This window comes from Schistocerca cancellata, chromosome 8, assembly GCF_023864275.1.
Source record: "Schistocerca cancellata isolate TAMUIC-IGC-003103 chromosome 8, iqSchCanc2.1, whole genome shotgun sequence".
Classification (NCBI taxonomy): Eukaryota; Metazoa; Arthropoda; class Insecta; order Orthoptera; family Acrididae; genus Schistocerca; species Schistocerca cancellata.
Window position 1 is genome coordinate 87,842,696 of NC_064633.1, and position 72,089 is coordinate 87,914,784.

At 43.1% G+C, this 72,089-nt stretch overlaps 1 protein-coding gene across 1 annotated transcript; it reads left to right on the forward strand.

Moving 5' to 3' along the window:
• The first annotated feature begins 9,587 nt into the window (after nt 1-9,587).
• On the forward strand, nt 9,588-37,523 carry LOC126095041 (vasotab). The gene is made up of 3 exons (XM_049909712.1): nt 9,588-9,702; nt 19,168-19,320; nt 37,355-37,523. The coding sequence occupies exons 1-3, from the start codon at nt 9,636-9,638 to the stop codon at nt 37,366-37,368; spliced, it is 234 nt and encodes a 77-aa protein (XP_049765669.1). The 5' UTR covers nt 9,588-9,635; the 3' UTR covers nt 37,369-37,523.
• The last annotated feature ends 34,566 nt before the right edge of the window (nt 37,524-72,089 follow it).

The window sequence follows — 72,089 nt, forward strand, 5'->3', positions numbered from 1 at the left end:
AGGAGGGCCGGCCGTTGTGGCCGAGCGGTTCTAGGCGCTTCAACCCGGAACCGCGCTGCTGCTACGGTCGCAGGTTCGAATCCTGCCTCGGGCATGGATGTGTGTGCTATTCTTAGGTTAGTTAGGTTTAAGTAGTTCTAATTCTAGGGGGCTGATGACCTCAGATGTTAAGTCCCATAGTGCTTAGAGGCATTTGAACTATCGAGGTGGAGGGGCGGGGAAGAATGTCCACTGGGTGTGTACGATGTAGGAGACATGGTCGTAGTACATTCAGGTTCCAAGAAGAATGTAGTTATCCCAGTATTACAGACAGCAAGTGATGAGTATTGTCGGATTTTCCAGATGCTCTTAATAAATTAGACCACATTCGATGAAACTGAATACGTCGGGAAACCGCAACATTACGGCCATAAATTTTATGAGAGCTCATAACCTTTATGAGAGCTCATAACCTTTAACAGGAGAAGTGTACTACTTTGGCACTGTTCTTCCCTAGTTGTGGCGGCTCTCGTAGCCTGCTGCGGCGCCAGGGAGTGCGCCAGTTCCTGCCCAGCGGAGTACCAGCCCGTGACAGCCAGGTGTGGAGGCGAAGTCAGGCAGTTCGGCAACAGCTGCGAACTGGCCGTGTACAACTGCCTTCACAACGACGGTATTCTGTTGTCTCTGTATTGACCGTATGCAATCACGTAACTGCTTCCTGTCTTTCTTCTTACTTTGCAGTTCTCTGTTTCCTCAGTAGTTCTTCATATTCTCCGTATGTTGTCTTTTCCTGTCTGCTGACCATGCTGTTCCCAATTTTTTTCTTCTTTAACCTTGAAATAATTCTTAATTTAATATTTTGTTCTTAAAATAGTTTCTTTCCGTCAGTGGCTATTGTTCGATGTTGTTTCTTTCCTGGTGTGTTCTTATTTCTGTAATCCATACTATCATCGACTTTTCCCGCAAAAATACTCGTTTCGTTTGCCTGGCATCATTCGTCCAGTAGAGATGTCGAGAGAAGATTAACATTTTAGTTGTTACTTTTGATATTTTGTGCATAATTTTGTAGAGCTTGTCATTACTTATATACACTCCTGGAAATTGAAATAAGAACACCGTGAATTCATTGTCCCAGGAAGGGGAAACTTTATTGACACATTTCTGGGGTCAGATACATCATATGATCACACTGACAGAACCACAGGCACATAGACACAGGCAACAGAGCATGCACAATGTCGGCACTAGTACAGTGTATATCCACCTTTCGCAGCAATGCAGGCTGCTATTCTCCCATGGAGACGATCGTAGAGATGCTGGATGTAGTCCTGTGGAACGGCTTGCCATGCCATTTCCACCTGGCGCCTCAGTTGGACCAGCGTTCGTGCTGGACGTGCAGACCGCGTGAGACGACGCTTCATCCAGTCCCTAACATGCTCAATGGGGGACAGATCCGGAGATCTTGCTGGCCAGGGTAGTTGACTTACACCTTCTAGAGCACGTTGGGTGGCACGGGATACATGCGGACGTGCATTGTCCTGTTGGAACAGCAAGTTCCCTTGCCGGTCTAGGAATGGTAGAACGATGGGTTCGATGACGGTTTGGATGTACCGTGCACTATTCAGTGTCCCCTCGACGATCACCAGTGGTGTACGGCCAGTGTAGGAGATCGCTCCCCACACCATGATGCCGGGTGTTGGCCCTGTGTGCCTCGGTCGTATGCAGTCCTGATTGTGGCGCTCACCTGCACGGCGCCAAACACGCATACGACCATCATTGGCACCAAGGCAGAAGCGACTCTCATCGCTGAAGATGACACGTCTCCATTCGTCCCTCCATTCACGCCTGTCGCGACACCACTGGAGGCGGGCTGCACGATGTTGGGGCGTGAGCGGAAGACGGCCTAACGGTGTGCGGGACCGTAGCCCAGCTTCATGGAGACGGTTGCGAATGGTCCCCGCCGATACCCCAGGAGCAACAGTGTCCCTAATTTGCTGGGAAGTGGCGGTGCGGTCCCCTACGGCACTGCGTAGGATCCTACGGTCTTGGCGTGCATCCGTGCGTCGCTGCGGTCCGGTCCCAGGTCGACGGGCACGTGCACCTTCCGCCGACCACTGGCGACAACATCGATGTACTGTGGAGACCTCACGCCCCACGTGTTGAGCAATTCGGCGGTACGTCCACCCGGCCTCCCGCATGCCCACTATACGCCCTCGCTCAAAGTCCGTCAACTGCACATACGGTTCACGTCCACGCTGTCGCGGCATGCTACCAGTGTTAAAGACTGCGATGGAGCTCCGTATGCCACGGCAAACTGGCTGACACTGACGGCGGCGGTGCACAAATGCTGCGCAGCTAGCGCCATTCGACGGCCAACGCCGCGGTTCCTGGTGTGTCCGCTGTGCCGTGCGTGTGATCATTGCTTGTACAGCCCTCTCGCAGTGTCTGGAGCAAGTATGGTGGGTCTGACACACCGGTGTCAATGTGTTCTTTTTTCCATTTCCAGGAGTGTATTTACAAGCGTATGTTGTTTGTATTGCACTTAGTATTTTTTCTAAGTATCAGTATTTCATCAATAGCAGTGTTAGGTGGCAGAATAAATGGTCAGATTTGCACCTTACATGAGAGTGTTATACATCACAATAAGAAGGTGAATATGACACCTAACGAAATACGGCGGTTATGAGAACATTTGCCTACCAGTATGTAATGCAATAAGGGATGACAGCCAATTGACAGTAATTAACACTCCGTTGCTATACAATGCATTCTTTGAGCGGAATGTGGAACAGGCAATGCGAGCCTTTTTTAGTTTGAAAAGCCAGGCAGACAACAGTGTAGCGAAGGTCTGCTGCAGGGGTTACGACGGGAACCACTTAAAGGGGTGGCAGGAGGAAGATCAGCGACCCTGACCAGGTGATTCATGAGGGAGGACCGCGTGTAGCGACACATCTGCACAAGGGATAGACAAAAAGCTTTAGAAAGCTGCGTTTCGGAATTACAACGGGATACTAACAAAAACTAGTAATGCATTTCGATCTCGTGTCTAGTGGGTGCGACACACAGGAAGCTCAATGTACTTTAGACATCTAGAATGGGCAAAAAAAGTCCGATTGGTGGAAACGCACTAGGAAGGAGAAAATACTGAAGTTTCGACGCAGTTTGATAGATGGGACATTGCTTGGTTCCCCTTGTTTCTAACGAGTCCATTTTTTGACATACGTACAGTAATTCATATCATACGTGATATAACTGATAAGTGAGCCATATTTTATAAACAATTTTCTACAGGCATACATAAATGCATCATGTTTATTAGAGTAATATGGAGAAAGTATTTAATTTCTTTTTTGTATTCTGTTCCAGAGTGCAAAGGCTGACATTATTATCAGTGATGTGACGCCACCAGTACTTTAATGGCTGGAGCAGTCGAAGAAATGGTGTACAGACATTGTTAGAGGTTTTGCAATCACCTGCTAAAAACAAAATAATACTAAAAAGTTAAATAAAGAAGTATAGATGTATTCCTTTGTTTGTGTATGATTTTTACCCTCTTATGTTTTGTCTCGAATATCACATTCAATCCATGTCCATACCTTAATGCGAACAAATATTCACTTGTGGCAATGTATTTACACCATTCATGGTCACATGGTCATCTCACAGCTGACCTTTTCTCAGGTATTCTTTGTTTCATATTTTCCATTTTGAAATTTTCATTATGACTGCAACCTTTCTATCATTCGAAGTCTCCTGAGTACTTAGAATCTAAGTCGAATGGAACCATATTCATTTTTATATCAAAAGCACCACAGACATTGCATGAACTGTCATAAGTGTGAAAATGATTTCCTTAAAGACTGATTGCACATTTACATGATTAACTAACATACGTAAAGTTATATGTAATATGTACTTGTACAGCATTTGCTTAACATCACGTTTAATATTTCAGATTACTTACGCTCCTATTCAGAACTGTAGAAGAACTTTCTTTCTAGCCAAGACTGCAATACAGTTTTAAATTTGTCTGGTAGCTCATTTACATTTTAGAGAAATAATTCTAATCAAGTTACCACAATGTGCACAAACTGCTTCTGATTCTAGATGATCTTGTCCAGGATACACACACACTCGCAAACACACACACACACACACACACACACACACACACACTCACTCACACACTCGCACACACACACACACACACACACACATACATATATATATAAAATTTCTGTTTCTGGTGTCTTGTACATTGGTGTTGATCCAAGTTAAATATTTATGTGCATTCAATTTGACATAGTCTAGAACAAGGAGTATACACAAGTTAGCAACATTATGTACTCATATTTTGTATTCAGTAAAGTCTTTTGTGGAAGCAACAGAGCTCTGAAATTCAAAAGTACATCCCACGATACCGTTCTGATAGTAAAGTTTCCCAGGAGTGTTATGTTACTTCATAATTCAGATGAGTATTAAAAATGCCACAACAACACAATAAGCTGTAAAGAGGAGGTAATGAATGTCACTATTTCTAATATTCCGCCAGAAATACGCTACCACTAATAATTTATCACACATCTCTTCTGTTTGTTATTTTGTACAGCTTGCTATTGAGATGAGAGTCCAGAATTTTGCCAACTGTTCCATATGACCATGTACACCAGTATCAACATTGCTGGGGAGACCGGTGGGAGATACAAAAATGGTCACTTTTATCATTTAGCTTTAACTGATGAACCATGAACCAATCGATTAGCTCTTTCATTGTGACATAAATTATTTGAACCACAGATTCGCAACTGTGACAGATGTGATTAAAAATTATACATGCATCACCATTTTTAATAATAGACCAAAAATCCAAATCATTAATATATACAAATAATGATCAATGTCCCAAGTACTGTGTAATAAAGTGTCAGTGGACCTGTACTTTGTTACAGAATGTCTAAGGACTTACTAAGGTTCACTAGAGTCACAAGGTGTTTCATTATTTTGGATAAAATACGTGACAGATAGAAAGATGTCTTGAGTTGCCTTACCCACAGGTATATAGAATGTACATACACTTCTATATCCTTACAATTTTTTTTATAGAAGTCCTTACATTGGTTTATCATCACCATTTTTATTTAGTTATTTACTTATTTATTTTTCAAGTGAGATTCTTTCTTATGCATCAGCAGGACTGTGGTTGATCTGAAATTATCTTTACTTCCGACATCCAAATTGTGAGGGAAGTCAGAGGATATCTAATCATAACTAGTATTTTTAAGGATAAAATTAAAGAAAAGATATCCTCTGCTCTAAAGTTGAACCGTTTGGTGAGTGTATCCGCTATGATCTTTGGATAGCTAGTTTTCCAATGTAAAATACCTGTGTTTACCATCATTCTCGTGAACCGCTATAGACACTAGGCTGGATTTTATTTTCGATGGAAGCTTCTGAACAAAGTTATAAAGGAATCGGCGATGATACACACTAGGTAGACACACTTGATGAGAATGCCATTTTAGTTAAAAAGGGTGGGAAAGACCTCAGAACGTGAGATAAAATTACCAAATAAATTACTTTCCTTCTATTAAGATACTGCATCATGTTTGAATGCTGCAGTACAGTTTAAACACACACAAGGATATTCGATATATACATTGAAGATAAAACTACTTCTTTAATCTCTATAGAAGGAAAGTAAGAGTCTCTTTATAAACAAACTTTTAATTTTGTACCACAATACTTCTCTATCTTCTGTGTCAATAAGAGGCCCATGTTTGCATACAGTACAGCTCCTTGCAATATGTCGTTTTCTGTTTCACATTCAAACTATTACACGAGAAAAACATTTGGATACATATTTTGGGCTGAACAGTTCAGTGTTACGCAATGAACGCTGTACTCAAAATATGTTGGTACGCTACAGCAAAACTATTCGGATAGTGGGTTACTTTCTAGTATTTCTTTACAGGTGCTTGATAGTGTAGCATAATCACTGAAAAGAGACATTGGTTCCCAATTTTTATACATTGGAAAATGAAACTGCTTGTTGTACGTTTCCATGTGAATCACTAGTCAAGGATTTATACTTTTTATGATACTTTTTCAAACCTTCAAACCAAATTCTTTAAGCTACCTGGATGAGGAATTCTGGTAATCTTATATGGTCCTGCATACAATAAGTGTCATATGCTGTTAATTTTTTGTAGGACAGAAGATTTTGGGTGTGATTTAAGCAATATGGTTTCCCAAACTAAATATTCCTGCATGTGTTCTAACTTTTCGTCATAGTTATTCTCTTTAATGCTGTCATGTTTGGCGAGTGCAGTTACTGGATTCTGTACTTTTCTTCCTTCAGTGCACATTCTTTTTTATGTAGGCATGGCAGTGATTTCAGCCAATTGGTGACTTTCTTGCTGTTAGCTAATAGCTCTGAAGGTGTATAATGGGTTATGCAAATTGGCAAATTATTTACTACACGTTCAAAATGCTCAATAAATTCCACCCAATGCTTATGCTATGTACTTGCATATGTGCTCATAAACCGATTAAATTCTCTGAAAATATGTGCAATAGGATTACTTTGTGTATGAAATTTTGATATCAGAATGTGTTTGATATTACAGTCTTGTAGAATATCTTTCCATTTTCATCATGAGTTTAATACAACTGTTAGGAATCCAACAGTCTTGCAACTGTCAGTTGTCATGTCTAAGAATTCTTCTAATGAGGGCAGATATTGCTCTTAACTATGTGACATGTAGCTTGACATATTCTGAAAAAAAGATTATAAAGGGTATCAAGTACTTTATGCAGAGAGTACTGAACTGGCACCACTGATGGCTACCATTTGTAAATGTTGTGTTGACAGTATGTAATGCACCTCTGTGTAGCTGCACTTGTTTCTGGGTTTTGTTTTCTAACATATCAGAGAAGGTTTCGGCAACTGTTCTACATATTTGCTATCAAGTTCTGTGTTCTTGTGTGAAAGCCATTGCAAAAAGTAACTAACAAAGTGCTTCCACTGATCATCAAATTGTTTCTGAACTTTAGCTCAATACTCTTTGATGAAAGTATCGACTTTGTTTCCTAACTTTTCTACATTATCATTTAATTATTCTTGTTCCATAGGGAAAGAATGTACAGCTTCCAGACAACCACTGTAGGCCATCTTTAGTTGTGAAAATTCACCTGTTAAAGCATTAAACTGTGTTGATAAACTGTTAAAACTGTAGTCAGTTGTGTTAAATCATTGAATGATTTTCTTAGTTCATCCAACATTTTTTGTTGGCACATGTTTTGCTTACATAGCTGCCATAATATGTTGTTAAAGTTTGTTTGTTGTACAGTCTTAAGACTTTTTATACTTTCTTCCATTGCTTGAAAACTTCAAAACAGTAGTTGTTTGATTAGTTATTTGCATGCTTGATTAACATGAAGTATTGTCCACTGGAAAATTTACTTCACTTAAATAAATACATGACCTAATTGTGTAAGGGAACATCAACTTCACATAAATTATTATCAGTTATAGTTTTTATTGCCTTTAGAGTCAAATTCTAGATCATGTTCTGAAATGCATGAACTTTTAGTTTCTGTGTTAGTGAATTTGCTCTACTCTGTGTTACGCTCCATGTTACTATTTTCTTGCATAGACATTTTAGTAACCTTCCCTATTTTCACCATAACACTAATATAAGTGGAAAATGCTTAAAAATTTTGAATGAATTATGATCTGAAAGACCATCTACTCAGTAACAGTGTTTAACATTCATGCTTATCTGAATCAATATTTGACATGCATACAAATATGCAACATGACTTCACCATTACTTATTTTATATCACTAGAACAGCCATCTTGTGACTAAAGAATCATTGAATAGTAAAAATTCTATTATTTGAAGTTCTTAATATTAAACACTGCACACATGTGAAAGACAAGCAAAAGAAAACTGTCATATATATCCTACATAGTGATGTGTTGTAGATTCTGGAGAACAGTTCCCTTTACTTCTGTTTAAATTCGTCATAAATTATTTCCTTTCCTTTTATTTATTGTCTGCCCTATTCAGTTCTTTAGTATTTATTCTGCAATAAACTATCTCCATCAATGTATTGGGCATGAAACATAGAAACAGACAATGTAAGATATCCAAAATGAGTGACTGTTGGTTTGTTGCTAGTACTGATCATGAGGGTGAGAATAATGATCAGTAATTCAATGCTACGATTTGGTCTGCATTGCTGTACTTCTTTAAAAGGTACCAGACTTTGTAATTCTGATTTAGAGTACATGCAGGTTCTTTTAATGATCATGTGATGTGTATTCAAGTCTGGAGCAAATGTGGCTGATCAATAGCATCACCATTTTAGTTACATCCAGCTTAATTTGATGCTCACCGTTACAAGAGGAAGCAAAAACATTTAAAAATCAAATTTAGCAAATGGTATTATGAGAATACCAATTAGAATCTTTCAAATAAATATTATTAGTGAAATTAACACAAATAAAATTCGAGACAATCTTATAATAACAGTTCAGAGAAAGAAGGCCAACAAGAGAACGTAAAGAGGAATGTGGCCAAGATTTGCGAATTGTTTTTTAAATATGTCAAACGAAATTCCGATCAACTATTCTATATATTCTACAAAAATTTTTAATGCTGTCAGAGAACTTACTAATTTTACATATTTTTTGTATATATTGTTGTATTGTAACATGGAAGATAAGGTGGAGTGCATGATCTTCGAGCATTCAGAGGGAGTGGTACGTGTTTGGTGGACTCGGACTCTAAACTACATTGGTATGAGAAAAGGATTGGTAGTATAGAGACTTTCTAGGTGTGCAGTGTGGTGGAGGATGCAATCTTGATGTTGAGTTTTTGGTAGGTGAGGTTCCTATCTCAGTCTGATGTTAGGGATTAGTCGGAGGAATTTTGATGTGTTATTTAGTCGGATAAATGGGTCATAAATGTTGATGTAGAAATCATGAGGACGGAAGGTGTGGATATTTCGTCCTATAATTATCTTTGCATGCGTTTTGGAAGGCTGTGTTACAGGAACACTGTTTTGCACCAGCGAGTGAACTGGATGAAATGGAGTTGCAGGGATTGGTGGGGTTCGTAGTGGGCAGGGTTTAGGGCTATGAAGGCGGTGTCATTGCGGCACTGGAGGAGGTGGGCAGGAAGACTGGGGTTAGGTTTATTGGCAGTGTAGGGGCTACACAGGAGTGGAGAAAGGACTGAGCCTCGAGCTACATCTCTACTAAGTACAACTGAGCCTTTGTGTGTTTGTTCGAAAGTAAGGAAGGCCATTAAGTAGTAAACTTTTTCATGAGAAACACAGCAATTTGTTTCTTCTGTCAGTGTCTGTGTAAACGTATTAGTTATTATCCACGAAAAGGTTAAAGCGTAACAACGGAAAGCATTAAAAATAGTCAGTATTTGTACAGCCGCCATGTTCTGGCGCACAGTACACCTGTGTGTGGCGAATGCATAAACAGGAGCTGCGCAAATGCAAATGACAGTGTTCGCCGAAACTGGCTGCAGAGTCACCGAGAAGAGACCGCATGCGAGCAAAGAGGAAGCTCCAAATGACGTCATCAGCGTACGGAATTCCGCACGAGGAGACTGAGGCTTTTATAAGGAGCAGCTGATGCAACAGCTACTGCAAAGCGCAGTGGCCACCGCAGCTATGAAGTCGTACACACTGACTGTCCTCGGTAAGTGAACATATTCTCTCGTTAAAACATACGAGTACGTCTCTAGTGCTGCGTAAAGCGATAAACAGCACACGGCATGGAAGGTGCTTTTCTTTGCTGGTCGATTTCGATATTCTGCACCATGATTTCGAATGACCCTGGAGAATGATTCACAGTAAAACAGCCTTCAATCATACTTCAATTATTCTTTTCGAACACTCATTTCCTTATCTCCAGACGGCGGTAAATTCCCACAGATTCATCGATTAAAATTTCCTCCTGGAAATACGAAACTTAGCCGTTAATCTTCAACGTGAAAGTGACTAATGGCAATCTGATTGTGATATTACACGAGATTTGTTTCCCCCTTTTAGCTTCAGATGCCTCCTCTTTAGTCCAAATAATACATGAAATATCGACTCATACATACTTATGTATACAAGATAAATAAAACAACACGAATACTTAAGATCGTCTTTAAGGACGCCTTTTGAATTCTTCTTTTGAAAAGACGTCTATTCTTTAATTGTATTTTGTGTAGTGTTTCTGGATGTACTGACTGACTCCTCATATGCCGGTGATAGTAACATGTTAAATGATTGCAAGCCCCTGCGTGTGTAACTGTCTTGAGTTTTCGTAAGTGTGGCAGCTAGCGTAGCTTTGACGAGTATGATTTTGTGACCAGACTGTCGCAGTTCATGGTTCTGCTGATATCTCCTTGCGTGTAAAAGTAATTTAAATAAAAACGAGCGTAACTATTGACACTATTCCCTTCCCGTTAGTTCAAATACGATCTAGAAGACGCATCACCTTTGATGTAAGAAATGTGTCTCATTGCCCTCCTTGCCAATTAAGAAACATTTTCCGTAGGGATTGCTGCTTAACAGAATTCAATTTGTTAAGTGGTGGTGGAAAAAGGCATAGCATCTACCGAAGAACATCTCAATAAATTTTTGTTGTTGTAGCTGTCACTGGGGCCCGCATCGCGTGGTCGTGCGGTAGCGTTCTCGCTTCCCACGCCCGGGTTCCCGGGTTCGATTCCCGGCGGGGTCAGGGATTTTCTCTGCCTCGTGATGGCTGGATGTTGTGTGCTGTCCTTAGGTTAGTTAGGTTTAAGTAGTTCTAAGTTCTAGGGGACTTATGACCACAGCAGTTGAGTCCCATAGTGCTCAGAGCCATTTGAACCATTTAAGCTGTCACTGGGCCAGTAGACCCACTGATATGGTGTCCGTATCTTACTCCCATTAGATGTAGAAGTTGGTAGCTTTTGACGGCGTCATGTGCTTCTTTAGCATCTTCCCTTAGCAGCTCGGTGGCTGCTGGCGGTGACTTCAAAAGTTTTTATTTATCCTCCAGCCCCCATTTACCCACCCCCTCCCCCCGCCTTCGTCCAGTATGCACTACTGTAAACATATTGTTAAATCCACGGCTGGAAGCCACACTGCAGGCACTCTGGAACAAAGGTGACACAAATTAAATTCAGTTACACGAAATGATTGGACTGGCTGATGGATATCATACGATACGAGTAAAGTACGCTCATAAAACGCCGAACGTGATGGATACGTCATGACTATCAGTCTGACACAAATGTCCCATACTCACGACATATTCATTAAAACTGCCATGATGCATGGCTTTGTGAATTTGGATGAGACCACTCCCTAAGTTGAAATAAAAGACTGTTGTTCCGTCACCACTGAAGATGTTAGCAATTTATGAACATTCCTCTCGTATCGAACTAAAAGTGCATGTACACGTGTCATGCTTTGTGTTTTGTTCTTCACAGCCATGTTGCACGAAGTTTTCATTAAAAGTATGTGGTACAACGTTATTCGGGCGTCATTGGTGACTTCTGTTTTATAGGCTTTAGGTCGCGATTCAAGGTGTCTGCCAGTGCTAGACAAATCATCAGAGGCTATAAAGATTGAGAATGCAGGATCAGCAATGAAAAAATTCAACAAACTGAACTGTTTATACATATCCACGCAAAAGTCGGTTCGCGACGTCATCAATGGCTCTCAGAAATCACGAAGTTGTGCCGAGTGTTGCGAAGTTTGTAGAGGCGGAAAATCGGCACTGTTTGCTTTATTTAACGCTAAGAGCCACAATGCGTCTAATTTCATTTCATCTCCATTTCTATTAAAGTTTGTGCTTGTGAGTTCCTAAGGCCTCTCTGTATGTACTGGCATTATAATGATCGGATCTCGATAAAACCGTAATATAGGAGAAACGAATTTTTCCCTGGTGCCAGTGCATGATGTGATACTGCCAATCTGTCAGTATTTCCCGGAGAAACAGTCTTCGGAGTGCGACCTAAACCTATAAAAGAAGAATGACTAATGATGCAAATACCGACTGTGGAAGCCTGTATTGTTACTCAGCCATCTATGGAAGGTCGAGTGTAAGTTGAGGAATTGTGAAACCAGGATTATGTAGAAGCATTTTACTCCTACGACCAACTCGTAGATCTTTTCCTTGCAGGCTAGGTTCTTACATTCTCTCTTCGTACGTCTGCGGGCTTTCCCGGTTTTAATCGTTTGCTTTACGGTTCCTTCGCTCGTGACGTAACGGCATAGGTAAATCGAACACAGTTGCGTGCTGAATGCGAACTGGGATTTATTTCATCAACATCAGTCATACGAAACCCAATTTCCGTCTTCTCCCTGAAAGACGTGAATCAATGCAATCAGACGGATGCAGTTTTTACTGACTTTGAAAAAGCATTATCACGAACCCTAATTAAAGACAGTACGTTCATATGGCATATCAAACTAAATTCGTGACTGGACTAAGGATTGCTTGGCAGGGCGTTCACAGTACGTTATCTGGGGCACAGAGTAATCGACAGACGTAGAAGTAGCTTCAAGAGCGCCCCAGAGAAGTCTGTTGGGACATTTGCTTTTCGTGTTGTATGTTAATAATCGTACAGGCAATAACAATAGCAATCTCAGACTTTTTGCGGCTAATGCAGTTATCTGTAATGAAGTACTGTCGTTAGATGTTGACAAGATTTCAAAATGGTGGAAAGATTTTCAGTTTGCTTTAACTCTTAAGAAATGTAAAACTGTGCACTTCACAATCTTGTAATTCACTATCAGTAACTCAGTTTTGGTATCAGTCAAGTCATACAGATACATGGGTAACAATCTGTAGGGATAGGAAATGAAGTTATCGCATAGTTCGAATCATAGGTAAAGAAGATGACAGATTTCGGTTCATTGTTAAGATAATGAGAAAATGCATTCAGTGTACAAAGTGGACTTTTTACAGAAGACTGATGTGTCCATCCTCGAGCATGTGGCCCCATGTCAAACTGAAGAAACAGGACATATTGTACATGTGCAAACAAGAACAGCACGAGTGGCTACGGGTTTGCTTGAACAGCGATACAGAGATGTGAGAAAACTGCACTGGCAGCCTCTTTAAGACAGACGCTAACCAGGTTATCAGAATTACGTTAAGATTCTAGGAATGTACTATGGATCCCTATGTATCGCTCGTGTAGAGGCTGCGACGACAGATTTAGACTAATTACTGCAGGCACAGAGACATTTGAGTAGTCATTCTTCCTATAATCCCCAAGCGAATAGAATGGTGAGAACACCTACTACTTGGTAGAATTGTAGGTAATCTGCTACGCTCCGCACAGTAGTTTGCATAATGTTGACCGTACGAAAATACTCTCGTCGGCACAACGATGGGGTCTTCGGTTTGGTGCAGGAGAAGATTGAGCGGAACTTCAACGTATAAAATATTAATTCACTTTATTACAATATAGATATGAAGATTTACTTAACTTTGTACAATCCATTTCCGCAGGCATGTTCTAAGTATTTACAACTGTCTCTTAGTATTAAAGTATCATGTGATTATACAAATTTACAAGACTCACCACTTGGGAACAACTGACATACACGTTAATGTTCTGCCAAAGACATTTGACACACTGACGGCCTACCTAAGACGATGCTGTCGACTTGATCACTAACTGCCAACTGGGTCCAGCGTTCCTCTGATCAGTCTTAAGCAGACCGTCGATTGCGGCGACATAGTGAACCTATAGCACAGTGGTCTCCAACGTGGGTGTAATTACCCCCTGAGGGGTAAAATGAAATTTTCTGAGGGGTACAAACTAAACCATTCGATTCTGTTTCAGTCACGAAAATATATGATTTACGGAAGATCATTACTATTATCACAGTTTTGAAAGACTCTAATACTGATTGTATAAGTCATCAATAATTACTTTTTTCTATGAATAGCATTAATGCGGTGGAGGTTACAGGTTCCTCACATACTCCGCTCACTACACACATATGTTGTGTTTTGTCCTCTACATCGTTGATGATAAAAGTGAGTGGCCAAACAGGCAGAAATTTCTAAATTATATACCGAGAACATACCAGAAACAGTGACACAAACCCATCTACAGTATTTAACCATGTAAAAACTGATAATCACAACATAGACAAGAATGAAAATTCGATGCAAATTCTCCACATAACACAAAAGGCCCAATATTGAACTTTCTGGAAGAGACAGAAATATATATACACACAGCAAATATCCAGAAAATTTTTTAAAAGAACAAACGAATTTAAAACATATAAACATTTTTGATAATTTTGTTGAAATTATTGACCACGGATAATTTCATAAAACGAACACCAATATACAGCTGCAAAGATTTTACTATCACACAACTTCATAGATTTATAAAAACAAATCTGTAGCCATGTAACATCGCTGACATAACTCGAAGCTGTCAAACTTACAAAATGTTAACAAGATCTTGAAGATACAGGCCAACAAAGAAAAATTCCAGACATTACTTAGCGTGGAATTTATAATTTCGCCTGTGCTTTGCTTAAAAACGCACCAAGTAAGATATCTGACAGCAAGAGCGTCAACGACGTGATATGGAAGTAAGTCTTACGCCAAATATAAATAATAATTATTTATTACGTAAACTCACAGATATATGATCTAAGTACCGTACTAATGTTGCAGAGTGCTTGAATATGGCCTTTGAGCCGAAATAGGCCTATAGCCAATGAAAATAAAGTCACAATAATAACTGCTACACAAAGCAGAGTTTTGGCTTAATGTACGCGTAATGTCCTTACAAAACATATATAACGCTGCAAGCCCAGAAGAATTTAAAATTATTATTATTATTATTAGAGTGGTTTCACACAAAACATTAACAGCTTGAAGCCGAACAGTTTCTGCCAGTTCAGAAGTAAGGAGTGCAGCAATGAAGTGATTTACGAACAGTAGGTATAGTGCACGTAACTGAGCTTGCTTGATTTTAAACGTGCAGTGTGTAAGCCAAGCAAGTGCGCAATAGTGAGAAGTAATGCAGGGGAACTATATTTTGTAACAAGTGTGTAGCCTCACTGTGGGTAGTTACGAGGGTGCTTTGAAAAGTGCTCGGAACGGAATAGAAAAAAAAATTTCTTAAATCATTGAAACTTTTTTTATTTTTCAATGTTGTCTCCTTGTAGATTAATGAACTTGGTCCAACGATGTTCCATTGTCTTCATCCGATCTCGAAAATGAGTTTCCTCCAGGACTGCAAAATAGCTGTCAACTCCAGCTATCAGTTCTTCGTTTGAAGTGAATCTTCATCTACGAAGAAAAATTATCAGTTTTGGGAAGAGATGGAAGTCTGACGGAGCCATATCAGGTGAATAAGGCGGATGTGACAACAATTCATACCGTAGTTGGTGTAATTTTGCATTGGCGACGACACGTGTGCTGCCACGCATTGTCGTGATGGAAGATGACTTTCTTCCTAGCTAAACCTGGCCTTTTTTCGCGTATATTGTGTTGCAATTTGCCCAGGAGGTTAGCATAGTATTCTCCAGTAATTGTTTGCCCAGTGGGGAGATAATCTACAAACAGAATCCCCTTCGCATCCCAGAAACTGATGCCATGACCTTTCCTGCCGAAGCAATTGTCTTTGCTTTCTTTGGTGGCGGAGAATCATCATGTTTCCAATACTTTGCCTGTTGTTTTGTCTTGAGGTACAGTAGTGCACCCAAATTTCATTGGCGCAGAAAATCTTGTTTGTACTCCTAAAATGGACAAAACATTGTTCCGATATGTTCATTCTCATTCGTTTTTGGTCCTCGTCAAGAGTCGGGCGCCCATCTTGCATATAACTTTTTCATTTCTAATTCTTCAGTTAAAATGTGATATACCCTTTCAGGTGACATCTGGCAAACGTGAGCAATTTCACGCACTTCCTCCATGACCACTTTGTGCACTTTCGCAATGATTTCTGGTGTAGTGACATATCTTGGTCGACCACTGTGTGCATCATCATCAAAGCTCCCCCGACCAAATTTCATTTGTCCATTTGGCAACGGTTGAATATGAAGGAGCAGAGTCCCCTAGTGTATTCTGGAAATCGGCAACTTTGCTTTCATACCTTTCTTTATGAAGTACTTAATCATTGCTCGAATCTCGATTTTTTCCATCTTCGGAAATCACAACGCGGGAACAATAACAGAACCACGTCACCGCCACAGCTTTCTTCCAAGAGCACCGACGTGGCACGTGTTTGGTCAACAGTCCAACGAATATCACGTGAACAACTCGTTGCGCTAGCGCTGACCTCTAGTGGTGATTCCGAGAACTTTTCAAACCAGCCTCGTAGCTTTCTTTTCTGAGGAGTAGTTGTGGGTGGCAATTGTGATGCACGACGAATTCCTTTGGCATTTATTCTAACACACACACACACACACATACACACACACACACACACACACACACACACACACACTAAATAACATTCATCTTTCATCATTTTAAAAATAAAAGTGTTCCAAGAAAAGTCTTTCATTCCACAGTTTAGTTGGTGATAATGTGGGGGAGGAGGCAACAGATGGCAGGGGAGGAGGGGGGGGGGTGCAGCTACCTACTGATTGCACGCAGGGGCAATGGTCTAAGAAAGATCGGGAACCACTGCTCTAGGATGCCTGGCTATGTCGATGTTTTTGATTGGCCAGAGCGGGGTGCATCAACTCTACTCTTTTGTGGTTTCGATGCGAGGAGCCAACCTTGCTTTGGCACCCTATTCTACAGACGACACCACACATAGTATGGATATAGGCGGAGCTGTGGGTGTCTCACCGTGCATGGCACCTTTCAGTCGAAATACAAATTTTTCCACTGAGTAATTAAGTCCGTGACTGTGATTCACACACCAGAGAGTTCTTATTTTCGTAGCCCAGTTAACTCTAAATTATGCAAACAGAAAGCAGCGTAAATACGACTGTAGAGTGAAAAGTCGTCCTCGTGGCAGAGAGGCACAGGAGATGTTCAAAATGGTTCAAATGGCTCCGAGCACTATGGGACTTAACATCTGAGGGCATCAGTCCCCTGGACTTAGAACTACTTAAACGTAACTAACCTAAGGACATAACACACATCCCTGCCCGAGGCAGGATTCGAACCTGCGACCGCAGTGGTAGCGCAGTTCCAGACTGTAGCGCCTAGAACCGCTCGGCCACTCCGGCCGGCACAGATGTGTTTAGGATTCTGTTTTTATTTCGTTAGTGTATTTCGGAGACTAATGTAACACGTCGCGAAAGTCTTGGAGAGGATCGTAGAAAAACTGCTCAGAGACGAAATACCAGTAGGAGAGCAAGAGTTTAGATTTTCACCGGAAAATTGAACAACTGATGAGATTCTCGCATTCCCCTAACAGCTCCCCTAAAACTTCAAGAGCGGGACCAGGAATTAGATGTGGTCTTTATAGATCTAGAGAAAGCAAATGATTGAGTGACAGGAAGAAGCTAATATCTGAGAAGTATGTACGCTTCGTACAGGATATGTGCGAAAATGCAAGAACAAGGATAAGAAGCAGTATGGGCAGGACGGAATGGATACCTACTTTCGTCGGCTTGTTTGCAGATGATATTGCTTTGTGTAGGACCAGCAAAGATGATGATGAGTGCAGACTGGAAGACCGGAGGCGAGCACTGGAGGACAGAGAGCTTGAAGTAAAAAAATTGGAAATTTGTGGTAAGTTCCTATGGGACCAAACTGCTAAGGTCAGCGGTCCATAGACTTACACACTACTTAATCTAACTTAAACTAACTTACGCTAAGGACAACACACACACACATGCCCGAGGTAGAACTCGAATCCCCGACGGGGGGAGCTGCACGAACCGTGGCAAGGCGCCATAGACCGCTCGGCTATCCCGCGCAGCAGTTCTTGAAGTCAGTAGAACTAAAACGAAGTACTTACGTCTGGGCAACCAGGAAGGTGACAGAGTTATAAAGAAAGGGAAGAACCCAAGAAAGGCAGATATTGCCAAATATGTGGCAAGTAATGGAAACCTGGAACCTGGATGGAGGAATTTCAAAAGGACGTCTGGACTCATCTATTTCAAAAATGTAAATTTCAAAGTCAAGGGGAAGACATATAAGACAATTGAACGGCCAGAATTGTTGTGTTGGGGCAGAGGCAAGGGCAACTATCACGAACTGTTGCAACTGGCTTTGTGTAACAGAGATGGAGATATTGAGGTCGATATGTGGATTCACCAGGATGGACCGGATTCAAATGAGAAAATCCGAGGATCTGTAAAAGTTGTTGAAGTGCCCATGAAAGTGCAGGAGAGTAGAGTCCAGTGGTGTGGGAGTATTGTGAGAAGAGACCAAATTCATCTTGTAGGGAGAGTTATAGAAATAATGGAAGTTTCCAGGGATAGAGGAAGCACTAAAAAAAGAGGTGGATGGACTGCATTTGAGAGGACTGTAGAGACAAACAACTGACGGAGGACGATATGCGGAACCGGAAAAAGTGGAAGAAATTTGCCAAAAACGTACGCCCCGCTTAAGGCCGGGAAAGACGCTGTAAAAAAAGATGAGATGCGCGTTCGAGAATATCGTAATTCGAGGCTCAGGTAGACCTGCTCTGTGCTTCTGTTTATACGCATTTTTACAGTGGATGAGATGTTTATATGTGCATTTTAAATAGGTAAAGAGGAATTCTTTGTTTTCGACAGTAATAACACTTCTGTGTCCGGAATAGTATGTTATTCGGGGTCTTACAATGTGATTGTCACCGTATTGAATAATTTGCGGCATTGTGGGCAGGGCCTCCAACCATCTCGGGAGTTTGAAACTCTAATGCACCAGTTGGACACAATTTGGCATGATATCCCTCATGAGACCATCCGATCAATATCAGATCGAATAACTGCTCGCAGAAGAACCAGAGGCGGACCAACACATTACTGACTTGCACGATTTGTGAAGCTCTTGCTTTTGAATAAATCATCCAACTTTTCTGAAATTATAATCATTTGTTTGCCTGAACGTATATATCACATCTACCGATTTCCGTCCCCTTCGGATAATTCCTTCGTGGTGAATCTTTTTTTTCTGTCTTAGAGTGTATTTTCTTAGTGAGATCAGAATGTGGCAGAATATGTGTACCACTTTGGTGTTGTTCTTCCACAGTATTGGCGGCGCTCGTATGCTGTGCCTCATCAGAGGAATGCCCTACCTTCTGCCCACAAAACTACCAGCCAGTGGCCGCCCTGTGTGGCTCCGAAATCAGGGAGTTTGGAAATCGCTGTGAATTGGAAGCACACAACTGCCTGCACAATAACGGTATTTATGTATTATTAAGCCCTGCGTGGCTCCTGTTCCCGCCATCATGTATTTTACACCCTGTTTCTAACGTACTTCCATCTCACTACGTTAATTTAAATTACTACTATCACTGAGTTGCTGCTTTGCTTGACCGTGAGCGGCGTTAGCAGCGCGTATCGATATGTCCCCTCTCATAGTATCTTTGCTCGAGTGCTCTTACTTCCCGGTCGTTGTCTATCGTAAGCAGTTCGGATAGCGACTTCGGGTCTGTCAGTCAGTTGGAACGTGTCTGGAGTGCAGTTCGGACCTGCCAGTCGGGGAGTTGCAATGCGGCACTAGGGCAGTGGGGTTGGAGCAGCAGTGAGGTCTGCGTCGACGTGGCTCGCCCGACCATTGCCGCTGCACATCACTTGAGCCGGGCCACGGTCTTGGTGGATCGTCGGTCGGTCGTCCTAACGAACGACGCGGTTTGGCTCGCCGATCGTTCATATGTCGGCTGTGTGTGTGTGTGTGTGTGTGTGTGTGTGTGTGTGTGTGTGTGCCTGTGTGTGTGTGCGTGCATCGACTCTGATTTGTCTTCGTGCGTGCTTAGTTACTGCGGAGCGTCGTTCAAGTCTTCGTGTATGTGTTTGTCAAACTGTGTGTGTAGTTGCTGTAGTTTCAACTGACAACTTGTTTTAAGTGTTGTCGGCGTACTGGCAGTGAGTCGGAACGTCCGAGGAGGAGAGTTCACGGCGGCAGTTCGGGTCCTGAGTTGGGCCCTGGCAGTCAGTTGCAACGCGTCTGGAGCGCAGCCCGGGCCAGCCAGTCGCCGGCTTGCAGCGGCAGTGAGCCCTGCGTGGACATCGACCGCCCGACCGTTGCAGCCACGCATCACTTAAGCCGGGCCTGTGGCCCTATTCTGTATCGTTCATACCGATCGGTGTACTAGTTTTGTCTCGGTAGTGACGTCATTTTCGGTTCTTTATCGAAATATCCTATTCAGTAAGCTTCTGAGACCTGTTACCGAACGGTCCTCCCACCGATTTTACGGCACCGAGAGGTTTAGGATTTAGGTGTGGCTCTGTCGATCGGTGAGCTGTGGTGTATGTACACCTATAATTTGTTATTTTAAACATATTTAGCGGTTTTAGCTTTGGATTTAGTGATTGTGTTACTAAAGAATCACCAGAGGACACATCTGGTTGGAAAGTGAGTTCATAATAGACTATTTAGCTTCGTTAGAAATATGGTTAGATTAGGTTGTTACTGTGAATGATTACATAAAAAAATGTTTTCGGTCAATATGCTCTCAAAATACGTGTTATTTTTATGCAAATAAGAGTTTAAAGATCATTAAATATCAAGACATCGGCTCTGCTTATGTATATTACGTGAGTGCGAACTGACGTTACTAGTGACTTTGTGTACTTTTTGCCACAAATGGTGTAGTTAGTAATTATCTAAACGTGTTTACAATTTTCAAGTAACAATGGGAAGCAATTATGTGAAGCCTGATATTGGAAACCTTCCACACTATCACGCATTTATGACTTACACAGCTACGTTTGGCAGCGATGTCATCTACATCTACATCTACATCCATACTCCGCAAGCCACCTGACGGTGTGTGGCGGAGGGTACCATGAGTACCTCTATCGGTTCTCCCTTCTATTCCAGTCTCGTATTGTTCGTGGAAAGAAGGATTGTCGGTATGCCTCTGTGTGGGCTCTAATCTCTCTGATTTTATCCTCATGGTCTCTTCGCGAGATATACGTAGGAGGGAGCAATATACTGCTTGACTCTTCGGTGAAGGTATGTTCTCGAAACTTTGACAAAAGCCCGTACCGAGCTACTGAGCGTCTCTCCTGCAGAGTCTTCCACTGGAGTTTATCTATCATCTCCGTAACGCTTTCGCGATTACTAAATGATCCTGTAACGAAGCGCGCTGCTCTCCGTTGGATCTTCTCTATATCTTCTATCAACCCTATCTGGTACGGATCCCACACTGCTGAGCAGTATTCAAGCAGTGGGCGAACAAGCGTACTGTAACCTACTTCCTTTGTTTTCGGATTGCATTTCCTTAGGATTCTTCCAATGAATGTCAGTCTGGCATCTGCTTTACCGACGATCAACATTATATGATCATTCCATTTTAAATCACTCCTAATGCGTACTCCCAGATAATTTATGGTATTAAGTGTCAGCTTAGGTTCCTCAGCACAATAGTACGAAAATTGAGCACTAACTTCTGCTGTTTGGCGTGGCCAATTGCCACCAGTTGAAGGTGACAGTGAAGGTGCTAAATGTGTGCTACTCCTAAAGACTGAATATGATACCTCATTCTTTGAATGCTGTAATTTATGACTGCGATTATCTGTTGCCTTATTTATGTCATTTCATTGTAGCCATTTTTGTTATTTTTTTGTGGAATAAAGAAAAAGTAGTTAGCGCGCGGGAATGCCATGCCAAAGGACATGGTTTCGCGCACGGATGGGTGAAAAATTTTTTTCCCTCATCACGTTCTGAGACATTGTTATTCGTGTAAGTTAAGATTTTTCTGCAATATGCGTTATTACTTACATGTAAGAGCGCACTTCCTCAGTAATGATTTCGTGATTTCTGTGTGTTTAAAAAACGAAATATGAAATTGCTGCAGATGAAATTGCTGTGAGTGAAACAACCAACAGTGATCTTTATATTTTTTCTTGTTAGAAATAATTCACCACTTTTTCCGATTATGTGGCGATTTCCGAGTTGCGGTTAGTCAGAAATCTAAGAGCACAACTTAAATTACTGGGAATGTAACCAGCAGCGGACATCTTCGTGACCTTGCTTGTTACAACTGTTTATGTGCGATCGAATCCTCAACAACAGTAGACAGAGATGAAACATCGCCGCCGTAATATTTTTAGACTGTAGCACCATATCCGAAATATTTTCATTCACGAGATGCATGTTATAAGCTTCGACGAACTGCAGGAGCTCTCGAAAATGAGTTTTTTCAATTTTGTTTTTAAGACCCAAATCGTTGACGTATCATACAGGGAAGTGGGCTACTTAATCATTTGGATCTCTAGGAGCGACTTGTAACCACATTCTGTTTACCTTCTTATTCTTTGAAATTCTCAGAATCAATTTTTCGGGTGCTTTTATAGATTTATTAGTACAATGTGGTACTATTCCTAACTCATTTTCCGAAACGTAAAATCCAAAACACGATGTTAGTGTGAATAAGAATAAGTTGACATAATGCGGCATTTACGACAATCTGCAGAATACAGTCAATTACGCTATTGTTATTATGCATGCATGGAATCATGCAGTCAGGGAAACTGTAAAAATTTCTGTGAATTTCAGCTGGGACTCATGGGAATGGATATACTGCGCCTGATACTGTTAAGGAGGAGGCAAGAGCGATGAAGGCGGGCATGTCAGCTCGATGGAATGCGGTGTCATGCGTTATGGCAACGTAAACGCAATTTTCAGTACTAGGTAGAACAGCGCTCCTGCAGTGCGCATGCGTGGATCTGCGGCCGCTTGCTTTTCATTGGCTTGCGCGACACGAACCGACAACAGCGTTTCGGTTTTCTAGACCTGAACGGTATCGCTACCGAAATGCATACTGAATAATGCAGGGGCTCTAGTTCGAGTACTAGACCGTTCGGTGCTCTTGAGTACCGAAACGATCGGCACAATGGCGGAAAGATACAGAATGGGCACCCTGACCTTTGGTGGATTGTTGGTCGGTCGGTTGGTCCGAGGACATCCCCGTGCGGCGTAGTCGATTGGCCGCTGGCGGTCTCCGTGCAGTGTCGGAGTCTGTCTGGAGCTGTCCGATCGGTACGAGCATCATTGCTCGCCGACCAAGGACGTGAAGGTTGAGTGGTTTTGAACATTACGTTGTTGGTTCCGGCGTTGCTGTTGTGGAGGTTTTCCTGTGAGCAACACGAGTGAAGTGTTCGAGATAGCTGACGTCAGGTGGAATTGATCAAATTAATTTGTCCATAGTCAAGTGCCCAAGCGGAATTTTCTGCCTTGTGGCCGTTAGGATTCTGGTTACCTGCCCTGGCCGCTAACGTAGTTTTTAGGCAGTGTCTTTTCCTCACTTGTTGTTGCTGCCCAACATGGTGTTTAGATTTGGCAGCTCAGTTCACTTTCGCGTTTGTTTGGGGATAGTGATACTTGTAATTTTCTTTTGGCGCCTTGAATTCTCGTGTACTCGATCATGGCAAGCAAGCGGTTGGTCGGTCGGTCCGTGACCGTCCCTTGGTTGGGGTCACATGAATTAAGTGTAATTGCACTCACCACCTGTCTCCCCCTAGTGAACGAGGGCAGACCGATCCACTGGAGATTCCCGAGTGTCGTTTTCTTAATTATCCTTTTGGCAGTCTTAATATTGTTGAAATTTAACTAAATTTTATATTTTTAATTTGGCAAGGTTAGTTGTGGGCCTTCAGCCCTGAAAACATGTTCTCAGAGTTTCCTTTAAGTCCACACATTATCGCCTTCTGCTCTTGAAAGGTTATTGTAATTTCCTCTGAAAGATTTTACAAGTAATTGTGGGCCTTCCGCCGTTGGTGTTGCAAAAAGGAAATTTTTAAACTTAATGTGTTGTTTTACCGATTGTTGCAATAAATATTTCCTTAATTTCCAGAATTTAACTTTATGACCTTCAGCCATCTTATTGTTTTTGTTTGTCTCTTTCTGTGCACCTTGTGGATCATCAGCCCTGCTAGCATCTTAAAACATTGTGGCCTTCTTCCTTCAGTAATCGCCATGGTATATTTGGAATTTTGAAGATTTAATCCAGCGGCCTTCAGCCACTCCGCATGCTGATTTCATATATGTATACGATTTATCTTATTCGTAAATTTAACTGTGTGTCATGTCTTTTCAAAATTGAACTTATTCTAAAGCATCTGTTTGGCCGGCCGGTGTGGCCGTGAGGTTCTAGGCGTTTCAGTTTGGAACCGCGTGACCGCTACGGTCGCAGGTTCGAATCTTGCCTCAGGCATAGATGTGTGTGATGTCCTTAGGTTAGTTAGGTTTAAGTAGTTCTAAGTTCTAGGGGACTGATGACCACAGATGTTAAGTCCCATACCGCTCAGAGCCATTTTTGTACCATCTGTTTGGAGATCTTCAGCCGCGAAGCAATTTTCTTTCAAAGGTGTATTTGTGAACTAAATGGTAATAAATTACAATTGTGAAATGAATCCGACTGTAGCTCCCTTGGCCCTTTCCACAATCCTAATTACCTGTTAGCCCTACGTGAATTAGCGACGTTTCAATTACAGTATGTTTCCCTTTCGAAACCCATTCTTATATTCTTCCACTTTTTTGCGTACAGTTTCTTCAACCGTGTTCACGAGGAATTTTGAGTATGTTTTGTGTGCCATTGCAGAAGTGAGACACCTCTTGAATTGTTATCAACTTTGTTTGAGTCCCCATTTATGTAGTGGATGGATTAATGCTATTTTCCCTACTTCTGGAAAATATTCTGTTTTCCAAATGTTCTCAAAAATCAAAAGTAAAAGAATTTATGGTTTCTTATTATTATTACTATCATTTAAAATGTTAGTCACTTTTATTCACCTTGTAAGGTGTCAGGCAAATCCAACATCTTCCATGAAAACCCTGACATGATAAGCAAATCCAGTAGTATATCACATAGCTCCGAATAAATCGTGACATTAAATTAACCAAAGTAATACGAGTAACGAGTGAGCAAATGGAATACCACAGACTAACACAAGAATGCCTAAATGCATGTCATACCTTCCCACCGTGAGACAGACGCAGTTCCGAGGGGAGAAACGAGAACAGAAGCCGAGAGCAGAACCGTGTTAAGTTAGAAGGCCCTACGATAAGGGACGAACACCCACGTCGCCAGCTAACCGTTAGGACCACCCCCAGCCCATGTTAAAAGCTAGAGCCTTATTGTGAGACTTTCTCGCGTCTCTGTTACGTCAGGACCACCCCCCAGCCCATGTTAAAAGCTAGAGCCCTCCAGAAGAACAGTATAGATCTTGAGATAACACAAAAAGGGCTACCCCAGCTGCAAGTTTTAGCGTGAGACTTTTTCGCGTCTCTGTTACGTCAGGACCACCCCCCAGTCCATGTTAAAAGATAGAGCCCTCCAGAAGAACAGTATAGATCTTACGATAACGCTAAAAGGACCACACCAGTTGCAAGTTTTAGCGTGAGACTTTTTTGCGTCTCTGTTACGTTGCAAACTTTAAAAACATTGCCCCACCACGAAAAGTATAACGTTTCTCATTGGATAGACAGAATGTCTGTAGGCGGAGCTTAAGGTTAACATTGAGACCCTGATTGGTCAGATGAAAACACAGCCAGATAGTTTTTTTTTAAACCAACTTTGGTAAATTGTAGTAAGGAGAAGTTAGGAGAGAGTTGCTTCCGAGACGGCGAGGTGAGCGGAGCTGTGCTGCCCGCCGCCCCCTGACGAACACCGACAAGGTAATGAACGCACGCGATGTCGCATAACAGCGCATAAAGCTTCACTCAGAACTGCAGAAGTCTCATCTGTTACACCCCCTTTTTGCGTAATACTAGTGTCAATCGTCAATTAAAGCTCATGGTGTTCATATTTGCCACTTGAACTAAAAATCTGAAACGCGATGATTTTTCTGTTATGTAGTTATTGAGAAGCCACATCGGCCACTGTAATTTACGACAAGTTAGATAAGTAATTAAAGATAATTTAGGGTCACTGTAGACCATTTTGATAGTTTTCTCTTTTGTGAAACTTAATTTAAACCTAGATTATAGATGTGATATGGCATAGGCCATCCTTTGATCCATTGTAGAACTTGGAAACCCACTCAGGGAATATTCGTTCACATTTTTGATGAACGCAGTTGGTTTTTACCATCCTGTATTAAAACATTTCCTTTTATCAACAGTGTAATTTATAAACAAAGTTTTGTGAGTAGAATAAAATTTCTAATGGTAAACTTAACTGCTTTTTCGACATTATTTTACCAGTTAACTAAAAATAGGAAAGCCTTGAACCCCTTCCACTAAATTTAGTTAGTATTAAGATTATTTTACAGGGAGTGCAGTGGAACTGACGCTGAAATCATTAAGTATTTGGTTATATCATCGCTAGTCTCATTGAACTCTTCTGAACTCTACATGTCATGTATGGTCTGGCGTCTCCTTACCAGCAACAGGTCCCAAGTTCTAACTAGTCAATTCCCTAAATACACGCTCAGAGCGTCGTTGCGCGAAAGTGGTAGGGAGACACGGTATAGAACAAACAGACACCACACAGAATGTTAGAACGTACTTGTCCAGCATACTCTTCTGTTCTGGAGAACAGGGAAGTGAACCTCAGGTGGATCAGCTCAGGCTTGACGAATGTTGGCCTTGGCCATCAGTAAGTGCAAGTGTGGATTTTAGGCGGTTTGCCTTATACGTTTAAACGCCCAGTACAATGTTTTCACTTCTAGATGCGAAAGTGTGTTGTAGGTAAAATGATGGTGAAAAGGAATCGAAGGAAAGCATCAATAGAAGAAATGGTGGGATGGGAAGACGTACTTGTTTTGGGACGAAATGGTGGTAAAAAAGGGAAGATAAGACGCTATTACGTATATGCAGCTGAAGAATGATACAGCAGGAAAAAAAAAAAAAGAATTGTACAGGAAACCCCTATACAGCACCCTGCGCGAAAGAGATAATAGGTTGTTTTGATGAATAATCTTATCTCCCCTCATACCAGAGTAGCTTCAGAACAGAAACCAAAAACCTTTGAGCAGTTATTTTTAAATTGTATGTTTCAGCATCAGCTCATTCATATGGTATAAATAACGACAAAGACTGATTGCCAAGTTATCATCCTTCGATATGAATGAATTACATAGTAAGTAACAAGTTGATATGTAAGGTGCTTAAATCATGTGGTGATGCCTAGGTAATGAATCGAAACAGATAACGAACCGTCTGAGCGACCTGAGTCTGTAATATAATTTGTAATGCATTTCACTATAAAGTTTTCACTGTATTTCTCTAAAACAGTGTGCCTAGACAGTATGAACACAGAGCTAACCTCTGTCATCACATGAAGCTACAAATATTCAGGCACAGTGTAGCTGCTCTGAAGCACCCATAAAACGCAACGTGAGTAGGCTTGCAATTAATGAAGATGAACATGATTTTGCGGTATCTTTTTTACTACTGCTACTATTGTTGCAGACCTAGTCAGCACTAGGTTGTATTGAGATATTATCCTAACAAATGGTACAAATGTTAAAAGAAAGGGAAAACATCCAACAAGATAATTTTTTATTCTTTGTTTTTATAAGAAGAAAATAAGTAAAATATAGTTATTCTTTTATTTTTATGAGGAGAAAATAAGTGGCATATAGTTTTAGTGTTTATTATGCCTTACTTTTGTTCTTTATATACTGTCCATTTCAGAACTAATGACTTATTTTTATCGATAGTCTATTTTTTACTTAAGTCCATAGTCAATGACTGTTATTTTGTAGTTTATTAACTGCCTGGTGTGCTTATTTAGTTTTTCACACGTTTCTTTTGCACAATTCCTACATCACATAATTTGATTTCACACATTCACACAATCCTTTGAATGTTTAAGCATGAGGTTGGCGAATGATTTTGCACGAAGGTGATGGACTTGAGCGAGATGGATGTGGGCAAGTATTTGATGTACAGCTTCGTTCGTCATTCCTTGTTGGCTTTACAAGTGTGTGTTGCTGTTGTGGAGGTCCCATAATGTAATGGATCTGTGAGTGCAGAATCTCGTGGTTTACTGGCTTTGTATGCATGAAAGTCATCGTTATGTGTCGCTGAAAGCGGTCGTTTTTCGTTGTAATACTTCGCAGATGACTAGTTTACAATAGGATAGGGATTTGGGAAGGTATGTCGTCTATTCTTCATCCATCTTCTTTCTTGGTGTCAATCTTGCAAATCTTCAACTTCTGTTCTTCCTGATTTTTCTCTGCTTCTTACTTGCTTCTTGGTTCTTCTCTGGGCAGGATATGGAAATATTTATTGATAACTAGTCACTTTAAAGTTCTCCTCTTAGTAACAGTTTGATAAATTGTTTGGGCGTGTCATTTTTACTTTGTGGAAGTTTTCTTCAGTTTCGTGCATCAGCGTGCTGTTTAATAGCAGTAGTGTGACTTTTACACATATTTTTTTTGCCAGTGGTGGCTTGCCCAAGCCGTCTTCTCGTCAGGCAGTTTTTTGCTCACTCCGCTGAGTCGGGGCGTTCCGGGGTTTACGAGCGGCGAAAGTCCGGTGTTTGCTTGTCTGTCCCTTCAGCAGTAGAGTTACAAGTGCCCTTTGTTGGTCTCACTGTCCTTTCCCTTCTCTCAACGCTTCTGCCTTGTAGGAATCGTGTCCTGCTAATTACGTCCTTTCCTTTCTTGATACTTCTCGCGTTGCAACTTGTGGGTCGTTGCATCTCGTCCTTGCTGGAGTTTTTACAATGGTTCTTACAAAAAGTTTTACTTATAATCATCTAACATATGTCTAGTACCTACATTGTTTTACGCCTTCTTAAAAGCTTTACAAATTTCGGCGCCCTTTCCATGTTACAATTCTAAGATATTTTGATTCTTAATGTCTACAAGAAACCTCAAATTCGTTTTTTATTTTTGTGTAGTGTTGTGACGTATAGCATTTTAGTATTTCATGCTGTTAGACTATCTACGTTTTATCCCTTCACCTTAATGTATGGTACTATTGGTGTTATTTTTGTTTTTATTTCTATTTTTATTGAAACTACTTTCTTTTTCCCACCTTCCTCTCTCTTCATTCTTCTTTCTCCTGACGATATTATCTGCAATATAATCTTGAAATCTTGTGCTGATTATTTACCAGTAATAAAATTAATCTTCAGACTAGTACTGAAAGTGTTTGATACTGCCATTCTTAGGTAAAAATACCTCTGCTTTATCTCGTAAAATACCCTCTAATTCTCTTTTACTGTGTTCCGAAATACCTTGAACTTCTTGCAATTTTTCGTCGATTTTTTGATGGACTTCTAACATGAGTTGAGGCGATTCCCCCTTTTGTGCATACCATTCTAATTCTTCATCCTCTTTATCTTGCGTCATTCTTAATTGTTTGTTTATAACTGGTATTTCTTCTAATTTTAGCTTTTGCTCAAAGAGAAGTGTGACATTCCCGAATGTTATGCTACCTTTCCCCATATCTATTATCGCTCGTCTCTCATTTAAAAAAATCTGCATCTATAATCAAATCTACAGTTAGTTTAGGTATAATCACGAAGTTGGCTTCGATCTTTTGACCTTGACACGAAAGAGTTAACCTTGTTTGTCTCGTAACTTCCGTAGCATTGTTTCTAATAGGACCTCTTACTTTAATCTTACGTGTTTTCAGAACTTAAAATTCCTCATTGGCATTACACTGCATGAATAAATTTTCTGACACCGCAGTCAGTTCACTTCCGCTATCAATTACAATATTGACTGGGATATGCTTTACCATGGCCTTCACAATTGGTTGAATTTGAAAGGTTTGGTTCTGTTCTTCTTCTTGCATCAACGAATCCTCCACTGAATCACACATGTGACTTTTTAGGAATTTACCTTGTGAATTCGAACTTTCTGTAGGATAAGCTTCGACTGCTACTTCTCTCTCTTTTATTTCCCCTTCTCTATTTCTTCCTTCATTTACACTTTCTTCAACATCCTCTACTTTTTCCTCATCCGCATCTATCTTCTCCTTCTTCGTCGCTACTTCCACATAATCGCATCTAAATGCTCCAATTGTCACTTCATAACTTCCTTCATTATATACGTTGGGTTTGTAGTGTACCCCTTACTTTGGGGTTCTTCCGTGAAACATATAAAATAGAAAATCTGATTGATATCTTGAATTTTGGTGGTTTCAGTTACGGATAAGGCGGACTTTGTATTATTGATTGAGATCGTGCTGTAATTTGACCGTGCATGGCAGACCAGGTCGGCAACACTACAAAAAGCGACTGTACGGAAATAGCATCAGAAACTAATTGAAATTTACCTTATAATCTTGTTAGATACGCGTATTAATTACAATGTAGTCTTCATGGCTGTCCTCGTAATTTCTCTTGTAGGACGACCCGTCTTCCACTTTTCTCCGTCTGTTGAGAACTTCAAGTTGTCATTGTCATGATCAATTTACAAATTTGATGATAACCACCTCGAATCACTATTGAAACAACCTCGCTTTGTAATGTGATTTTAATTTCCACCCAAAAGCACATTCAACACATCGGCGAAAAATACACGTCTTTCGTATGAAGAGAAGAGAGAGAGAGTGAGTGTGACATCAATTAGTTGTTAAAAACAAAAAACCTACGCAAAAGTAAAAACTTTTAGACAAATGAAAGAACACAAAACTCCAAATATTTATTTATGTGCCATATGAAGTTTAGTATACAGTTTTGAAAACTACTAGTCTTTTTCAATGCGTTTTGAGAACTAAATTAGATTGCTCTTAAGAATTACAGTACAATTGTGGTGTGCATACTGTAAGACCTTCGGTACACACACCATTAGATTATTTGACTTGTCGCTCTAACGAAGTAGGCGAGTGTCAGCAATATATCTCGTGGTCTTATCGTGGCGAGTCTATCTTCTGCCGTTAGGTCAGACGATAGAAATGCCACTTGCACACTTAGAGTAGCAGATTGACGGTGACCAACTTTAAAAAGAACTTGCTTAATTTTCACACACATTTATTAAAATAATAACAAATATAGAATTACTTAACTTGATTCTGGATGCTATTTACAATTGACAATCTGAAGTTCCTTTGGCCTTGGTACGTTAATCTTATTCTCATATATCTCTGATACTTGACAAAGTGTCTATTCATTTCTCTTCATGGCTATGTACCGGAATATGGTAATATTATTAGACGCAGACTGAAACTTGACTGTAGACTGGTACAGACTAATGCAGACTGGTACAGCTTAATGCAGACTCATGCAGACTGACTGATCGCGCGTTCAGGTATCACTGCGTGAGTGTGATCCGCGAGGAGAAAAGGTTCTACGTTAGCAGGCTGCGTTACATATTAATACGCGGATCGGCGGAAGCAGAATTTGGTCCGTCTCTAAGGCAGCGCCATCTCGTAGTGTGGAGATGGACGAGCGCTGTGCCTGCACTGTTGTGCTTAGCGGGGCGCGCTCTAGTGGGAAAGTTGTGTATGCGCTGACTATGCGGAACTATGTACACGACACCGTCTGTTATCAGTCTGAAAATAATGGTGATGTATATCGAAGCTGATTGCTACTGGCAACTTGAAAATAAGACGGAAACGAGGAAAAGAATAAATTATGAGGAGTGTTTTTTAAGTAAGGTCCGTTTGCGTGTAAGTACACAACGAAAGGTTATTTCAAAAAAGCAAATTTATTTTCAGAAAGTACATACTTCACTCTGTTTTTCGACATAGTTGCCAAGTTTGTTCAAACACGTATCATACCTCTCAACCAATTTTAAAATACCCTCTTCATAAAAACTTACAGCCTGTCATTTTCAGTCGTCGCCATCACTGTAATGCTTGCCACTGAGGTGTTGTTTGAGGTGGAGGAACAGGTGGTAATCGCTCGGCGCAAGATCAGGACTGTAGGGTGGGTGCTCTAAAACTTCCCAGCCAAAACTGTCCAATAAATCGCGGGTCTTACCTGCAGTGTGAGGTCTTGGATTGTCATGGAGAACGACAATTCCCTTTGTCAGCATGCCGCATCTTTTGTTTTGAATTGCTCTGCGTAGCATTCTCAGGGTTTGGCAGGATGCTTCTGCATTGATAGTGGTTCCTCGTTGCATGAAGTCGACCAACGAAACACAATGTCTATCCCAAAACACCGACGCTGTGATTTTGCGCTGGGATTGAATCTGTTTCGCCTTCACCTTCACAGGCGAGTGTGTGTGTCTCCATTCCATGCTCTGCTGCTTCGATTCGGGCATGGTATGCGAAACCCATGTTTGGTCTCCAGTTACGATCTGACTCTTCGTGATAACGAGTCAAGAACTTCATCGCACACTCAAAACTTTGGTCTTTGTGGTCCTCTGTTAGGAGTTTCGGGACCCAACGGGAGGACAGTTTCCTAAACTTTAGGTGTTCAGAAACAATGTTCTAAGGCACTGATTTCGGCACCTAAGGAAATTCGTTTGTGAGACCTGTTATTGTGAAGCGCCTGTTCTCACGAATCCTCGCTTCAACTGAAGCCCCCAAATCGTCTGTAATAAAAGAAGGGCAACTGGAGCGGTCATCATCATGGACGTTGTCACGGCCGTCTTTGAATTCTCGTACCCACTTACGCACATTGCTTTCACTCATAACAGTATCGCTGTACACTTCGCAAATCTGTCGATGAATTTCTGCAGCAGACAGGTTCCTTGCTGACAAAAACCATGTATCACTGAGCGACCCTCACACGCGGCGCCTGAGTTGATAGTCTTAAACATTTTGAAAGCACGGAACAAAGCCGTACAGGTTAGCTACAGAGCTGAAACTGAGCACAGTTGTTCCTGAGGCATGCCGGTACACAACGCACGAGCTCGTTGCGGTATGCGCGCGAATTAAAAAAAAAAAAAAGAAAAAAAAGAAAACAAACGCCTTATATGTTGTCAGGCAAACACTTATAAGCCAAAACATTATGATCACCTACTTAAAAGCGTGATTCTGTGTGCCATGGATTCTACAATTATTTAATAGGTTTCCATAAGTTTGTGGCACCACGTACCTACGTACAGGTCACACATTTCCCGTAGCTGACGGGTGGATGGTTTCTGGACGCGGAGCTGGTGTCTGATAGTGTCCCAGTTGGGTTTCGTAGGATTCGTTGTTGTTGTTGTTGTTGTGGTGGTGGTCTTCAGTCCAGAGACTGGTTTGATGCAGCTCTCCATGCTACTCTCTCCTGTGTAAGCTTCTTCATCTCCCAGTACCTACTGCAACCTACATCCTTCTGAATCTGCTTAGTATATTCATCTCTTGGCCTCCCTCTACGATTTTTACCTTCCACGCTGCCCTCCAATACTAAATTTGTGATCCCTTGATGCCTCAGAACATGTTCTACCAACCGATCCCTTCTTCTAGTCAAGTTGTGCCACAAATTTCTCTTCTCCCCAATTCTATTCAATACCTCCTCATAAGTTATCTGATCTACCCATCTAATCTTCAGCATTCTACTGCAGCACCACATTTCGAAAGCTCCTATTCTTTTCTTGTCCAAACTATTTATCGTCCGTGTTTCACTTCCATACATGGTTACACTCTGTGGTGTCACCGCCAGACACCACACTTGCTAGGTGGTAGCTTTTAAATCGGCCGCGGTCCGCTAGTATACGACGGACCCGCGTGTCGCCACTGTCAGTGATGGCAGACCGAGCGCCGCCATACGGCAGGTCTAGAGACAGATCCTAGCACTCGCCCCAGTTGTATAGCCGACTTAGCGAGCAATGGTTCACTGACAAATACGCTCTCATTTGCCGAGACGATAGTTAGCATAGCCTTCAGCTACGTCATTTGCTACGACCTAGCAAGGCGCCATTACCAGTGTATAGTGATTATAAAGCCTGTACAGTCAGACCGATGTTCTCCAATAGTGGATTAAAGTTAAGTATTCTACCAGTTACTCTTGTTTTGCTAGTCTTATTTCTCTGACCTGTTCCAGACCTCACGCCAGCCTGCGTGAGCTTAATCGCGTGCCTTTCGGCTTCCTCAAAACTCCGTGAATTGGCTCCTGCCAATTCACTACACACTCCATACAAATACTTGCAGAAACGACTTCCTGACACTTAAATCTATACTCGATATTAACAAATTTCTCTTCTTCAGAAACACTTTCCTTGCCATTGCCAGTCTACATTTTATATCCTCTCTACTTCGACCATCATCAGTTATTTTGCTCCACAAATAGCAAAACTCATTTACTACTTTGTCTCATTTCCTAGTCTAATTCCCTCAGCATCGCCCCACTTAATTCGACTACATTCCATTATCCCCGTTTTGCTTTTGTTGATGTTCATCCTATATCCTCCTTTGAAGACACTGTCCATTCCGTTCAACTGCTCTTCCAAGTCCTTCGCTGACAGAATTACAATGTCATCGGCGAACCTCAAAGTTTTTATTCCTTCTCCATGGATTTTAATACCTACCTTTAATATCTTATTACCTACTTAATTCAGACAAGCCAAATTTGATGTGCAAGACATCAACGTGAGTTCACTATTATGCTCCTCAAACCACTGCAGCACGATTCTGACCTTGCTACGTGGACAGTTATACTGCTAGAAAATACTATCGCTGTTGAGGAAGACTCAAGCTACAGGGTTACAGGTGGTCCCCAATATGTTCATTTAGTCCGTAGCTGTCATGGTGCCTTCGATTACTACCGCAGGTGAATGTCCACAATAACATAATAGTGCTGCCCACGTATATTACATAATAAAAATGGCACTTGTTGTGAAGCCCAGATGGTCACTTTACAATTAATATTACACCTTGATACCTGCTAATGTGATAAACATTCGTGCAGTAATCCTCTGCAGGCATCGGTAGATAAACGGGAAAAATAAAATAAAAACAATAATCGGGTTTCGAACATGGAGCGCAAAAGTGTGAAGCCTCGACGTAACCATTATGCCAACAAATCGGCTGAACGTATCGCCTGCTAAAAGGTATTTAAATTACTGAGGAAACTGCGATTTCTCACAAAACGGTCGGGTATCTACATATGACGTTACTACTCTACAATGACATAGAACATTAATAAAATTGATGAAAATGAGAGAAGACATGCAAAAGAGGGCATGGAACATCTTAAGTTTTTGAATTTTCAATTCTTTAATTTAAAAATTCATTTTAGCAATGATGAGAGGTATGCTTTTAGTCTCTCTCTCTCTCTCTCTCTCTCTCTCTCTCTCTCTCTCTCTCTCTCTGTGTGTGTGTGTGTGTGTGTGTGTGTGTGTGTGTGTGTGTGTGTGTGCGTGTGTGTGTGTGTGTGTGGTGTGGGTGGGTGGTGCGTGGCTGTCGTCATATTTTTAAGAAAGTTTTATTCCTTAGTTCATGTCAATTCTTTACAGTTTTATCACTTTTAACCACACTAGTCTGATAAGAGAATTTGTACAAGCGCTAAATATTTCGCTGTCGTGCACCAAAAACCAACATTCATTACCACCTATTTCCGTTAGATGGATGAAGAAACGCCGTCGCCAATTTTACAAAAATGTGCGAGAATTACAAAGAGTAACATGTTTAGATAGACGATTCAACTAAAAGTACAGTGCCACCACAGGGCATGTATTGGGGCCAACTATTGCTGTTACTATCTGTAACTGCACCGACTGAAGGCTATTCTGTGGCTACAAATGACGACACAAAACACAGTTTGGGCATGCAGCAGCGAATCATCGCTAGCAGTAAAGGAGAAGAAAATTATATTCTTGCTGCAGATTGGTGGTTACTTCAATCAGTATTTTGTTTGTACTCCAATAGCGAATAATAGCGAGCGCCAATAACAGAGTTTACCTGGTTTATATGACTGTGCTCTTCTCTCTCTCTTTCCTTTCAAGAACGCAAACACGACTATTCCAAGTTCTACATTGCGCATTGTCAGTAAGCTAATAACAGTGGGGGGAGGGATATGGGTTCGTAGCACTTAAAAATATCGTGCAGAAATAATGTCGGCTTTTTCGTTCCTTTTCTTCCTCCTTTCGAAAGTGCGCTTTTTGCACCGGAAAAATCTTGTTCTTCAGTAATTTGGTATGTGTTTCTGAGGTCCGGTTCTACATCATTCCGTTAATTTACTCTACGGCAGGAGCTGTAATGCACACCATTCGCCTGCGCATCTTTTGGACCGTTGAGTATGTTTGCGTATGGCGTGTTTCTGAGTCGAAGATAACAAATTGTCAGCATTAAGGATATGACTGGAACGATCATTCGGAGCACAAAAGTCTAGTAAACATGAACTCTGGAATGCATTCCTTATGAACTACGAGCGCTTGTTCATCTTCGCGATTGTGAAACACATCTCTTCCACTGAACAAGTGCTCCTAACTATTAAGGTATACATTTTAGAGTCCATATATACTAGACAGTTTTTCGTTGTTTTGATCCATACTGCCTCCTTCCAAAATATGGAAAGCAAAAAGCTCGCAGTAGAACAGATTTCTTTCACAGTATCGAAGATGAAGAAGTGCTAGTAGCTCGTAAGATATGCATTTCAGAGCCCATGTTTACCGGACATTTTTGCTCCGAATGCTCGTTCCTGTCATATTCTTAATACTGACCATTCCTTTTGGGGCACCATGTATGTGTTGGATATTGACGATGTATACTCTTCTCTCTAAGAGTAATTCAGCAAAAAACTGTTCGTGGAAAACTGAAAATAGCTGCTACTTTTGAGCTTCGAGGAAACTTACCATCAGACTTTGCAAACAGCTTCTTATGCCATATTTTTTACCTTTATTATTACCAAGTCTGTGTTGTTTGCCAGCTATGACTGTATAGACTAAGTTACAAAATTGATATATTACAGTAGAAATAACGCGTAATATAAAAACAAATTTTAACAGATTAACCATTTTAGTCTGGATATATTTAATCTACTGCTGAAATTTGAGTTCTCTGATAGATTCACTAGTTTTGGAGGAAGTCCAGTAGATCCATTCATTGTGAAGAAACTGGAGAAGAAGATATTTGGAAAGTCTGATGGTAATTAGACGCGGTCCAACTTTCGTGCTACTTTGTGCAGCATTCATAATGGGCCAAAGAAAACTCAGTATAGTGTATGTACTTCTAAAAAATCTAAACTTTGAACTCGTGAATAGTGAAATCCTAAAACTCAATCAAATAATGATGCTGAGAATGGTGATTACGACTTAACGTCTCTTTCTGCAGCACAAGATTTGTTCTTCTAGTACTTAACGAATCAGTTTTTTGACAAATGTGCTTCACAGCAAACTTCATATTTTAAATGGAATATTCTACAAGCATAAACAAACACATTATGTTTATTACATTAATACGGAAAAGTATTTAATTTCATCATTATGTTCTGTTTCAGAATGCAAAGGCTGACGTTACCAGGAGCGATACGACGCCAGCAGTACTTTGTTGGCTGATGCATCAGTCGAAGAAATGGTTGAGAGACATTTTTAGAGGTTTTGTGATTTGCTGACGGAAACAGATCAATTGCAGAAATTAAAAACAGAAATGTGGGCGTGTTATTTTCATTGTGTATTATTTTTTCATGTTTCCTGCTTCGTGTCGAGTATTTCATTTCAATTACGTACCACATCTTAGTGTGAATGGTATTCGATGGCGTCGGCGAACTTACAACGTTCACGGATCGCACGTTCATTTCACAGCCAACCTTTTCGTTTCACAGTTTTCAGTTTGGAATTTTTATTACGACTGAAATTTTTACAGCATCCCAAGCCTCTGTAGAATTTTTTAAATCAGAGACAGTGAAACCACAGTGAGACAGCATTCTGTTGTATGAGACGGTCACTGTAAAAATGATTTTCGTGAAGGCTGATCGCTGTCTTACTTAATTAAGTAACGCACGTAAATTTACATTTAATATTGCTCCACTGACCTTACACAACATTTCAGTTACATCATGTTTCAATGTACACTCTTACATACAGACTCCTCAGAAATATAGAACAAATTCCTTTTCATCCACGATTGCTGTAACATTCTGAGTTTGACAGGTAATTCCTTTACACTTTTGAAAAACATTCCCGATCAAGTTACCACAATGTTCGCGGATATATTTTTGATTATGGGTAGTCTTGTGTAGGATATATTCATCAAGTTTCTATTTCTGGTTTCGTAAATATGGGCGCTGGCCCAAGTTTAGAACAAATATGCACTCCCTTTGGACGTTGTCAGAACAAGGAATACGTACAAGTTAGGAAAAGCAAATATTTTGTATTCATTGAAGTCTTTTGTACAAGAAATTGTGTTCTATTATTCAAAAATGCATCTTACGATATTCTTCTGAAAGAAGAAAATATTCTTAGCGCCAGTAGAGTTTCCCAGGAGTGCTATATTAGTTCATAGTTCATGTGTGCATTAAAAAAAACCGCGTAATAAAACGTCAGGAGATCGTTAATGTCTCCTGAGGTATGCTATCATCAGGTAACTTATTACACATCTTTTTTGTTTTTTTTTGTTTAGATGTTCCGTATACAGAGTGTGTCCAAAAGTACCCGGACTTCTATTAGTGGACATTATCTCAGCTGACGTCACTGTAATCTCCCACCTCCTTTTATACTGGCGGATTCATCGCTTGTGACATCTGGTGGTCGACTGCACATGGTATACATTGATGAAGCAAAACATTATGATAAGCTACATAATAGCTTCTTTGTTCATACATACATTAATACTTTTTCCATGGATCGTGAATACGATATTTCGTAATGATGTGGAACGTGTCACTTTAATGTAAGTTTTCTTTACACAAAATAATTAAGTTTTTACAGTTACTACTTCATATATAAAAATTCGTCTATTGAGTAGAAGGAGTTGTCATTCAGAAATTCTTTTAATTTGCTTTTAAATGTTGGTTGGCTATCTGTCAGACTTTTAATGCTATTTGGCAAATGACCAAAGATTTTTGTGGCAACATACTTCAATCCTTTCTGTGCCAAAGTGAGATTTAATCCAGAATAATAAAGATCATCGTTTCTTCTAATGTTGTAGCTACACACTTCGCTGTTGTTTTTGAAATGGGATGGATTATTAGTAACAAAACTCAAAAAAAGTTCAAATGTGTGTGAATTCCTAAGGGACCAAACTGCTGAGATCATCGGTCCCTAGACTAACACACAACTTAAACTAACTTACGTTAAGAACATCACACACACCCAGACCCGAGGGTGGACTTAAACCTTCGGCGGGAGGAATAACAAAATTCAAATGGTTCTAAGCACTATGGGACTTAACATCTGAAGTCATCAGTTCCCTAGATTTAGAACTATTTAAACTTAACTAACCTAAGGACATCACACATATCCATGCCCGAGGCAGGATTCGAACCTGCGACCGTAGCAGCAGCGCGGTTCCGGAGTGAAGCGCCTAGAACCGCTCGGCCACAGAGGCTGGCTAACAAAACTCATAAGTGAATATATGTATTGCGAAGGTACTGTGAATATTCCGAGTTCCTTAAATAAATGTCTGCAATGTGTTCTTGGGTGGACTCCAGCCGTTATTCTGATTACACGCTTTTGTGCAATGAATACTTTCTCTCTTAATGATGAATTGCCCCAAAATGTGATGCTATATGAAAGCAGTGAATGAAAATAAACATAGTAGGCTAATTTACTGATATGTTTATCACCAAAATTTGCAATAACCCTAACAGCATAAGTAGATGAACCTAACCGTTTTAGCAAATCATCGATGTGTTTCCTCCAATTCACTTTCTTATAAATGCATACACCCAGAAATTTCTAATACTCTGCCTTAGCAGCAGACTTCATAGACTATATGTATCAATGGTGTTATGCCATTTACTGTGCAGAATTGTATACACTGTGCTTTCTCAAAATTTAGTGAGAGTCCATTTGCAGAGAACCACTTAATAATTTTCTGAAAGACATTATTTACAATTTCCTGAGGTGATTCTTGTTTATTGGATGTGATAAATACACTTGTATCATCAGCAAAAAGAACTAGCTTTACATCTTCATGAATGTAGAGTGGCAAGTGATTAATATATATTAAGAACAATAAGGGACCCAAGCTTCAACCCTGTCGGACACCATTCTTGATACCTCCCCAGTAGAGGACTCTGCTTATTTTTGCAGACTATCTGTACTGTTAATTTCGACCTTCTGCATTCTTCCATTTAAGTACGAATTAAACCATTTGTGCGCTGTCCCACTCAGACCATAATACTTAAGCTTATCTAGAAGAATTTCATGATTCACACAATGAATAGCGTTTGAGAGATCACAAAATATCCCAATGGGTGAGGTTAAGATATTCAGTGCATTTCATATTTGATAAGCGAAAGTATATATAGCATTTTCTGTTGAAAAGCCTTTCTGAAAAGCAAATTGACATTTTGTTAGGACTTCATGTTTACAAATATGTGATACTCCTCTTGAATGCATTACTTTTTCAAGAATTTTGGATAAAACTGCCAGAAGTGAGATTGGGCGGTAGTTGTTATCATCAGACCTATCCCCTTTTTTATGCAATGATTTAACAATAGCGTATTTCAGTCTATCTGGAAAAATGCCCTATTTCAGTGCGCTACTACATATGTGGCTGAAACACTTATTTTTGGGAGCACGTTTGTCCGTATTTAGAACGAAATACATCCCTGATTCTACGTATCAGTGATCCGACAGTTTGTTGGTAGGTTTGTGAAGGTATTTGGCATTAGATGTCTATGCACAGGTCATGTAATTCGCTTAAATAATGAGTCACTGATTTGCGTATGCGGTGATGGCGCCCGATACCGACCCAGATGAGTTTCCTAGGACTTACGTCAGGCGAATTTAGAATTTGGTCGCTGAGGCATCAACGTGAGTTCACTATACTGCTGCTCAAACCACTGTTTTATGGGCAGACGCCAAGACACGGACAATTATACTGCTGAAAGATATCAAGCATCAAGTAATGCAGGTGGTTCGCAGCTGTCAGCGTGTCTGCCATTTGTAATACCGAAAATTCAGGATGCATGGCACCTGCTACCGATATACAACTTTTTTTAATTGTATGTAAATATTTGTAATTAAAATGCTTTCTTTTAATAAGTAAGGACATTTCTTCACTGTATGTGTGCCTTTAGGTAGAAGTCTGTTGACGTTTCATTGTATTTATCTGTTTTACTGTGAAACTTATAAGCTCTGGGAAAAAGCCAAATCCGCGCGGGATTAGCCGAGCGGGCTATGGCGCTGCAGTCATGGACTGTGCGGCTGGTCCCGGCTGAGGTTCGAGTCCTCCCTCGGGCATGGGCGTGTGTGTTTGTCCTTAGGATAATTTAGGTTAAGTAGTATGTAAGCTAAGGGACTGATGACCTTAGCAGTTAAGTCCCATAAGATTTCACACACATTTGAACATTTTTTTGAAAAAGCCAAAGGAATTGTTATTTGTATCGACTAGCAACGATAATAGCAGTAGTTGTGCGTTGTAAAATCTTTGGGTAGGGAGTTGTTGCGCAGAGCGCGCGGAGAGGGCGAGAGACGGGTTCCAGCGCTTGTAGTGTGCGAAGTGTGGTGTTAACGCTCTCGCAGTAGAGAGTACCATTGTCGGCGGCATCATGTGCGCCCGCGGGCCAGATGTCTAGAGCAGGAGTACGGACAGTGGACGGACGGAAGAGGCTGTATTAATTACGATTGCTTGTTCCTCTAATTAGCCGTGGCTCAACAATATGCTACCGTCTTCAGCAACAGCAGCAGTTCCAGCAACACAGTTTCGTCGTCGCCTCCGAGTTTCGTCGTATGCACAGCACTAAAGTAAGACTGTTCATTGGTAGAAAGTATTAACAGCTAACCCAGCAGCACAATGTGATTTGATTGATAAGATTTATTTAAATAATAATCAGTTAAACTCAGGGCGATTGTGTCCTCATCGCCCCCAGACATTGTTACCAAGCAGGATCCTTGTTTCTTTTTTTCCCAGTAAGCTAACTGAGTGTTATAAGAAACAAATTGAATAGTTACAGCCAGTTTATTAATGAATAGATTCTCTTTTAAGAATTTTAGCTTCAGTCTACTTTCAATTAACTGTTGCACAACAGAGGCTTCAGTATGTGACTAAAGTAAAGCGATTTAATCATTGGAAAAAATCCAAATCTAAAGAAATGCACAAATTAAGAGTGCGGAAGTTTTATTTATTTTGGACATGGCTGTTTGGTTTGGTATATGTCCTAGTATTCTGTTCAGGTCAGTAAAAAGAAGGCTCAGTTGTTGAGACAATAATATGAAATCCAATTAGCAAAATAAGTACGGAAAAGTAAAAAGTGCTTGCTTTTTTTCTAAATTTCTTTGATGACGTTATGCTGAGGTCACTGAAAGTCATTGTTCACGTAACGAAGTTCAGTACTAACGTACAGTTTAATTGCATATTTTCAAATCATTACTCGATTGCCTTTTTCAAAATTTAATGCCAAACATAACGTACGAGTGACTTCTCATTTTTCTGTATTATTACATACTCACTTAAAATTAGTGTCAAAAAACGTGACAACGTTCAATTGCCACGTCACTGTTTAATAATGTATGTTTTTCTTTCCCATAATCTTGTACAGGATTTTGAATGTAAATTGCCCTAGTGGGCTGGCGACCGTTAATTATTTCCTATTCGTTCATTAGTGTAACTTTTGGATTCATGATTAGTGGTGTCCCCTTTTCTGTCCAGTGTTGTTCGTGAATGAATGAACAAAATAACTTTCATTTTCCAAATTACAACCTGTTCGGTTTAATTACTTTCTATTTTCAGTAGACTTTCCATCAGAAGGGTCGGTTGTACACTTTCCTCCTACTTATCGGTACCACTTCTTTGGGATATTTAGAAAAATCCATTAGGCATAGACGCGATCCAGGGTCATATTTTATATTGCGAGCAGGATAGGCCGATTAGTAAGAGGTAGGTTACACATTGTTGCCACATGTCCCGTGCAAGCGAAGGAGAATGCCTTCCATAGCACAATACTGCTCCCACCAGTGTGCGTCTGTGGCGCGCTGCACGTTTCGAATCGCCCTTCAGGTCGAGGACGGCGTTTGTGGAGACGACCACCGACCTAGTGTAGAAAAAATGTGATTCACTCGAAGAGCCGACACGTTTCCCTTGATCGACGGTCGAACTCGATGGTCCCGTGCCCACAATAATCGTGAATCACGATGTCGCTGGATCAACATGTGGACACATAGGGTTGGTCTGCAATGGAGCTCCATGTTCAACAATGGACAATGAAACACTTGTGTGTGCACCAGCGATGTGCTCGTTCAGCAGAGATGCCGGAGATCCTACTTCGCAAAGCAGACAAGCATCCGAACCGCACTTTCTGTGAAGAGCCGTGGGCATCCAACCATTTATTGCCTAATGGTAGTTTCAATGTCCTTTTACCTCTTTCTGTAGATGCTCAAGACAGTACCAGGTGAACATTCGACTTGCTTCGCCGTTTACGAGATACTCGTTCGCAGGCTCTGCGTAATAATAATCTGCCCTTTGTCAAAAGTAGATTATCTGAATGGATTTCCGCATTCGCAGCATCTTCGCTGGGGTGATCCCCCGTCCGTGTCTGCTCCGCTTGCTACTGCGTCACGTGCCCGCAACGCCGACAAGGGGCATTCAACGCCGCGGTGGGCAGTGGTCGTAATGTTTTGGCTGACCAGTATAAGTGTCCCCGGATACTTCTCATCACGCACTCTAGCTTATCGTTGAGATGAATATACAACAATCTCAATGACTTTTCCGCAAGACCTGGCACGCCAATTTCAACTTTCCGTGACGTGAAGAGAGGATATACAGGGTGAAAAGTATTTAAACCGACAAACTCTGGGAGGTTGTAGGGGACATAAAAACAGATATTTTTCCCTAATGCCATTTTTTCCTATGAGGAGTATTTAAACCGGTGGAGGCCGTATTACGCTCTTCAGTTGGTAGAAAAAAATGGCTCTGAGCACTATGGGACTAAACTTCTGAGGTCATCAGTCCTCTAGAACTTAGAACTACTTAAACCTATCTAACCTAAGGACATCACATACATCCATGCCCGAGGCAGGATTCGAACCTGCGACCGTAGCGGTCGCGCGGTTCCAGACTATAGCGCCTAGAACCGCTCGGCCACCCTGGCCGGCTCAGTTGTTAGAGGCCGTATTACGATCTTCAGTTGTAGGCAACTACTGTCCACCAGTGAAGTAGTGCATTGTCTCTGTTTACTAATGGAGCGATACACCTGGAGTGAGTACACTGATACGATTGGTGCGTATTACGTAGCGCACCGCAACGGACGAGCTGCACAGCGGGTTTATCAATAACAATATCCTAATCACCGTATCCCGCATCATACGACCTTTGCTGCTGTGTACCAACGTCTGCGTGAGACCGGGTCATTTAGCAGGTTACCTGTACAGGGACGCCATCGCACGGTAAGAACGCTGCAATTTGAGGAAGCTATCTTGCAGCATGTGGAGCGGGATCCTTCAATCGGCACTCGTGCAATTGCACGTAACATGGGGACGAATGAGACGAATGTACGAACAGTCCTTCGAGAGCAATTGTTACGTCCGTTTCACTTACAGCGTGTCCACAACCTGGAACCAGTTGATTATCCACCCAGAGCACAGTTTTCGCAGTGGTACCTGGAACAGTGTGAAATGCAACCTACATTTCCATCCTCTGTGTTGTTTACCGATGAAGCAACGTTCGGGCGTGATGGAGTCTTCAACATGCACAATTCGCATGTTTGGAGTGAGGATAACCCACACGTCACAGTTACTAGCGCTCATAACGTGCGGTTCTTCATTAATGTGTGGATCAGTGTTGTTGGGGATTGTTTAATTGGGCCGTATCTGCTACCTAGGCCATTAAATGGCAGGGACTATTACAATTTCCTCGCGAGAGCATTGGCGGAATTGCTGGAAGGCGTCCCGCTCCCTGCAAGACAACGCATGTGGATCCAACATGACGGGGCGCCGGCACATTTCAGTCGTCGTGTGCGTCGATTCCTGGACCGATCTACTGTAATTGAAATTGCGTTGTGGTAATGTGTTGTCTCTTGGTCATAAAAAAATGGAAAAGTGTTTGTTGGTTTAATTAATTAGCCGCCAGAGAAATCTTCCTCTACCGGTTTAAATACTCCTAATAGGAAAAAATGACATTAGGGAAAAATATTTGATGTCCCCTACAACCTCCCAGAGTTTGTCGGTTTAAATACTTTTCACCCTGTATACAGTACGTTCAGTTTTACCGTTTAGCTGTTTATCGTTGAACTATTAGGGCACCTCCCTCTTTATGAGGTAAATTATTTGAACCATAGCATTCATATCTGTGGGAGATGTAATTAAAAAAGTGTCATCTGAATGCTTCACAGCTTTAAATAACACACTAATCTGTCATATCATTTGAAACGTCCCATTAGAAAAATTATGAATGACTGTGCTGGTAAACCTCTTACGTTACTTGATTTTCAAACAGCTGAGCAAAACTGAGCGTACTCAGACATTTCCCTCTTTTCTTATTCTGATCATCACTAAAAAGACACACAATATTTTTTTAGCGCAACGCACTCTGACTTTAAATAATCCCTACAAAAGAATGGCCCTGACTAACAATAACCTATACCTTTCATGAATCACCTACCTCACAAAATCTTCGTTACTCTGCAAAACAGCGAGCGCCAATATCGCCAGCTAAATAAAAGATTCTGAACTACTGAAGGCACTAACTACTGATAGGCACAGTTAGCAAATGAAAGATTTTGATAGAGAACAAACAATGTATTTACCTCAATAGTGTTCAAAAGTCATTATATATATATATATATATATATAGCTATCAATTCATGACATCCATCTTTACAAATTTCCTTTTTCTGGCGGACACACGTCCAGATCGTCCTCTTATAGTGAGTGATCTCTCAAGACTTTGGCGTCTCTCTCTCCACATCTACCACTGCTGGCGGCTCACCTCCAACTGCGCAACGCTACGCGCTGTTCGCATTCAACTGCCCAACACTACACAAGCGAATATTCCAACAATGTGTCCAACCAGCCACAGACTGCACACAGCACAGTCAGTGATTTTCATACAGGCGCTACGTGGCGTTACCAACATAAAAACCTGAACAGTCCACTTACACATTTCATATACATGTCCCACTATAGGATCTCTGGCATTTAATCTATGGCGGTCAAGTATAGTTATTAAGATACTCTGTGATGAAGTATCAAAGGCCTTGTACTTTGTGATGAAATGTCTTACGGCTTAATAAGTCCACTAGTATGGCATGGGTGTAAGATTATTTTGAAAACATAACAAGACAGACAAGATGATACATTGAATTGTCTTAATGGCAGACAGCTCATTTCAATATCCTTACCAGCTTTTGTTTAAAGATGTAGTTATGTCGGTTTATCAAGATGGCTCCGATAGTTTTTGAAATTACTGGCACTATTACAGCAGGCTCTTTTCTTTCAACTGAGCTTCCGTCTCGTTTCTTATACCTCGGCAACACGGTAATTGGTAGAGAACTGTGTCTGCTTTACACATCTGATGTGTGAGAGAACACAGATACCAGCTAACTGTAATTACTATTTTTAAGGATAAAGTTAGAGAAACCGTAGTTATCGTCTGCTCTAAAATAGAGCAGATTGGTGACTGCATATGCAATGTCCTTAGATTAGTTAATTTTACAATGGAAAAAAAACCTACGTTTACCATGATTGTGATCATTATAGTTAATCCCCAGTAGCTAGTGGACTGGGTGTTATTTTGAACTGTACCCACACATTACGTCAAGTAAAATGCAATCCACAAATTTTATACAAAATGAGTAGGTATTCTGTTCACTCTATTTTTTTTCCAATCATATGTTCCTGAAATATACAGATTCATGATCTACACATCGAGCATCAATACCAAGTGACACAAAACAATTTTTAGAAACCACTGAAAACGATTAAATATTTATTCGTATCTTATCGACCAGGACGCCATGTCTTTGATATTAAGGATGTGTCAGAGACGAAAAAACAAGGGATTAATGAGTAGGAGGTGTGTATCATGCCAGCACGTGGGCATTCAGAATGTCATGTTGTTTAGTCTTGGGGGAAATCGAAAGGGACATTGTTATTGACATTTCAATAAGATTTCGTCCAATTCAGTGCAGGACACCATAAGAGAGACTTAAGCTAACTCCAGTCCAAAGAGAATTCGTCACGTAAAATGGACTTACGTGCGTGATGGTTTTGCGATTATCAGCGCCATATCTTTCACATACAGGTATGGGACGTTATTACAACAAAGTGATCAATACAGTCTAAAAAGTGGGAAAGAGGTTGTAAGCTAATTACACTTTCCTATTTATATGAATGTCCGCAGCTCGTGTCTCGCGGTAGCGTTCTCGCTTCCCGGGTTTGATTCCCGGCAGGATCAGGGATTTTCACCTGCCTCGAGATGACTGGGTTTGTTGTCTCGTCGTCATCATCATCATCAACACGGTCGGAGGAAGGCAATAGCAAACCACCTCCGCTAGGACCTTGCCTAATACAGCGGTGCGGGTCTCCCGCATCGCCCTGTACGCTCTCTCAAGGAGTATGGAACTTCATCATCATCATTTATATGAATACATGTAAATATGTCTTTAGAAACATGTCCTGAATAAGCGCCTTTTTTTGTGCGTATAACATCAATGGCTCTGAGCACTATGGGACTTAACATCTATGGTCATCAGTCCCCTAGAACTTAGAACTACTTAAACCTAACTAACCTAAGGACATCACACAACACCCAGTCATCGCGAGGCAGAGAAAATCCCTGACCCCGCCGAGAATCGAACCCGGGAACCGGGGCGCGGGAAGCGAGAACGCTACCGCACGACCACGAGCTATGGACTGCGTATAACATCGTAGGCAAAGGTAACGAGAAGTGGGCCAGAGAGGGATACAACAACTGTCGACATAGGAAACCTGGTTGGGAGCAGAAATGATCAGCAAACAAGTTAGTGCAGTAACAGAGGATTTACTTAACTAATACTTTTCGAAGGATATGGAGACTAATTACAAATAATGCAGCAAGAAACAGAGTCCAGCTGACACAATAGCAACAAGGATGATAGTGCTGGAGTCGCAACTAGGCAGCGCCTGTGTAGTGTCACATAATGCAAAGGCTCCCAGTGCGAGTGGGCTGTGCCGCTGCCGCCGGCCATTCTAGATCGCAACGGCGGAGGGCGCTCGTGGTACTGACAAGGGAACATCCCCATCGCACCCCCCTCAGATTTAGTTATAAGTTGGCACAGTGGATAGGCCTTGTAAAACTGAACACAGATCTATCGAGAAAACAGGAAGAAGTTGTGTGGAACTATGAAAAAATAAGCAAAATATACAAACTGAGTCGTCCATGCGTAAGATAGGCAAATTAAGGGCAATGTGAGGTGAGGAGCTCCGTGGTCCCGTGGTTAGCGTGAGCAGCTGCGGAACCGGAGGTCCTTGGTTCAAATCTTCCCTGGACCGAAAACTTTAACTTTTTATTTTCAGTTTATGTGAAAAACTCTTAAGTTTTCATCACTTTTTTTGGAGTGATTATTACATCCACAAGAAAACCTAAATCGGGCAAGGTAGAAGAAACTTTTCACCCATTCGTCAAGTGTACAAGTTAGGTGGGTCGACAACATATTCCTGTCATGTGACGCACATGCTGTCACCAGTGTCGTATAGAATATATCAGACGTGTTTTCCTGTGGAGGAATCGGTTGACCTATGACCTTGCGGTCAAATGTTTTCGGTTCCCATTGGAGAGGCACGTCCTTTCGTCTACTAATCGCACGGTTTTGCGGTGCGGTCGCAAAACACAGACACTAAACTTATTACAGTGAACAGAGACGTCAATGATCGAACGTAAAGATCCTAACTTTGTGAAAATAAATAAAGTAAAATTTTCGTTCGAAGCCAGATTTGAACTTAGGACCGCTCGTTCTGTAGCTGCTCACGCTAGCCACGGGACCACGGCGCGCGTGCGATGACAATAACCTTTATGTTTCCTATCTTGCGCATGGACTACTCAGTTTCTATATTTTGCTCATTTTTTTTCATAATTCCACACAACTTCTTCCTGTTTTCTCGATTGATGTGTGTTCAGTTTTTCAAGGCCTATCCACTGTGCCAACTTATAACTAAATCTGAGGGGGGGTGCGATGGGGAGGTTCCCTTGTGAGCTACAGGAGCTGTGGCGCAGCGGGCATGCTCCATTGGGTTCGCCGAATCCCACACGACTGTTGTTGGCATCTGACGCAAACTTTGCAATTATGTTGCCAACTTTGACACCCGACGGGTGGTACCGATACATGATGACACATTTTTCTCATAAAGTTTAGATCCACAACTTTCACGTAAAGTTTAGATCCAAGAAATGATACATAACGCAAGTTGACTCTCTTTCAAAAAGTGGAAAGGAACATATTTAAAGGTGGTTACTGCTTGCTTTGCACAGCGGATAGAATAGTGGGCATAAATGAGTTTTTAAGTGAATTTGATCGTTCAACTTCATTTCTAAAAGATAATAATCTAATTACAAGAATGTGGATTTAACACCCCTTATAGCCGAGTAACATGCAATGAGCATACGTGGCTCAGTCTCTTTACTGAACACTTTGTACCTATAAACGTGAAGCCTAAAGATATGTAGGAGTCACATCACACATAATACGACATGCTGCCAGTTCTCTCAGAATTTTCAGGCCGTCACTTACCTTCTGACCTGTAAGGCATACAAAAACCTATAAAATTATCCGTGTTTGCTGACAACATTAGCGCCTGACGTCGACTATTGTGTGTGATGAAGGCGGAGAAGGTGTAACGGCTCACGTTGAAGTTAAATTCCTGTTACATGGTGCACGCAGTAGCATAACAGTAATAGACTCCTTAAACATGAAGTTTTCAGTGACAAGGCAACAGGAATAAATCACAAAAGCTTCAGTTATATTGGTAATTATTTCGTCCAAAACTTAATCATTGAAACACGTAGCGTAATGGACTACTAAAAGAGAAATAATTGAATAATAAAAAATCCTATATGCATTGGGTAGTGTTCGAAAAATTTAATCAAATTTTGGATAAATCAGTAATACATGAAGACACAGAAATATCTAATTCGTTGAATAATTTTATCTCAGACACGAAGCTGCCAACGTAAAACAAATTATAACACCATGCAGAGTGAAGTCTTCTTTCCAAGGGATCCACAATCACCTCTGCTGACGGGATCATATCACCACGCAGCCTAGAATAAAAAGTGGAAAACAAGGTAAGTATTGTTTATGCAATCATTAGAACGATTTCTTTTACGAATTTAAACATTAAGTTCTCTCCTTCTGGAACAAATGGAAATATACCGGATTTTTAGTATCTTATAACTGTGAGCTGCGCTCCACATTCCCATTGCGTTCGTTAAATTTCGGAACTGCTTTATTCACTCGCTCCGAAAGCCGCACAACTTGCAAATAATGTCAGTTTAGCCAAGAAAACGCGAGAACACGTCGCTGCACAGGTAGCTCACTTCCACCCAAGGAGCAGAGAGGATATACGAGGGCTGTTCAGAAAGTAAGCTCCGATTGATCGCGAAATGGAAACGACTATGATAATCCGATAAAGCTTTGCACAGATGTGTTGGGCAGTGTCTCTAGTATGACCCTAGATAGCATCACGTCACTCCTCTCATTTCTGAGCTCACAGTGATCGCGTAAAGTTGTCTAGAGAATAGTGTCTCCCGCCAAGTACGAGGACCTGGTGAGAAATTTCGCCTGAAGCTATACAGCCAACATTACATAACTGTCGTGCAGTTTCTTCTACAAGGCAATATTCTCAGCCGCATTCTGAAGGGGCAATGAAGATGCTCCTGCATCGTTTTCAATTGGAAATGTATGACTACCCACAATACAGCCCGTAATTGACTCCCCCTGGGTTTCATTTCTGCTCACATGAACCGCTGGCTATGAATACAACATTTTGGCACAGAAAACGAGCTGTAGACCAGCGTAGAGAATTGGCGGAAAGCACTGGCGGCTGTCTTTTATGATGGGGGTATTGGAAAGTTGGTACAACGCTACGACAAATGTCTTAGTCAGAACGGCAACTACGTAGAGAAGTAGCTGGATGGTGTAGCTAACTGTTAAAAATAAAACATTTCTAATTTTCACTGTGGTTCCCATTTCGCGATCAATCGGAGCTTACTTTCTGAACAGCCCTCGTATAACGCAAGCTGGCAACAGCAAGAAAAGTATTTCTAAAAAAGAGGAATTTGTTAACAACTATTATGTATTTAAGTATTAGAAAGTATATCCTGGAAGAATTTATCTGGAGAGTAGCTTTATAAAGAATTGAAAAGTGCACGGTAAGCAGTTGAGAGGAGAAGAGAAGAGAATCTTTTGAATTGTGACTCTACAGAAGAGTGCTGAAGGTGAGATGTGTGCATCTAATAACTAATGAGGATGTACTGAATAGAATTACGGAAAAATGAAATTTGACTAGAAGAAGGGATAGGCTAATAGCACACATCCTGTGGCACCAAGAGATAGTCCATCTGGTAAGGCAGGAAGGAACCTGTATGGGATAGAAATTGTAGACAGAGACTTAGCCATGAGTACTGTAAACAGGTTCAAAAGAATGTAGGCTGTAGTGGCGACTGAGAAATGAAAAGGCTCGCGCTGGCTCTAACCTGGAGAGCAGCGTCAAACCAGTATTTGGTCTGAAGATCACAACCACCCCGACAATAACAACAACAATAAAGAGCATTGTAACCATTATTATAATAACTCCCGCAAATATTGTGAAACACCCAGTCATCAATATTTCATAGCACATTTGGCCGTGATATTTTGGGGGTGAAGATACACTCCTGGAAATTGAAATAAGAACACCGTGAATTCATTGTCCCAGGAAGGGGAAACTTGATTGACACATTCCTGGGGTCAGATACATCACATGATCACACTGACAGAACCACAGGCACATAGACACAGGCAACAGAGCATGCACAATGTCGGCACTAGTACAGTGTATATCCACCTTTCGCAGCAATGCAGGCTGCTATTCTCCCATGGAGACGATCGTAGAGATGCTGGATGTAGTCCTGTGGAACGGCTTGCCATGCCATTTCCACCTGGCGCCTCAGTTGGGCCAGCGTTCGTGCTGGACGTGCAGACCGCGTGAGACGACGCTTCATCCAGTCCCAAACATGCTCAATGGGGGACAGATCCGGAGATCTTGCTGGCCAGGGTAGTTGACTTACACCTTCTAGAGCACGTTGGGTGGCACGGGATACATGCGGACGTGCATTGTCCTGTTGGAACAGCAAGTTCCCTTGCCGGTCTAGGAATGGTAGAACGATGGGTTCGATGACGGTTTGGATGTACCGTGCACTATTCAGTGTCCCCTCGACGATCACCAGTGGTGTACGGCCAGTGTAGGAGATCGCTCCCCACACCATGATGGCGGGTGTTGGCCCTGTGTGCCTCGGTCGTATGCAGTCCTGATTGTGGCGCTCACCTGCACGGCGCCAAACACGCATACGACCATCATTGGCACCAAGGCAGAAGCGACTCTCATTGCTGAAGACGACACGTCTCCATTCGTCCCTCCATTCACGCCTGTCGCGACACCACTGGAGGCGAGCTGCACGATGTTGGGGCGTGAGCGGAAGACGGCCTAACGGTGTGCGGGACCGTAGCCCAGCTTCATGGAGACGGTTGCGAATGGTCCTCGCCGATACTCCAGGAGCAACAGTGTCCCTAATTTGCTGGGAAGTGGCGGTGCGGTCCCCTACGGCACTGCGTAGGATCCTACGGTCTTGGCGTGCATCCGTGCGTCGCTGCGGTCCGGTCCCAGGTCGACGGGCACGTGCACCTTCCGCCGACCACTGGCGACAACATCGATGTACTGTGGAGACATCACGCCCCACGTGTTGAGCAATTCGGCGGTACGTCCACCCGGCCTCCCGCATGCCCTCTATACGCCCTCGCTCAAAGTCCGTCAACTGCACATACGGTTCACGTCCACGCTGTCGCGGCATGCTACCAGTGTTAAAGACTGCGATGGAGCTCCGTATGCCACGGCAAACTGGCTGACACTGACGGCGGCGGTGCACAAATGCTGCGCAGCTAGCGCCATTCGACGGCCAACACCGCGGTTCCTGGTGTGTCCGCTGTGCCGTGCGTGTGATCATTGCTTGTACAGCCCTCTCGCAGTGTCCGGAGCAAGTATGGTGGGTCTGACACACCGGTGTCAATGTGTTCTTTATTCCATTTCCAGGAGTGTATATCTTCAATTTGATTGTAGTTTCTTCAGTTGATGGACACGGCTTTTCGGAAGTGTTGGAGCTCTCAAACCCATGTGCTATGTTCCCACGCATTTCTGCGTTATGATGTATATATAATATGCTAGCAAACAGCACATCTTTCACTTCAAATAAATCTTCATTATCCAGCACTTAAATTCGACGTGCGTTTCACGCAGCAGGTTAAAAACGTTCACAGGACTGTGATGATGAAACTGAAATTCAAACATTAGCTGCTGTCAAGCACCGAAATAAATTCAGAGGTGACAAAATTTGACTCTAACACGGGTTTCAGCCTTGCGCGAGTGGTCGACTTCAATTCTTCGGCTATCTGAGCAAGCTTCACGTCCAACCCAATTTTCCAACTTGTCACACTGTACATACGTAGCGTCTCCTGTCCATTACCCTCATGGGTCGCAGTCCCACTTTGATTCCCGGAAAAGGTCAGACGAAGAGTGCATCTGCACTGAATGATCGTTAATTTCCGTCAAGGTGTATATACTATGTGATCAAAAGTATCCGAACACCTGGCTGAAAATGACTTACAAGTTCGCGGAACCCTCCATCGGTAATGCTGAAATTCAATATGGTGCTGGCCCACCCTTAGCCTTGATAACAACTTGCACTATAGCACGCATACATTCAATCAGGTGCTGGAACATTTCTTGGGGAATGGCAGACCATTCTTCACGGAGTGCTGCACTGAGGAGAGGTATGGATATTTGTCGGTGACGCCTGGCACGAAGTCGGTGTTCCAAAACATCCCGAAGGTGTTCTATAGGATCTAGGTAAGAACTCTGTGCAGGCCAGTCCATTACAGGCCGTACATTATGAACAGGTGCTCGATCGAGTTGAAAGATGCATAGATTGACATATGATCAAGTGCCAATATTATAGATTAAAGCATTCACTAGATAATCTTGTTCATGCTCTGGTACGGAGTTTCATCGTTCTCTTCTTGCAACGGCGTGCCGCAGGGTACGAGGGGTCTTCTGGCGGTCACGTTCCTCCAACCACTTCTCTGCTATGCGTAATTCTGGCGTTAGCGCTAACACAGGGCGCTGATTATGTGCGGAAGTATGTTTTCTTTCATTGATTCTGTAGCTACACTCCTGGAAATGGAAAAAAGAACACATTGACACCGGTGTGTCAGACCCACCATACTTGCTCCGGACACTGCGAGAGGGCTGTACAAGCAATGATCACACGCACGGCACAGCGGACACACCAGGAACCGCGGTGTTGACCGTCGAATGGCGCTAGCTGCGCAGCATTTGTGCACCGCCGCCGTCAGTGTCAGCCAGTTTGCCGTGGCATACGGAGCTCCATCGCAGTCTTTAACACTGGTAGCATGCCGCGACAGCGTGGACGTGAACCGTATGTGCAGTTGACGGACTTTGAGCGAGGGCGTATAGTGGGCATGCGGGAGGCTGGGTGGACGTACCGCCGAATTGCTCAACACGTGGGGCGTGAGGTCTCCACAGTACATCGATGTTGTCGCCAGTGGTCGGCGGAAGGTGCACGTGCCCGTCGACCTGGGACCGGACCGCAGCGACGCACGGATGCACGCCAAGACCGTAGGATCCTACGCAGTGCCGTAGGGGACCGCACCGCCACTTCCCAGCAAATTAGGGACACTGTTGCTCCTGGGGTATCGGCGAGGACCATTCGCAACCGTCTCCATGAAGCTGGGCTACGGTCCCGCACACCGTTAGGCCGTCTTCCGCTCACGCCCCAACATCGTGCAGCTCGCCTCCAGTGGTGTCGCGACAGGCGTGAATGGAGGGACGAATGGAGACGTGTCGTCTTCAGCGATGAGAGTCGCTTCTGCCTTGGTGCCAATGATGGTCGTATGCGTGTTTGGCGCCGTGCAGGTGAGCGCCACAATCAGGACTGCATACGACCGAGGCACACAGGGCCAACACCCGCCATCATGGTGTGGGGAGCGATCTCCTACACTGGCCGTACACCACTGGTGATCGTCGAGGGGACACTGAATAGTGCACGGTACATCCAAACCGTCATCGAACCCATCGTTCTACCATTCCTAGACCGGCAAGGGAACTTGCTGTTCCAACAGGACAATGCACGTCCGCATGTATCCCGTGCCACCCAACGTGCTCTAGAAGGTGTAAGTCAACTACCCTGGCCAGCAAGATCTCCGGATCTGTCCCCCATTGAGCATGTTTGGGACTGGATGAAGCGTCGTCTCACGCGGTCTGCACATCCAGCACGAACGCTGGTCCAACTGAGGCGCCAGGTGGAAATGGCATGGCAAGCTGTTCCACAGGACTACATGCAGCATCTCTACGATCGTCTCCATGGGAGAATAGCAGCCTGCATTGCTGCGAAAGGTGGATATACACTGTACTAGTGCCGACATTGTGCATGCTCTGTTGCCTGTGTCTATGTGCCTGTGGTTCTGTCAGTGTGATCATGTGATGTATCTGACCCCAGGAATGTGTCAATAAAGTTTCTCCTTCCTGGGACAATGAATTCACGGTGTTCTTATTTCAATTTCCAGGAGTGTAGGTACAGCTTCGTATTTTAAGCGCGTTTTTACCCAATGGAGAGCTATGGAGACCAGAAATAAGTACCGTCTTTCTGCTGACAGTTGTGCACTTCCATGAGACAGGGGTTGTTGAATTTCTTGGTGACGCCTCCCTTGCAGCGTGCTGTAAGCGGCCTGAATTCTCGGGTGCAGATGGCCGGGCACTGCGCCTCACAGCTCGCCAGCAATGACAACAGCACTGCAGAAGAAGAAAACACGGGAATAGCAGCACATTATCGTGTAATTCTAAACACGGCATTATCAATAAAAATATAGAAACCCTTCAGATTCCACCATTTGCTAGTGAACGCAAAATCATACCTCTCGTGACAACAACAGTCGTGAAAATCGTTTATATAGTAGCACATTGCAAGCAGTGATTCACTGAAGAGCCAAAGAAACTGGTACACCTGCCTAATATCGTGTAGGGCCCCCGCGAGCACGCAGAAGTGCCGCAACACGACGAGGCAGGGACTCGACTAATGTCTGAAGTAGTGCTGTAGGGAACTGACTGGTGAATCATGCAAGGTTATCCATAAATCCGTAAGAGTACGAGGGGGTGGAGATCTCTTCCGAACAGCACGTTGCCAGGCATCGTAGATATTCCAAATAATGTTAATGTCTTGGGAGTCTGGTGGCCAGCGGAAGTGTTTAAACTCAGAAGAGTTTTACTGAAGCCACTCTGCAGCAGTTCTGGACGTGTGGGGTGTCGCATTGTCCTGCTAGAAATGCCCACGTTCGTCGGAATGCATAATGGACATGAATGGACGCAGCTGATCAGACAGGATGCTTACGTACGTGTCACCTGTCGTATGGGGACGTATCAGGGGTCCCATATCACTCCAATTGCACACCTCCCACACCATTACAGAGCCTCAGTTAGCTTGAACGGTCCCCTGCTGACACGCAGGGTCATGGATTCATGAGGTCGTCTCCATATCCGTACACGTCCATTCGCTCGATACAATTTGAAACGAAACTCGTCCGACCAGGCAACGTGTTTCCAGTCATCAACAGTCCACATGAGCGGGCCTTCGGCTACGAAAGCCCATATCGATGACGTTTCGTAGAATGCTTCGCACGCTGACGCTTGTCCCAGCATTGAAATTTGCAGCAATTTGTGGATTCGTTGCCTTTCTGTCATGTTGAACGATTTTCTTCAGCCGTTGTTGGTCCCGTTCTTGCAGGATCTCTTTCCGGCCGCAGCGATGTTGGAAATTTCATGTTTTACAGGATTCCTGATATTCGCTGTACACTCGTGAAATTTTCGTACGGGAACATCCCTACTTCATCGCTGTGTGAGATGCTGTGTCCCATCGGAGATGCTGTGTCCCATCGCTCGTGCGCCGACTATAACACCACGTTCAAACTCACTTAAATCTATTTCATGACCTGCCATTGTAGCAGCAGTAACCGATCCAGCAACTGCGCCAGACACTTGTTTTATGTACACGCTGCCGACCGCAGCGCCGCATTCTGCCTGTTATTTGAATACGAATGCCAATACCAGTTTCTATGCCGCTTGAGTATAAATGAGACGCTGGTGTTATAGGACAGGTGGACGGGAAAGGCTCTTAACTACACATCTGTGGGCTGTGGAGGAAGGAAGGGGCAGGGGACTGGCCTATTAACACGATGGATTGTCAGGAGAAATGAAACCGACAGGAGAGAAATGGTTTACAGTGGTTGTCCCACGTAACTGCACCAGTAGTATTTCGTAAACCGTCCAAGGGACAAACTTTTAGACAAATGAAAGAACACAAAACTCCAAATATTTATTTATGTGCCATATGAAGTTTAGTATACAGTTTTGAAAACTACTAGTTTTTTTCAATGCGTTTTGAGAACTAAATTAGATTGCTCTTAAGAATTACAGTACAATTGTGGTGTGCATACTGTAAGACCTTCGGTACACACACCATCAGATTATTTGACTTATCGCTCTAACGAAGTAGGCGAGTGTCAGCAATATATCTCGTGGTCTTATCGTGGCGTGTTTATCTTCTGCCGTTAGGTCAGACGATAGAAATGCCACTTGCACGCTTAGAGTAGCAGATTGACGGTGACCAACTTTAAACAGAACTTGCTTAATTTTCACACACGTTTATTAAAATAATAACAAATATAGAATTACTTAACTTGATTCTGGATGCTATTTACAATTGACAGTCTGAAGTTCCTTTGGCCTTGGTACGTTAATCTTATTCTCACATATCTCTGATACTTGACAAAGTGTCTATACATTTCTCCTCATGGCTATGTACCGGAATATGGTAATCTTATTAGACGCAGACTGAAACTTGACTATAGACTGGTACAGACTAATGTAGACTCATACAGACTAACGCAGACTGACTAATTGGAGGTCTGTACACTCGTTATAATACCTCGCGCGTTCAGGTATCACTGTGCGAGTGTGATCCGCGAGGAGAAAAGGTTCTACGTTAGCAGCAATCTCATTGGCTGCGTTACATATTAATACGCGGATCGGCGGAAGCAGAATTTGGTCCGTCTCTAAGGCAGTGCCATCTCGTAGTGCGGAGACGGACGAGCGCTGCGCCTGCGCTGTTGTGCTTAGCAGGGCGAGCTCTAGTGGGAAAGTTGTGTACGCGCTGACTACGCGGAACTATGTACACAACAACAATGATGGAGCAAGTCTTAATATATTATGAGAGCTTTAACTGAAGTTGGCGTTAAGAGTGAAAAGGAAGGTTTCACTTTACCACTTTTTGCTAGTGACAGATGTAAGACTGTAATGTTGTGGTACTTTGTGCCTTCACGTATTCGCATCGTTTTAAAACCATCATGCAGTAAATGTGTGTTACTGAACAAACATATTTTTTTCTGTTTATGGCACACCTATCTACGTTATGTGCCAAGATATTATGTCTTTCATTTTTGCTTATTAAATTGAAACAGACGAATTTCTCAAGCATTGCAGTATTGTCATCCGCTGTCCACTTCAAAACCAAGTATCAACGTGTTACCTGTGGACAGAAGTCATCACGGAGCCGTGTGCTCTCAGCTGTCCTCCAGGGTTTCACTCGTGAGTCCATTTCGCTTTTCTCGCTTTGTGTTAATGACTTTTCATCTATACATCACTCCTGTGACTACCTCTTATTCGCTGACGATGTCCAGTTGTACCTGACTTCCAATCCAAAGAACCCTGCTGCGGCTGTCGTTGGTATGAATGACAATTTGTGATCAGTATTATAATGGGCATAAAAGCCATGTTTTAAACCTAGAACTAAGACGTCACTGATAATTCTTGATGCGTCGTCCGAAGAGCGCTGTGCCAAGGCAAGGTTGGTGTTGTAACTGCGACCGGAAAGGTCGCGGAGTGGCCGAAAATGAAGCGCGGCGGGACCAACGGGAGCGGCCTGCGAACAACACACGAACGGGAAAGGACGATCGAGAGAGGCCTTATGACAACCACATGCAAGAAGCAACGGGTGACAAGAGACAATCAAACGAATCCTCAACGTCCATTAGTAACGAAAACAAAGCACTATAGACACGTCTGTTGCCAAGATGTCACTAGACTCCACGAATTTAAGACTGCCTAGGTGAGCTTTTTTTTTTCTTTATTGTGATTTCATTCCCCTGCCCCATATACGCAATCCGCCGCTCTTCAGCCGAGTGACATGACAACTAAAACAAGAATAAAATGCTACATATATAAGGCGATAAAGAAGGGGAACATGAAACAGAGTAAGGGGAGATAATGGAGGTAAAAATACACTGACAGGGAGACGTTCATGGGGGGACAGTTAAAAAAGTCAAGATGAAGTTAAAAAACGCAGTTGGCGAGTCTTGAAACACAAAAAAGACACTGAATGCACAGGCACAGGTTAAAAGTCGGCCACAGTATTAAAAACACTCCAGAACAACACCCTTAAAACCAATTGGAGCACACACAATGAAGAACAAAACTGCCAGGTGGGACCTACCGAGGATGGAAAAGGAGGGGAGAGCAAGGGGCAACAGGGGAGGCGGTGGGATGAAGAGAGTAGGAGTGTCAGTGGGTACACTAAGAGGCAGGAGATGCGTGGGGCAGGAGATGAAGAGGGAAGACAAGGCAGGAGGGAGTGCAGAGACACTGAAAGGGAACACAAGAGAGGGGGGAAGCAGGAGGGGGAAGCCGCTCAGGCGAAGGGAGCGGGAGGAGGGAGCCCTGAGGAGGAGGCAGGAAGGGTAGATGTCAGGGCGAAGCTCATCATCCGGGAGGGGTAGACGGTGGAAGTTGCGTTGGGAAAGGAGGCGGAGGGTGTGGGGACGGAGAGAGGGTGGGACATAACGGTAAAGGCACGGCAACGGGTTGGGGTTGGAGAGTAAGGGAGACACCAGGGAGTGAGGGGGATCAAGGCGGCAGACAATATATAGTGTGCGGATGTGTTCAAGGAAAAGGAGAAGGTGGGGGAAGGGGATGCGGTCGTAGAGGATGCGCGTGGGGAATGGAAGGCGGGTGCGGAAGACGAGGCGGAGCGCATGGCATTCGAGGATTTGGAGGGCTTCTAGGTGAGCGAGAGACAGGCGCTTATGTACGGGATACGGCACGTCGCGATTGGCTGGTGGGACCACGTGCTCCACCGTGGCGCCCTCACGTTATACGCGAGCAAGGAATGTACGCAGCCACAGCATGCGGTGCGATGGCTGTAGAGACCTCTAGTGGTAATCGAGGTCCATGCCGTCTGGCGCGGATTCAAAATCCGCAGCGCTCGGTACCAGAGTTGGCACCTCGCATCGATACCACAGAGAGAGTACCGTTGCTTCATGCTGCACCAACGAATGAGGAACGCCGGCATGCCCACACCTGCTACAGATTCTTCACGCCACCGCAACGGCTCGTCTACTGCAGCTCGGCCCAATTTGCGGTCAGTGATCAAGGCGACAGCAACGTCTTAGATAGGCCACCAGTGTGTTAATGTCCTATGCGGATGTCCATTAGCCTTCAAGTGAAGAGTCTTGTAAATTTGTCATCAAGTGATATTTTATTACTCAGAGACAGTCGTAAATCCTCAGAACTTTCGTGTGGAGATAGATTACACAAGTTAAGTAAATCACATTTATATTATAATAAAGTGAACTAATATCTTACACGTTATAGTTCCACTCCATCTTCTTCCGGAACCCACCAAGGGCCAGCGAGTGTACTTTCGCATGGCAGAACAATCCTCATACCAAACTGAAAGTTGATCAGCTGACATTTTGGGGAAATACTTCTTAATAGTATCCAAATAAACATATAACAAAAGAGTAAAAGACCTTGCTATAATCTTAGAAGAGTACCTAAATTACGAAGAAAAAAAACTGTTGCAGCGTTCAGGAAAGATCTTTCCTTCCTACATGAAAAGCAAAAATTTAGAAATATTCACCCACCTCAAATTAGACAAAAATTAGACCAGTCTTTGGTCCTGTCAAATCTTTACTATTGTGATGTAGTTCTGCACGGTACAAATGCTGTATTAAAAACCACAGACGACGCTGGTTGGCTGTGAATGCTTCCGTAGGTTATATCTGCAACATTTGGTTGTTTGATCACCCCAGTCCTTCCTGTACTCAGTTGATGTTCGCAAGCTCCGTATACTCGTCAGTTTCTTAGCCACTGGGTCCGTAACACCTCTCCTCACATATCAGATGCTTGCCATCATTCCACAGCTGCTGTACAAGGTCGGATACGTCCAGCATCTGGGCTGCACCTTGCACAACACTTAGTATTTTTCGTTACGTTATCCGTTGCAGCTATAAATCTTTGGAATAAATTACGCTGTGACCTGCGTCTTGCCAAAAAGCACTCAGCATTCAAGAGGATGCTAAGTTTTTCTTGTTACCATCGGCGTAGGTGGAACCAGTGTCCCTATAACGTTGTAAACTATCTATGCCTTTCTTATCCATTTCTGTTTCTGAAATCTTATCTCTCCATCTTATCTGCTAATATTACCCTGTCATTTCTCACTCTTCCTCTGACTGGTCAACCTTCTCTCCACATTGATTCCTACTGTGCTGTTGCTACACATTCCTTGTAGTATCATTATTCACGTTCTACAAGAACAAGGAAGTTGTTTAATTAAATGTTAATAAGAGTGAATTCCGTACATTCATTATTACATGCTGTCATTATTATTACTGTTGTATGTATATCTCACGTACTGTAGAAATTGTAATGTTTATACACTGAGGAAGTCTGATGGCCTCAAGGCTTTAGTTTTGCCAGGTAAGATAGATGCATAAATAAACAAATACATGTACTGGGTGCAGGAAAGAAAATCTTCCAGAATTGCTGGAACACACTTCCCACGCCTATAAAAAAAGCTCACGTTGTGTACAACTACACTCCTGGAAATGGAAAAAAGAACACATTGACACCGGTGTGTCAGACCCACCATACTTGCTCCGGACACTGCGAGAGGGCTGTACAAGCAATGATCACACGCACGGCACAGCGGACACACCAGGAACCGCGGTGTTGGCCGTCGAATGGCGCTAGCTGCGCAGCATTTGTGCACCGCCGCCGTCAGTGTCAGCCAGTTTGCCGTGGCACACGGAGCTCCATCGCAGTCTTTAACACTGGTAGCATGCCGCGACAGCGTGGACGTGAACCGTATGTGCAGTTGACGGACTTTGAGCGAGGGCGTATAGTGGGCATGCGGGAGGCCGGGTGGACGTACCGCCGAATTGCTCAACACGTGGGGCGTGAGGTCTCCACAGTACATCGATGTTGTCGCCAGTGGTCGGCGGAAGGTGCACGTGCCCGTCGACCTGGGACCGGACCGCAGCGACGCACGGATGCACGCCAAGACCGTAGGATCCTACGCAGTGCCGTAGGGGACCGCACCGCCACTTCCCAGCAAATTAGAGACACTGTTGCTCCTGGGGTATCGGCGAGGACCATTCGCAACCGTCTCCATGAAGTTGGGCTACGGTCCCGCACACCGTTAGGCCGTCTTCCGCTCACGCCCCAACATCGTGCAGCCCGACTCCAGTGGTGTCGCGACAGGCGTGAATGGAGGGACGAATGGAGACGTGTCGTCTTCAGCGATGAGAGTAGCTTCTGCCTTGGTGCCAATGATGGTCGTATGCGTGTTTGGCGCTGTGCAGGTGAGCGCCGCAATCAGGACTGCATATGACCGAGGCACACAGGGCCAACACCCGGCATCATGGTGTGGGGAGCGATCTCCTACACTGGCCGTACACCACTGGTGATCGTCGAGGGGACACTGAATAGTGCACGGTACATCCAAACCGTCATCGAACCCATCGTTCTACCATTCCTAGACCGGCAAGGGAACTTGCTGTTCCAACAGGACAATGCACGTCCGCATGTATCCCGTGCCACCCAACGTGCTCTAGAAGGTGTAAGTCAACTACCCCGGCCAGCAAGATCTCCGGATCTGTCCCCCATTGAGCATGTTTGGGACTGGATGAAGCGTCGTCTCACGCGGTCTGCACGTCCAGCACGAACGCTGGTCCAACTGAGGCGCCAGGTGGAAATGGCATGGCAAGCCGTTCCACAGGACTACATCCAGCATCTCTACGATCGTCTCCATGGGAGAATAGCTGCCTGCATTGCTGCGAAAGGTGGATATACACTGTACTAGTGCCGACATTGTGCATGCTCTGTTGCCTGTGTCTATGTGCCTGTGGTTCTGTCAGTGTGATCATGTGATGTATCTGACCCCAGGAATGTGTCAATAAAGTTTCCCCTTCCTGGGACAATGAATTCACGGTGTTCTTATTTCAATTTCCAGGAGTGTATGATATGATACCTGTCGCCATTAGGTTACATCGTATTTTGGTGAGTTCTTTACTGGAATTATAACAAAATATTAGCAGTGGTGGTAGTTCTGCAATCGGAAATGAGGCCACATCTAGATTGTAATTATGCTACTTAAATACACTGCCTAACAAAAACAGTAACATATCCGGTCGGTTATCAAGTAACGTTGTACATATACACTCCAAAGGCAGGTATTTCAGATGATTAGAATTGCAATTTTCTGTGGCAGGTAGAATGACTATCAGGGCGAATTAGCGCCGTTCGTGTTTTGTGTTGTTACCAGGTCTGGCAGGATGATCAAGGGGCGTGTAGAGCCTCACATGTTAAATGACCAGTCTGAAGGAGGCGGAGACGCCGCACACTCGTGTGGGACAGTGCTGCCAACATCTGACTGCGTTCGAAAGGGGTCTCACCGGCAGCACTGTTTAAGATAGGAAAGTTAGATTCAGTGCAATATTTCTGAGTGCGCAAGTTACAGCCAGGCGCAGGCCTGTTGGCAGTAAGTTACGCTTATCAGCGTTTGCGAAGTAGACTGGAGGCCACAGGGCCGTCGAACTGCTGAAAAGAGTAAATTCAGCGGTTTGCGTGGCGCAAATTACAGGCAGAAGGTTTCCACTGGCGGAACCTAGGTGTTATGAGCACGTGACTCGGAGCGGCGCATTAGCAAAACAGAGGGGCACAGCTGCGTATAAACAGGTGCCGGTTTTCTAACGGAGGGGCCATTCCCGCTCACGCCGCGGTGAGGTACGCATAGCTGACTGTCGCTGTTGCTACTAGAGATGGCTGGACGCGGAAGGGGACGCAAAGCTGCTGCCTTGGCGGAGTCGCTGCTCACGATAGCAGGGACTTCCGGCAAGAAGAAGAGGAAGACTGCAGCGCAGTGCTTTCGCTGCCAAAAGCTTGGCCACGTCGCCAAGCACTGCAGCGGAGCAGTTGCATGTTTGAAGTGTGCGCAAGCACACGACACACGTGACTGCAAGAAGCAGAAGGACGCCCCCTGCACCTGCGCCAACTGCGGTGGCGCACACGCGGCCAACGCCCGTTCCTGCGCCTACAGAAGAAATTGGCGCGGACCGGAGAAGAAGACGCAGAAGCAAGTGACCACCACACACGAAGAGATGGTCACTTGCACAGAAGACGTCGTCACCAGGCGCCTTAACGACGCCGTACAAAAAGCCATGTCCGCCTTCAAATCCGCCATGGCGGAAGAGAGGGCGGCCATGCTGGCGGAACTGGGCGAGGCTCGGCGTCAGATTGCTGAGCTGAAGCAGGAGCTTCGCTCAGCCAAAGAAGGACACCGCCACCCAGACGACTCCTCCACGTGAGAAGGAGTTCGCGACGGTGGCCACGCAGACAGACGAGTCTGCCGAAGGGGAGGCGACACAGCACAAGAAGGACACCGAAGCAGCAGCGCAAGAAGAGGAGCGGGAAGAAGTCCCATTCCTGTCGCTTCCAGACATGTACAGCGCAAGCGCTGTGACGAAGAAGATCGCTGACTCGCTTCGCGATGGTACATACCCCCACCACGACAACCCTTATCCTTTCGTTCCACCTAACCTCTCTAAACCTTCACCCCCACACCAACCAGTTGAGTACCCAGAAGGCCTTGTTGGTCTTTCTAGGGAGGATTACGATCTGATCAATTCCTTCCCTATCTTCACAGAGTGGCAAATGCGCTACGTCATCTTCGCTCTGGTCCACGGAGAGTACGAGAAAGCAGGATACACTATATCCACTATCCCAACCGAGGGAGAGCCCTCAGCAACAGCCAAGAAGAAGAAGAAAAATCGTCACACCGACAAGTACAGGAAATAGGTCATCGGCGCTCCTTGCCAGTCCAGAAATACCTACCAGTACAGAAAGAAGATTCGACAAGATTCCCAGGGGAGTAAAGGCCAAACGGCCACAAACTTCCAATAGAACATCCTCACAGTGAGGAAGTCACAAAAGGAGAGCAGCAGCTAACGGAGGGGATTCAAGTGTGGCAGCCCTCCTGGACGGCAGGGCGTGTCACACCACCGGCTACATGCAGCAGCAGATTGGGCGCCAGAGTTCCAGTTCATGTCAGGTCGCTGGTTCGACCCTCTGAGGCCAACATGGGGTCTGTAGCCAGCCAGCGGCGGGCCACTCGACAGCTTGCTACCGTGGTAGTCTTGATGGCTCCCAACACACGCTGGAGGCATCCCGAGGCGAGGGCCACAGATTTGGCTGTCCAATTGCAGGCGCTTCTTGTCGCTGCAGTCTTAAACACGACGACAAAGAAGCACGCAGCGCGCCTCCCTGAGGTTCCCAGTCAGCGGCGCTGACTCAAAGGGGACGGAGGCCGCTGAGTCGGCTGCCAGCGCATCCTGACCATCCTGACATTGTCAAAACTTTGTGGCTGTACACGGCCAGCACGTCGCAGTACATTGCATGGGTCGCTAAGGTAGCCCTTCCGCACCAAGCTGTTTTGCAGGCAGTGAAGTGGCGTCCTCGGCATCGTGTGACCCTGCGATGTAGACAGAGAGGAATGTGGCACAGTAGCTGGGAATAATAAAACACTTGAAGATCACAGCCGAGTTTTAATACGGTGCATCCTGACAGTTTCCATCCACGTCCTACATTCCTCCACCAGATGGCAGTGACGGCTACAATTTGTCTGGCTGGTTGAGTTCAGCAACAGTTTTGGGGCATCGGAATGTGTGGCTAGCATGACCTTTGACTGCATGGGAACTTGAGGGCAGCCATACTCTTCGATTAGGTTCCTGTCGACCAGTTTTGAACCCCACTAGGGAGGATAGCTGTTTTTGGCACCAAACACCTCGTACACAGCTACACATCTGCGCTTGTCATCCGACAAGTAATGGTCTCCCTGCAACACACTGAGTCATCACACACCATGAGATGAAGACTTGCAGCAGCCACACTAAGGAATTAACGTTCCATGCTTATAATTACATTTTCCCTGGGACATTTAAGTCTCGTCTTTACGATAATGTTGGAAGCTGAAGAAATGATTTAAAATTTGTGCTGTGGCTGCGACTCGACCACAGGTCTTCTTGCCTACTGATGCGAAAGTGCTGACCATTACACCACCGCAGCACTAGTGACCGCTGTGCTGCACGAACTACCCAAGTCGAATGACGTCCCCAACACAAACTTCGTCTCCAGCTTATTTCCCTCTTACAGTGTCACTATTACCATTGGAATAGAATTCCAGCGTTGGACGTAGTGGGAAAGTCCTGTACTACATGTGATTGTATAGACCTTATAATTAAATTTTTCCTGAGACATTTAACAGTGACAATGTAAGGGGGGCTGGCTGGTGTGCCCGAGCGGTTCTAGGCGCTTCAGTCCGGAACCGCGCTGTTGCTACGGTCGCAGGTTCGAATCCTGCCTCGGGCATGGATGTGTGTGATCTCCTTAGGTTAGTTAGGTTTAAGTAGTTCTAAGTTCTAGGGGACTGATGACCTCAGATGTTAAGACCCATAGTGCTCAGAGCCATTTGGATGCAAGGGGGAAATAAACTGGAGATATGAATTGGTATTGGGGAGGGCATTCGACTTCGGTAGTTTGTGTAGGAATGTCGGCTGTAGTGCTGTGGTGGTGTAATGGTCAGCATTTCTGCTTAGTAAACAAGAAGACACAGGTTTTAATTAATTTTTTGAGCTTCCAATATTGTCGTAGTTCGATGATTGGATTACCATTACCACCCCAAACAAACGGCTGCGTTTGGAGCGAAGCCGTGGGTGGAAAGCGTGCACGTATCAGCTATCAACTGCGGTTCTGCAGTACAGTATAGCAGATGCATCGTCCGCAGCTAGCGTTGCTGCCTCTGGCTCACAGGGTCCCGGGTTCGATTCGTGGCCCGGTTGGGCATTTGCTCTGCCCAGGGACTCGGTGTTTGTGTTGTCCTCATCATTTCATCATCATCATTCGTGACGGAGGCTAGACTGTGTAAAAATTGGGACTTTGTATGGGCGATAATGACCGCACAGTTGAGCGACCCACAAACTAAACATCGGCGAGTATGTCAGTGTTCTGGGAAGAGCTCTTCCAGTGTTTTGGAGAGGCGCAGCGGTGTTATTCCGGTATGCAGAGCCATCATGGAGGTAAGAATAGAGGGAGACGCCGTGACGTCACAGCTGTGAAGCTATGTGAAGCCGAGGGTAGCCATCTCAATCCGACCAAAACATTGCTGCTGTAAGCTTGTGTGCATAGGCTTGTCGCTCGCTTTTGGAAGGATTTTAAGCTATTATGGTGACTTGTGTGGTGTTCGGATGTACGAATCGTTCTGATTGTGATGCAAAATCGAAGGGAATAACATTTCATGTGTAAGTTGTCTCGTTAAGTGTGATTTTACAACTTCATTGTGAATGAACGTGTGCTACATCGGTACTTGTACTGTAGCGTGTTTTTCTCCTGTACGATTTTAGATTTCCTAAAAATGAAAGTCGGAAAGCTCTGTGGGAGAATGCCGTGAGGAGGAAGAATTGGCGTGCGTCTAAATGGAGCACTATATGTTCTCAGCATTTCCGAGAAGAGGACATAGACCGAACTTCCCTTTCGACAGTAAGGCTCCGAGAAAATGCTGTACCATCAGTTTTCCCTACACACCCAAAACATTTGCAAAAAGTATGTTAATTCAAAGAATTAAATTATTAGTTTTCAAGTTCACGTTTCAGTATAATACGTACGTATCGTCGATAATCGAAGTGTCGAGTAACTCACTTTGTCTTCATCGTGTACCAAATTAAAAGCTAACACTACATTAACTGGCGTAAAGTATAGGCCTAAACAGGACACTGTGTAGATTTGCCATTCTATGTACCGTATTTCAGTAAATATTGGTGGTAATGAACAGTGTTTCCCAGTAGTGTAACGTAACTGAAATGTCCCAGTACGTATTACAAACAAGATGTATTTATGGGGCTTTGGAGGGAGGGTATAGCTAACTTAGTTTTCATTTTCTATTATTTAGTTTGTGATACACGTTTATTACTGAATTAACAAAATTTTATCGTTTACATTGAAGGCTAGCTATTCGTAATATTACATTAAAAGCTATTTTTAATCAGAAGAAGCGCGGAATTTCGCCTTTACGAGATTTTATTTTAAACGAAAACTTTGAAACAACCAATCTGATGACGTTACATGCGTATATGGTGCAATTAGCGACTGTAATACACGCAGCGCTGTAGCACACTGGCAATGTTTTGGTCAGAGTGTCATGGCAGCGAGCCACGCCCCCATGGCTTCAAAACGTAGTACGGCTGGGATACGTAGCGCCATCTCCCCTTATTCTTACCTCCATGAGAGCCATCAGGTGTGGCTGGTAGTAACTGGGGGAACACTGGTGACGCAACAGCACGTGACGGATAACCTCCGCCCTCCCGTGTTACTTCTCATGCCACAGTTTCGTGGTGCCCTTTAAAAACATGGCAATGATGTCCAGACATGGCACGTGTCTCTAAGAACTGTCTACGTGATGCAAATCTTCACATTTATATTGTAATAAAGCGAACTCCACTCCATCTCCTTCCGGAGCAAACCAAAGAACCCACCATGGGACCGCGCAGTTGAGCGCTCCACAAACCAAACATCGGCGAGTATGGCAGTGTTCTGCGAATCGAACCCGGTACCTTGTGAACCAGAGGTAGCAACGTTAGCTGCGGTCGATGCATCTGATGCACTGCACTGCAGAACCGCACTCGATAGCTGATACCGTCCATGCTTTCCAGCCACGGCTTCGCTCCGAACGCAGCCGTTTGTGTTGGGCTGGTGACTAACAACATGTTCAGGCCTGTCCCCGATAGAACATGTATGACAGACCAGCTCGGAGAGGATACTAGGGCCTGATGACACCCTCTCCAACAGTAACAGTGCAGACACCGAGGGCCAGAGGGTGTGCGACCTCATGTGCGTAGTGGCCTCATACTGCCAAGTTCTACGGGAATCCTATCGATTTTGCAATCACTGGAAGATAATCACTTACCCTCTCAGTAGGGCGTGTCAAATATTTTGACTTCTTTTTTTAAAAAATGAGACATCATAAAGTGGTGTTCTGGTTAGCAGTTCCCAACTATATTTACGACAAAAAGGTAAATAGCTACTTCAATTTTGCGATTTTTCGACGTTTCATGTAAAATTCTCAGCAAACTTTCTTCTTTTAAGAAATGCCTTCTTATTATTAATTCTGTCTGTACTTCTGCTCTAAGGATAAGAATATCTTTAAAACGTACAAACTCTTTTTATGACACTTGTAAAAGTTTTTAACTAGTAACACTCGTTCGTAGTGTCCTGTCTTTCTGTTAATGTCACGCAGGTAGTGACATTTTCTTGTCTGTCGTTTCTTCCACTTGCAAAATCTGATATTTCAGAAGAATGGGTCGTAAAACGAAGACGAAACTGCTAACTACGACTCAAATCAGTAGCTTCATTGGAACTGGTCGAAAAATGCTGCCTTCCGAACTGTGCGTGAGATTGTAAGATATGGGCGTCTGCTAAGAGACCAGTATGGAGAGAATATCAGAAATCATCCAGCAACCACCCTTGCGAAGGATATTTATCAAAAACTACTTGAAAAATGGGGTCTAGCAAACGACTTTTGTGTGAATTAAAGCCACAGTCCTGAAGAAGACAGTAGAAAACTTGGAAAAGGCCAAAAACATATCACTTAGCAGAGGAAAACTGGAAATGAAAGAAGTTTTCATAGTAACGGTAGACAAGCTTTTTCATATCCTCAACTGCAAGTGTGAGATCATGCTGTATTCAGAATGTGAGGGTCCACGTCCAGGCGGTGTTGTCAGTAAACGTGAAGTGTACATCTCCTGCTCAGAACTAGTGTTTATTAAGGGGCTCCGGAACGGCTCAAAATCATGAAAAGTTCAATTTTTACTTTGTTGCGTTTTCTGAATCTGCAGACTATTACCTTTTAATAGATATATAATTTATTCAATTCCGAAGACTACAACTATTTTTAATTTTTTTTTGAAATGTGTTCTACATGGGCGTGACCCACTGTGGCGCTGTTAAACTGCTGTCAAATGATGTTATTATTAACGTCCGTGTTCATCAGGTACATTTTAGTGATGTGAGATAAAGTATGTGTTGTGGCTAACCTGTGATGGTTCAATATATATCGCTGGTGTGATTGTCGACTGTTTCATGTTTATTTACTCTGTCGTTATCTCGAAAATATTCGTAATTAATTCTGTTTCTTGAGTCTCTGTTTTTTTGAAGTATAATAATGAGTAAAAGTAAAGTTATTAGAAATCCTCTGAAGGCTTTTAAGAAAAGGAGAAATGTTGGAAAGCCAAAGGTATTTAGAAATATGGGAATGAAGATAGGTTCTAACACGGTACGAGCGATGCTTGCTTTAGACAAGGAACGCCTTCGGGCTGCAGCCAGGGCTGTAAAGAGTCTAGAAATACAAGCAAGAGTAAACAGGAGGAGGAGCAAGAGGAAGCTGGAGGAGGAGTTTGCAGAGGATGAAGGTAATCCATCCTATGGACCTGGAATGCACTAAAAAGTTAATCCAATCTTTAACGCTCGATTCCCAAAACTTTTATTTTCTCATACTAATTACATGTTTTCTAAGAATCTTCCAAACATATTTGTTTCAAACTTTCAGTAAATGTTACACAGTACCTTCTGCATAATTTAACACAGCCTTTTTCCAAAAAACTGTATATTTTTGAATATATAAATAAAAATTGCAAAAAAATGTTGTGAATTTTCATTACAATTGAAAAAAAATCATCTTTAATAACTGAACTAAAATTTTCTAACATCCCTGTGTTAAGTTGTAGCCCATATTCCAATAAATAATCTGTAAAAAGTTCAACTTCCTACCTCAAATGCTTTGTGAGGAAAGATGTAATTTATAAGCGTTATTTTAACATTGCAAGTATAGGGCGTTCCGGAGCCCCTTAAAGAACTAGTGTTTATTAAAGGTTAAAGAGAGAAGGTAGGATCTATTGGTGGGCATAAAATTGGATTACCAGAGGTACTTGAGCACAGAAGACAAATTAAAAATCGGAAGAGGCAAGAAGATGAATTAAGAAGAATTTCCGAATACAAGCAGAAAATTAAGGAAGGGTTAACATTAGAACCAAATGAAATTCTTTTCTCCAAAGAAACTGGAGGGACAACTGATGTTAAAGAGGAAGATTGTGAAGATCCCTTGCAGACACCATGTCATGATTCTGATGTACCTCTTACTTCAAGTGCATGTCAGTAAATACATCATAATTGCACGTTGTTGTATTGTGCAGTAGTATGGCATGGTGTTGGTCTACATGCTACAGCTACTACTGCAACAGCTCCATATTTGGATCCTGGATTACTTATTGAAGGAGACAGGAAACTTGCTGTTGGTCACAATAAAGTGGACCCAAGAAAAAGCATGAAATCACATGACGAAAAATGTGATGCTCGATGCAGAATATGCAACGCCAAGATTCAACAAGCAGCTAA

Coding starts and splice junctions, on each gene's coding strand:
- LOC126095041 (XM_049909712.1), top strand. CDS start 9,636: ATGCAACAGCTACTGCAAAGCGCAGTGGCCACCGCAGCTATGAAGTCG. Junction 9,703..19,167: donor GTACACACTGACTGTCCTCG/GTAAGTGAACAT, acceptor GTTCTTCCACAG/TATTGGCGGCGCTCGTATGC.